Source organism: Gracilinanus agilis, chromosome 2, assembly GCF_016433145.1.
Source record: "Gracilinanus agilis isolate LMUSP501 chromosome 2, AgileGrace, whole genome shotgun sequence".
NCBI classification, from domain to species: domain Eukaryota; kingdom Metazoa; phylum Chordata; class Mammalia; order Didelphimorphia; family Didelphidae; genus Gracilinanus; species Gracilinanus agilis.
The window spans coordinates 405,037,661-405,109,749 of record NC_058131.1 but is presented as its reverse complement, the minus strand read 5'-3'; the positions used below and the strand labels follow the sequence as shown (position 1 = coordinate 405,109,749).

General features: G+C 38.2%; 1 protein-coding gene and 2 non-coding genes across 3 annotated transcripts; all 3 read right to left on the bottom strand.

Annotated features, from left to right (window-relative positions):
• Window positions 1-20,688: 20,688 nt before the first annotated feature.
• HSPA9 (heat shock protein family A (Hsp70) member 9) lies at window positions 20,689-38,619 on the bottom strand. Its single transcript, XM_044661850.1, has 17 exons — window positions 38,467-38,619; window positions 36,462-36,520; window positions 36,282-36,369; window positions 32,471-32,652; window positions 31,220-31,344; window positions 29,819-29,892; window positions 29,625-29,731; window positions 29,105-29,267; window positions 28,374-28,466; window positions 26,805-27,014; window positions 25,667-25,894; window positions 24,685-24,789; window positions 24,178-24,295; window positions 22,873-22,967; window positions 22,035-22,127; window positions 21,773-21,913; window positions 20,689-21,453 (listed from the first exon to the last, which is right to left on the bottom strand). The coding sequence occupies exons 1-17, from the start codon at window positions 38,542-38,544 to the stop codon at window positions 21,376-21,378; spliced, it is 2,037 nt and encodes a 678-aa protein (XP_044517785.1). The 5' UTR covers window positions 38,545-38,619; the 3' UTR covers window positions 20,689-21,375.
• On the bottom strand, window positions 25,176-25,247 carry LOC123238470. Its single transcript, XR_006505633.1, has one exon. It is a non-coding gene; the product is annotated as a small nucleolar RNA SNORD63 (small nucleolar RNA).
• LOC123238469 lies at window positions 27,469-27,539 on the bottom strand. The gene has a single exon (XR_006505632.1). It is a non-coding gene; the product is annotated as a small nucleolar RNA SNORD63 (small nucleolar RNA).
• Window positions 38,620-72,089: the final 33,470 nt, after the last annotated feature.

The window sequence follows — 72,089 nt, the reverse complement described above, 5'->3', positions numbered from 1 at the left end:
TTCTAAGCATTTTGTACCTACTTTCAGAGTGACTCAAGTATTAGTGTTGTAGAGCTCTAGAAGTGAAAATCGGGGAAACTTATATAGTTTTAATGTAACTTTGGACAAGTTTCTTAACCCCTCGGGGCCTTAATTTCCTCTTCTCTGGTTGGTTATATTTATAGTACCTATCTCAGCCTCCTAATATTTTCGTGAAATATATATGTGAGAGTATGTATATGTGTATATGGAAAGTCTTACTCTTGAGAAAGTGTCATCTGCATAAGTTTTCAATTGTTACTGTAACTTGTATAACCTTGGACAAGCTATGATAGAATGTAATATATAACATTGATAGAATGTAAACTCAGAGGTCTGGAATCTGAAATTTTTGTCTTTGTATCACTAGTACCTGTCACATAATAGGCGGTTGTATAGTCTTCACAGCTAGATTTTTTTTTTTAAACCCTTATCTTCCCTCTTGGAGTCAATACTGTGTATTGGCTCCAAGGCAGAAGAGTGGTAAGGGTAGGCAATGGGGGTCCAGTGACTTGCCCAGGGTCACACAGCTGGAAAATGTGAGGCCGGATTTGAACCTAGGACCTCCTGTCTCTAGGCCTGGCTCTCAATCCACTGAGCTACCCAGCTGCCCCCTCAGCTAGATTATAAATGCCCCCTATGGATTTTTTTAAGGGGGGGGACAAAAAGTGTCTTGTTTGCTTAGATAAATACACAAATATACATATATGTGCATATATGTATATACATAATACTAACACATATATATGAGTATGTTTATATATTTATATGCACAGTAGATGTTCAGTAAAAATGACTTAAGAATCTGCTTGCTAGCAGGGCTGTAGGTTCATACTGCTCAAGCTCTTTCTTTTTTTTTTTTCCCTTTTTTTTAACCCTTACCTTCTGTCTTAGAATCAATACTGTGTATTGGTTCTAAGGCAGAAGAGCTAGGCAATGGGGGTTAAGTAACTTGCCCAGGGTTACACAGCTAGGAAGTGTATGAGACCAGGTTTGAACCCACGACCTCCCATCTCTGGGTCTAGCTCTCAATCCACTGAGCCACCCAGCTGCCCCTCAAGCTCACCCCCCAAAGGACTACTTCCATCTATTTTTGTTGAGTTTGAGATTTTTAAAAAGTAGTCCTTAAAACCCAACTTGCTGGATAGTTATAAATTTAGAGACACTTATATTTCTGATTCCACAGACAAGAACAATCCTTTCAGATAGTGATATTTTCTAGTAGTATAAAATCTCCTTAATTTCAATATCTTTTTGCCAGGAAATACTAAGAATATGAGGGGGGAAGGAGAGGAGAGGGACCCAAAGATTTACAGGAAAAACCTCTTAATTTATAGGGAAATCTTGATATGATCAAGCCTCCCTGAAGGGAGTATAAAGACACTGATTGTTTCTGTCCCTCTAAGAGACCTTTGTATTGGGGGGAGTAATCTTTTCCTGGGTTGGGGTAATCTTGTCTTGAAGGGAGAAGCATGGGGGGGAAACCAGCTTTATTAATTTTCACTGGGGTAATTTACTATATATTTTTTATATATTTTGAGAATAATATATTCTATATCACACACACTGATTCACATAAAATTAGAATTAGGGACCGAGTTTGATGAAATGATAAAGTCAACTGGCAGATGCACACAAAAGAAGAAAAAAATGTCAGAGGATAAAGTAGAATCTTAGATGCTTGCTCTGCTGAACAAGGCTATTATTAGGACATGAAAGAAAACAGGCCTATTTTGTCTGGTGATAGTAAAAGTGACACATGAACCGTAGTGGTCTAGCTTAGTGATGGGCAAACTTTTTAAAGAGGAGGCCAAAGGAAAAGAAATGCTCATCTGTCAGTCTGTTTCTAAGGCAACTCTTTCGAAGTTTCATTGTATTGTATCCTACTCATTGTATAATGTTTGAGGCCGAAAAGAACATTTCAGGGGGCTGCATCTGGCCTGAAGTTTGCCCATCACTAGTCTAGCTAATATGTTTGCAAAAATTGTGTATGCCTGCATGTGTGTATGGGGTGGAGGTAGGTAGGTGTGTGGGTGTATGTGTAATTGAGTTGTCAGAGAAAAATAAAACAACTATAGCTATAAACCTCCCAAAAACAATTTTAATAATTTAACATCATAAGTTCAAATATTTCTCTCGAAATGTCCAAACTGATAGTCTTCCTACCACCCCCTTGGCATGCCCTCTGACAATTTGAGGATAGTACTTTTAAGAAACAAATACCTCAATATGTTATAATAGGATTCTAAGTTAATAGTAGAACGGCACTTTTCCCCTAAATCAGTTACTTACTTTGTCTCCACTTAAGGATCCACTCAACTTTCTGGTAATCCTCCCTAATAGGAAGAGGAGGGTATCAAACTGTTAGGAATAAAATTGATATAGATGAATAAATTCAAAAGTATTAATAGTTTATTTAAATAAACTATTAATAAAGCCATATTGGTAATTAAGAAGGTCACATGCCTTTTTTTTTTTTTTCATCTTGGGACTCCATTCTAGGAGCATAGGGCCACAACCAGTAGGCAATGGGTCACAAAGTCACTCAGGGTCACCCAGCTGGGAAGTGTCTGAGCCCGGAATTGAACCTAGGACCTTTCATCTCTAGGCCTGGCTCTCAAGCCACTGAGCTAGCCCAGCTGCCCCTACTTTAGGTTGCAGTTTCTTTAGCAGATGTAGTTTTTACAGGGTGGGGTTGCTAGCCCCACGCCCAACCCTCCTCCTTTTTCAACATGCCTACTAAGATCTAATTCAAAAATGGTCCACCATGACCTCTGCCCACCTGGCTTTGTTCCATGGGAAAGAGAGCGTCTCCCAATCACATCAGGAGTCTTATACCTCTGTCTGCGTGATTACACTTCCTATGTAAGAGGAATCATGGGAAATGAAGTTATCAGGTCCTCTAAACATCCACAGGAAGTTTATATCATGGACCTGAATATTAAGGCTCAATGAACCCCAAATTTCCAATAACTAAGTACCTACTAAGGTACTTAGTTAAGACTCTCTTAACTCATGCCCTTTGTGAGTTAGAGGAAGCCAGTGATATTTATTAAACAAGACATATTTTTGTTTTAAATTTAGTGTCTATTCTTAATTCATTTTCTAGGCCTTAGCATTTGTTCTTGACTTTTTCTACACTATCCTAAAGATCTGGAAAAACTAGTGTCAGGCAATCAGTCATTAATGCTAGCTTCATGCCAAGTACTGTACTAAAGGGAAGCAAAGGGGAGATGCGATGAAAGGCCTAAAAATAGAATTGCTCCTCAGGGACTTCAGACTAGAAAAATAGTATTTTTAGTTAAACTAAAAAGGGGATTTTAAAAAATATACTTTTCTAGGATGAAATTTGTAGCCAGCTAAGAAAGGAAAGGAATGTGAAAATATTTTTCAAAATATTCCTATTTGAACTAAATTCAATAAAAAGGGATGGAATCCAGTGGACAAAGGAAAGATTAGTTGGGAAATAATGTGGCAGACTAGAAAGCCATGGGGCTAATTATGTGAGAGGCATTTCTGAAATACTAGAGCTGTTCTTATTGGTTCCTTTATTTTCTTTTTTATCAATCTCCTCCCACAAATACCACCCCCCCCCCCCCCACCATATCCAGTCTGAAGTACAAAAAAGTCAGAGGCCAAGAATAATATGAACAAAAAGTCTTTAAGAGTGGTTTCTGCCTTCTGACCTTGCCCTGTGTCGCATCCCTGGTGCTAAATCCTTTTTTAAAATGTCTACCTCAGGTCAGTTGTCTCTGCAATCAATAACCACTTTCATTCTGCTAAACACTTACGGAAGAAAGTTATACTTACAGGATTGGATCAATTACAAAGTATTTAATATTACAAGTACTGCATAACAATTCTCTTAATCTTTTCTGATTGACCATTTTATGGTACTTTCTATAGCACCTGTTCTAAACTGTCTCATCTTTAAAGTCACCTATATCACCATTCTTGTCCCAAATATTATATCTCAGATTTTTCAACCTCATGCCCCATTTTTGCCTTTATCCAACTCCAGACCCCATGGTTGTACCCCAATCCCTTTCATTCCCATCTTTGTCTCCTTTGCCTCCTTAGTCATTCATTTCCTAAACCTCTACTGTAGCCTCTTGTTTCTTGGCTCCTTTTAAATATTACCACATCCTTAGAAAAACTTTCACTTGGCCTATCCTTCTCAGATCCTATTAATGACCCTCACTTTCACCACCAAATTCTTGGAAAAAACTACCCATACTTAAAAGCCTCCTCTTCTACTTTTTCTAGCCCAAGCAATCTGGCTATTATACTCCATTGGAACTGCTCTTTCTAAAAATATCAATAGTCTCTGACTGCTAAAAGGAAAAACTTCTTTTCTTGACCTGTGAATTTATTTGACACTTCACTTATAGGGTTTTCATTGACTTCATTCTGGCCTGGTTCTACTATTTATCTTGTCAGCTTCTTAGTCTCTTGCTTGATTATCATGTGTTCCACTTCCATATGCACAAAGGTGTAGCCCAGAGCTCTATCTGGAACAGTTTTTCTATTTCTACTCTTAGTGACCTGTTTCAGTGGGTTCAATCATTGTACTATAGATGATTCCCAAATCTTTATAGCCACTTGTCTCTTCTATTACAAATTGCCTTTTGGCTATTTAAAACTAAATGTCAGATGTCTCCTGCATATCTCACAGCATGTCTAAAACAATTGATCCAACAACCCTCTGAGATAAATTTTAGTTATTTTAAATATATTTTTAATTCATCTTTTTTAGATTTAATTTGTTTTCCAATTTAAGTATATTCTTTCATCCCATATCTCCTCCCTCAACTGGAAAAAGAAAAAGAAAACCCTTGTGCCAAGCAAAAAAAAATTCTGCCTTGGCCAGTACCAGAAAATATATGCCTCAACCAGCATTCTGATACTTAACTAACTCTCTGTCAAGAGAATTGTAGCATGCCTGCTGGAATGGTACCAGGATGAGATCCTCTGGAATTATGATTTGATATTAATTGATCCTTAGGTCTTTCAAAATTGTTTATTTTTCTAAGTTAATGTGAGAGTATAAATTATCTGGTTCTTCTCACTTTATGCTTCATCAGTTCATTTGTCTTCCCAGGTTTCTTCGAAACCATCCCTTTATTTCTTAGCTTGATATTACATTAATATCCAGTCATTTGTTCGGCTAGTCCCTGATTGATGGAAATCTTATTTGTTTCTGGTTCTTTGCCACCATAAAAAGAGCTAAAATATTTTTTGAATATTTGGGTTCTTTTTCTATTTCTTTGGTCTCCTTATAGTCTAGGCCTAGAAGTAGTAGACAATGTCAGCTACAGCCTCTAGAAAGAGTATCGAGGATCATGTGCTGAGATGTTATTTAAATAGCACTAGTTTGCAAACCCAACTAAAGTTAAGCATATTCTATTCAATTGGCTACACCCTCACATTTTTTTAAATATGAGGATGGGATCCATTTTTCAAATTTCAGATTGGAGATAAATTCACAAAGCCAGACTGGACTTGTATCCCATTGGATGGAACCAGGAGACCTAGTTCAGAAGAAGAGTGTGCTATGTCATTGGTGTGTAGCAGGAAATGAAACACTTAAAACATTTGCTCTGCCATTGTTGTTCCTAAATGGAATAGTTGTAATATCTAGTGGCATTATGTTATTTGAAATAGACTATAGTTAAAGTCATCAACATATCAGGAAAAAAAACCCCACATGTTTTTCTTTTCTTAAATTCTTCAATTTCACAGTTCCAGAATTGGGAGAGCTCCAAGACTAGGGTTCTGAGATTTAATAATTTGGTAATCTTTTAGTAATTTAGTAGTCTTCGATAAGTACTCTACCACCTATCCAAGAGAATAACCATATCCTTTGAAAATAGATATTCCATCTTCCATTCAGTCAGATCTGGCAAATTGAGAAGTTTCAACTACTTTGCCAGCATTTGATCCAGAAGGGCTACAGTCTGTACTGCAATGTGCTGATATATGAACCTAGGATATATTATCCAAATAAAGAGGAATATATTATCCAAATTAAAGATTTAGTATATGTTATTCTGAAGAAGTTGGTGGTACTGGGACCTCTTATCAAATGGAGGAAGGACATGTATAGAGAGCATATAATTGGAGTTAGGTAGTATACAGAATGAACTGGAGAAGAATATAATGAGAAATAACTCTATAACCTTATTAATCTTATACAATGTTCCTTAATGTTTCCTCGTGATCTATTATGATTAACATGTACATATGTAACATTGATTTCTGGGTTTTAGATTGCATCCTTATTATCAGGTACTTGATTATCTATAAAATGTATCAAATGCCTTATGTTATTTAATCAAAACACTTGTAAGCCTGTTCACTTAAACATTAGTTGAATAAAGTAACAATATCAGTATCAACAGTCAATTTAGTAGTAATTTTTTTGACATAGTTTCCATAGTTTTTCCATAGTTTTCTCTAGTGAATTTTCTCCTAATTGTTTTTCAGAATGACCAGCTTACTACTCACAGTTTCCATCAAAAGTGCATCAGTTAGTTTGATCAAGTGGTTTGTTGGGGATATGATTGGGGATGTAGACTAAACGATCACTCTAGTACAAATATTAATAATATGCAAATAGGTCTTGATAATGACACATGTTAAAACCCAGTGGAATTGTATGTTGGCTACAGGAGGGGGTGGGAGGAGGGGAGGGAAAAGAATATGAATCATGTAACCATGGAAAAATATTCTAAATTAATTAAATAAACTTGAATTTAAAAAAAAGCACATCCGTTAAAAAAAGTGCATTAGTATTCTTATTTTCCTGTAGCCTTTTCAGCATTTGTCATTTTCCTTTTTATATACTTTGTCAGTCAGATATGGGGTAGAACCTCAGGGTTGCTTTTAATTTGTATTTCTCTATTAATAGTAATTTGGAGCATTATTTCATATATATGTTGATAGCTTAGATTTCTTCCTTAAGAAACTGCTTATTCATATCCTTTGACTATTTATCAATTATGAGATGATGCATTCCTTTTTCTACTTTGCCACTGTTTGGAGGAAGCCACTTAGATTTGCATCTTCTTTCTCTCCATATACTCAGTGGGTTACCAAGTATTAAAGTAACCTCAACATGTCTTATATTCTTCCCCTTCTCTCTATTCATAATACAGTCAGCCTATATATTACATCAAATCCCTTATGCCTCTCTCCAGGGCTATCTAATAGGGCTCCCAGAATCTAGTTCTCTCTAATCCATTCTCTGCATGGTTGCCAAGTTAATATTCCTAAGGTACAGATCTGACCATGTACTCTGTTTACAAAAAGCAAGTAGTTCAGTTGCCCTTAGGATAAAATACATTTTTTTCACATAACTATATATGGCTTTGATTTCTTTATCCCAAACTGTGTGTATCTTTTGACCATTTATCAGTTGGGAGATGGCTCTTATTTTTATAAATTTTACAAAGTTCTCTATATTTTAACAGACATCTCTCCAAGGTATTATAAGATTTTTCCCCCATTTTTTAAAAACCTTTACCCTCCATCTTAGAATCAATACCGTGTATTGGTTCCAAGGCAGAAGAGTAAGGGCTAGGAAATGGGGGTTAAGTGACTTGTCCAGGGTCATATAGCTAAGAAGTAGCTGAGGCCACATTTGAACCTAGGACCTCTTGTCTCTAGGCCTGGCTCTTAATCCACTGAGCCACTCAGCTACCCCCTTCTCCCAATTTTCTGCCTCTAATCTTGGCTACATTAGCTTTATTTGTAAAACAAAACAACTTTTAAATTTAATGTAATCAAAATTATACATTTTACATCTTAAAATGCTCTCCATCACTTGTTTACTCATAAATTCCTCTCTTATCCATACATTTGATAGGTAATATGTTCCCTGTTCTACTAATTTACTTGTATTTCCTTTTATGCCTACTTCATGAATCCATTTTGATCTTATTTTAGTGAATAGTGTAAGATAATCGGTCTATTCCTAGTTTCTGCCAAATGACTTCAATTGTCTCAGCAATTTTTACCAAATAGTGAGTTCTCATCCCAAAAACCTGGACCAATACTTTTGTCAAATACAAAGTTACTGTAGTCTTCTACTTCTGTTTATTGTGTGTCTGTTCTGTTCCACTGATCAACCTTTCTATTTCTTAGTCAGTACCAAATATTTTTTTATATTTGCTGCTTTATGATAGTTTAAAATCTGGTACTGTTAGGCTTCATTGCATTTTATTCCTGATCTTTTGTTCTTTCAAATGAATTTTGTTATTCTTTCTACCTCAATAAAATAATTTTTTGGTAATTTAATTGGGATGACATTTAATAAATAGTTTAGGTAGGATTGTCATTTTAATTATTGGTCCTGCTCACCTAAGAAAAATTACCATTTCTCCAGTTATTTAAATCTGACTGTGTAAAAAGTGTTTTTAAATTGGCAGGCATAATGCCAGGTATTTTATTCTGTGGTTATTTTACTTTGTTGCATTTATGTATATATTTATTCAAAACCCTTACCTTCCATGTTAGAATCAATACTGTGCATGGGTTCTAAGACAAAAGAGTAGTAAGTGGGCAGGAAGAATTAAGTGACTTTTCCAGGGTCACACAGTTGGGAAGTATCTGAGGCCAGATTTGAACCTATTTCTCTCTTCTCCAGCCCTAGCTCTCTATACATTGTGCCACCTAGCTGCCCCTAATGTTTTTGTTTTTTTTTAAACCCATACCTTATTGGTTCTAAGGCAGAAGAGCGGTAAGGGTTAGGCAATGGAGGTTAAGTGACTTGCCCAGGGTCACACAGCTAGGAAGTGTTTGAGGCCAGATTTGAACCTAGGACCTTCCGTCTCTAGACCTGGCTCTCAATCCACTGAGCCACCCAGCTGCCTCCTCCAATGTTTTTTAATATCAAAAAGTGGTGTATTTTTTCAAAAGCTTTTTCTGTATTTATTGATATATGATTTTATAATCTCTAATCTTAAGAGTGAATCAGTTGCTTGAAAAAATGTATTAACTGATATTTGATATTTTTTATTACATTCTAACATTTTTTCCACAAAAGTTCCACTGTCCAGTTTCCTCATTATGAATGAAGGCAACTGAATTGCTGGTCAGGAGTTGAGTTATGAGTCAAATAATGGATTGTATGTGTCTCTTGTCTAAGGATCAGCCAAGCTAAAAGAGTACAGGTTCATTTAGTTGGTTGGTAGGGTTTTTTGTTGTTGTTTTTTGCTACAACTCTCTAAGACCATCTCCTTTGTTGCAGAGACATTATGATCTGCCTTAGTGTTGAGTAAATGCTCCAACCAGCAAAATCACTAACAGTAACAGTAAGTTTGTCTCTCTTGAATTGGTATCGCTTATATTTTTAGGTTATAGCATGATCTAACTAGTACCCACATATTTCTCTCTTTCCCTCCCTCCTTCTTATCTTCTTTCTTAGTATCAATTCTAAGAGAGAAGAGCAACAAGGGCTCGGCAATTGAGGTTAAGTGACTTGCCCAGGGTCACCCAGCTAGGAATTGTAAGATGTCAGATTTGAACCCAGGTCCTCCTGACTCCAGGCCTGGTGTTCTACACACTCTGCTACTTGGTTACCCCAACCCCCACATCTATTTTTCATCTACAAAAGGGTAACAAGTTATATAAACTTTACGTAGAAGTTACATAGGGAGTTGCTTTCCCAACTATATGGTAGCAAAGATTGATGGTGTTGAACACAAGTTTCTGTTTCCTACTAAAATAAGAGCTGCTTCATGTTGTTATACAGAACTGTAATGATGCAAGACTCCCAGAAGCTCTTAAAAAAACCAAAAACCATCAATATCTAGGCTCAGTGTTTGAAAATGGGCAAGAGATTCTGATATTTTAAAAATACCTTCTGCCATTATTGAACTGGAGATCAGGCAGGGAGGAGTCTAGAAGAGACTTTTCAAAATATGAAGTTTGGTGAGTTTGAAGACGTTTGAAGGACAAATAAAATAACCACTAGTATATAAAGTTATAGTAGTGCTTGGTGGTTACTGACTCATGTAGGTATTGGTTATACCACCACATACATTTCCCTTCCCATCCTACAAGATAGGTGCTGTAACAAATAAAAATAAAAGGTTGTTGAAATTTGACTACTAAGTGTTCATCTTTTCTGATATAAGGAAGTTGGGTGGCATAATTTCTGGAGGTCAGACTCTACCTTCCCCCATTCCCAACCCCAGGTTAGAGGATGGCTGTTCAGGGCAACTGTGGGGCAGATAGCAAGATGCCCACATGGGTCATGGTTTTCTGATGACGAATGACCTTTTGCTTTGAGGCTCTCTGTTGTGTTTGAGGAAGTTTGGGGATGAGGGTTACAGATTTTTTGCTATTTGAATCTCAAACTCCTGACAACAGCAATAGCTACTTTTGTCTCTTGCCAGCTGCTGCTTACTTTTGTTTTTGGCCTTGTTACTGTTGTCCTTGGCTTTTCTCAGACTTTCTACCACAGCACTTCCCAGCCTGGGGCAGCCACCTTTTTCATTTGGTCCTAAAGAGAGCATATCCTGGATGGGAGTAGCAAGAAGGTCTGAAACCTGTGCATCTTAAACTATGGGATTTAGTTGTATTGGGATCGAGGGAGGGAGTGCAGTGACCCCTCTAAGAGTGGCAAGGAATGATTACCTACCCTCAGTACCTGCCTGGGGTATAGAGGGTAGCTGACTGTCCATGGAAGCCTGCATTGAGTTTCAGGCAGGCAAAGAAAATGAGGGCATCAGAGAGCAGGCAGCAACTAAAATTGCCCGATAATTCTGTTACTTTTCTCAATTGTAATATTTTCTTCCTATACCCCAGTGGATCGGTTTCCATATACACCGTGGTGCAGGGTACCCTCTCTTTTTTGACTTTGGTTACTATCCTAAACTATAGTGATTCTCTCATGGGTCCTTTTTTCCAAGTAATGAGGCTTATCACTAAGTAAAATGCAGCTATGGGAGGAAAAAAATGGAGCATAGAAGATTCACACCTACTGGGTCAAATCCAAAAAACTTGTTAAAAAAAACTATTTTAGAAAAATGGCAGATTGAGAAAAATCTGATATAACAAAAACTTGACAGCTAAAATGTATAAAGAACTAAATCCTTGGTGGGAACTCCCAGTCCACAATAGATAGTCAAAAAATATGAATGAACAATTTTCAAAATAGGAAACATTATTCATAACCATTTGAAAAAATGGTCAACTTACTAATCAAGAGCTAAAAATCAGTAATTTTGAAGTGATACCTTATGTTTATTAAATTGGCAAAAATAGTTAAAAGCAACCAAATTCAGAGTTGTTATGTTTATGGAGAAACAAGTACTCATTTTTGATAGGGTAGCATTAAAACAATTAAGGCAGACACATTTGAAGACTATAAAAATTCTTTTGAAGTAACACAAAGTGAAAAAGAAAAACCAGGAAAATAGATTTATACCCTCAACTATAATTATGGGCAAAAATGAATGAAATAGACAAAAATTGTGAGGAGGACTTAGGGGAAGAGCCTGAAAATGTTAAATATTATGCATGGAAATAAAATATAAAACATTATTAAGTTTAGCTGTTTGTTTTGGTGTTTAATGTTATTCTAATACTCTAGTTCTCAGTTCTCTGGTTTCACTCATTTGGATGAATGATATAGATCTATATCTAATGATATAGAATGATATAGATAGATATAGACATCTGTCCATCTAGTCTGTTCAGCTAGCTCTTGTCCATTTTCTCCCTTAAGTTAATTTACAAAGGGAGTCTACCCACCTTTCTTGAGCCTTCTTTGTGGTTTTTTTTTTTAAACTTATTTTTTAAACCCTTACCTTCTCTTTTAGAGGCAGAAAAGCAGTAAGGGCTAGGCAATCAGGTTTTAAGTGACTTTCCCAGGGTCACACAGCTAGGAAGTATCTGAGGTCAAATCTGAACCCAGGTTCTCCCAACTCCAGGACTAGTGCTCTAGCTTTGTTACCTAGCTGCCTTCTCATGTTTTCTTGATATTGTGAAGATTCTATTAAGCTGTTCACCTTTCAGTGTCCTTTGATTTTGCCATGTGATTAACCCTTCTTTTCCTATGATACATTTCTTCGATGCCCTCCTTTTTCCTCTTCGAAGTTCTTTATTGGTTATATGTTACAGCTTTTTCACGCTCATAGTATACCTCTTCATTGTCCTTTATGAGGTAATTTCAATTCTTTGGAGACTTTTCTGTTCCCTTTCATGCAGCAACACAACGGCCTTAGATGATTAGTATTAAAAGGATGGACTTTTGTTTTCAAGGGAAAACTGGTATCCTTAAAGAGGGTTTACAGTTAGCCCAGGTTTCTCTTCCTCTTCAACTCTGGGCCCAACTTCTCTATCCATACTGGTTGTTTCAAACATAAATGCTGATGTACAAACTCCATAGATTGTCTATACACTGGATCTTGCTAGCAGGAGGCTATAGCAAGGAGTGTGAGCAAGCCAAGAACAAGTCACACACCCTCCACCCCACATCTGCTATGCCAGGTTCTGAACCTGAGCCCAAGGCAACATCCAGACCCTGAGACCCTGCCTGGGCAGACAGAGGTCCAAGCTAACATCAGATCTTGAGGTTCCAAGCAAACCTGTAGTGGGTTCCAGAATTCCAGCCCAAGGCAGTCTGTCCTGAAGTAGCCTGATCTCTGTGGGCTCAGAGCAAGGCCAAGAGTCCCAGTCAGGGCCCCATACTTCTCTGTATGCAACCATGTGTCATCGAAAATGGCTACGTATGTCAGTGCTGACACACGTGTTGTAGGTTTGCCATCACCGGCCTAGATTCATGTACTGATGAGTCTCAAAGATTTTATGTAGATGGAGAAATAGACATGGTATTAGTGGTTAATGCTCTTGTTGCTTTTTTTTATGAATTGATTCTTCAATGCTTTCACAACTTTGACCAAATTAGATAATATTTATAAAGTGCTTAGAACAGTGCTTTTGTAAAGGTTAATATTAAAGGGTTGGGCTAAATATGTGAGTGTGGTTGCTGAAATTGATTACTCAAGTCAGAATGACTTTTATGGTAGTTTATTTACAAATTAGAAAGAGTAAAAAAAAAAAAAAAAAAAAAAGAGTAAGGAAAATGAGAGAGAGAGAGATAATTACTCTGGCCTGTCTGAACCAGGCAGGGATTCAGAGGCCTCAGCAAAGGCGGGCCTAGAGGTAAACTAAACAAAGGTTCTATCCATGAGACCTCCTCCAAGACGAGGGGCCTCTCCAGAGGCTGGCCTTCCAGAAAAGCCAGGAAAGGGATTCAGCCTTTTCACTCACCCACATAACAGTCCAAAGAGAAGCATTCTGAGGTCCCAAGCCAGAGCATCTCCAAGGCCAAGTTCAAAGGTGAAAAAAAAAACAACTGGTCGTAGAAAGTTACCATTTTTTTTTTTTTTTAATTTTAAACCCTTGACTTCTGTGTATTGACTTATAGGTGGAAGATTGGTAAGGGTAGGCAATGGGGGTCAAGCGACTTGCCCAGGGTCACACAGCTGGGAAGTGTCTGAGGCCAGATTTGAACCTAGGACCTCCTGTCTCTAGGCCTGGCTCTCAATCCACTGAGCTACCCAGCTGCCCCAGTTACCACCATTTTTAAAGACAGTTCTTTGCATCACTTCCTGTGCCTTTCTTCCACTTTTATGTGGACCAATGGCAGCTTTAACTTTGCTTCGGTCCACCCATGGCAGTCAGTCGTTTTTTTGTTACTTGCTAGCACAAGTGGGTCATAGACCTCCCCCCACACTTAAGGATTAAGTGGGGGTGTATACATTCCTGGTGGCTAAAATCTAAAGAATAAATAGGGGAAAGTTAATCCCATCCTTACAGTGCCTTATACATAGTAGGCACTATATAAATGCTTATGATTATTCCCTATGAATTCATTTCAGAAATATGAAAAGTTTCCTTGAGAGTTCACTCAATTGCTAATTTTGCCATTCTTTTAATGAGATCTTGTTCTGCATTCTCACTTTAAGTCCTGTGACAATTTAGTTTGGAGATTTAGACCCGACGAAGCCTAATGTACAGCAATTGTTTTTCCTCCTTTGCTTCCCCAACATAATTTTTACTTATAATTACTAACCCACTCTCTGGTTACTGATTGACATGAAGATCAGCTAATAATGCCAGCTAATAAGACCTGCTCATAGCAAGACCTGCTAAGTATAAATCTCGTTATAAGTTCTATAACTTATACTGAGTATCCTATGTACCTTTTACTGCCATGAGTATAAATCTAGATGTATAAGTTGGATGTTTTAACAGTAATTTGTTTCTGGATTCATGTCTTGAGTGTTCCTGTGACAACAGTATTTCTTTGTTATTGGATCCATCCTTCCAGCCAATTTATTGACTTCAGACTCTATGTTAAAGATGGACTCTATGTAATTTTGAGCAGTATGTCTGGACTAGGTTTTTACCTTGTCAGGTCCTTTTTGCTGCTTTCAGGGAAGTGTGATCACTACCTTCCAGGTCTGAGCTCTGCACGTTCCTGACCTGGGTTTGGATCTGTGTGAGAGCTCATGTTGAAGTTAGACTGATGCTGGAGTTTCATTTTTACCTTTGTCTCTCCAGCATCTATCATGGTGCCTTTCATAATGGGTATCCAGTAAAGTCTAGGCTCCCAGTTCTGTAAGGTTCAGTGACAGAAATATAGGTTCACCTTTAGTCTGGGATTCCTGCCCTGGTTATTATTCCAGTACAGGTTTCGAACTAGGCTGGAGACTGAATGTTCAGCTCCTGGGGTCAGAATCACACAGCACCATTTGTTTCTGACTTTATCTTGGTACATAGCTTCAGGCCCATCACTGCCCCTCACCCTGGAATGGTGATCCAAGGTATAGGCTTCCTTTCTTAGTCCTTCTAAGTTGGTGATCTGGAATGGGTAGTAAATGACAAAAATACCAGTTGACACCAATTCTCTTATCATGCATGGGGTATCTCCTAGAACAGTGAGTCCTTGACATCCCTTTTCTTGCTCTAATACACAGCTGGGGTCCTCTTTTCAGTTCCTGCACACTAGAATAATGTGCCTACAGTGCTCCCATCCAGCCTTGTGCCAGCATCCAAAGACCTTTCTCTGTATGTCAACACCTTAGTTGGAAATGACTTAATTTTTTCCTTGTACTTCACATTCAGGACTTGGTCTGATATATTTTTGTTCTTTGCAGGGGTGTGCTGTGTAGCTTTCTTCAATTCCATCACCAAAACTCCACCTTCTTCAAGTATTTTTATTTCAGTGAAACCTTACTCTGGTTGTTCTGTCCCTCTAGTTTGCTATCTACAAATCAGAAGCTATATCAGCCTAGGGGCTACACAGCATTAGCAGTGTATTTATATATTTATATATTATATTTATCTTTGAGAATAAATCAAGGCCTGGCATCAAGTGCAGTAAGAAGTTTAAGCAACTTAAATCTTTTTTCTCTTGTTTATATTGTTTTTCAATACTGCAGGCTTCAGCTATCAAGATTTAGGAAAGTTGCAGGACTTGGGGGAAAATACTGTTGTTAGGATAATGCTTATTCCAGGAGACAATCCTTTTGGTTCCAAGACTTGGAATAAATGCAGATTTCACAGTCTTCTATGCAAGATTTCTATTCATTACTGTGCCCCTTGCCCTTTGGACAATTTATACCTGGTGTGAAGTTGAAACTCAGCCTGGAAGTGAGGACTGTGTAAGGGAAATCATTGGGTAAATTGAGTCAGGAGGGTAGAACAGCAGCCAGAAAAACGGAGCAACGGAGTCAAGAATACTGAGATTCAGGAGGCAGGATGATCTTCCCTATAGTGCCCCCTGGGCCATGTAGGGAAAATAGAAAGCCATAGTTGGATCCTGAGATGTCACATGTGTTAATGGGCAGAGAATAGTTTGATAAACTGAGACAAGAGCAGATTTGGACTTGCCTGTGAGAGTGTCTAGGGGGCCCTTAATGGCAGCTGTAGGATAGCAGGATAGCAAGCTAAATGGAGTAATAAGGAAAGTACCTTTTATAGCTGTCCTATTTTTCCATCTTTTTCCCCTACTATTTTTGATTTAATACAATTATTAATTTGAGGCCAGTCTCATAATTTTCGCTCTTACATTACCAAGGAAATAAATCAATGTAGAGTGATCTACAGTAGACAGCCATCTGAATGGGAGTGAATCCCATCCAATTGCCCTTAGTTGTGATCTTGGGCAGGCTACTTTCCCTTTTAAGCTCTCCTTTTCTTATCTGTAATAAAAGGAAACTGGATGATCCTCCTTGAGTGTCAATATCTGAGGTATAGGTTCCAAACCATTTGAGAGGAATCTTATTAATCCATTAGAAAAAACAAAACCATTTTATCATGTACCTACTATGAGCAGTGCAGTCTGCTGTGACTATACCCCATATAGTCCTCATTTAACTTGTCTACAAAGCTAAGACATTCTAATACCCAGTAGTACATAAGCACATTAAAATTTGAAAGTCTTCTGTGAAGTCTAAGGAGGGGGAAAGTATGCCATTGATCAGGGAGTTCAGGGAACACATTGCAGAAAAGGTATTAGAGTTGGGCTATAAAAGATGAAATGAAATTCAGCAGAAGAGTTGGAGAAAGCATTGGGGATAATGTAAGAGCTCAGTGTTTGGAGGATAGGAAGGGCAGCCTAGGTGAGCTAAAACAAATTGCATACAAGGGAATACTGGAAAGCCGACATTAGATTATGGAAAGCTTCCATACATGTCAAAGAAGCTGAATCATGAGTAAAATAATAAAGATGAGAAAGATTCGTGCGACACAGAGGAAAGAGCTCACTCGGAGTCAAAGGACCATGGTTTGAATTCTGGTTCTGCTACTTGCTGTGAGATCTTAATTTGATAGCCTCCTTGTAAAAGAAAGGAGCTAAAGGACCTTTAAATGTCATTTTCAGTACTTTAATCTGTGAACCAATCTCAATTGGCCCCTTAAGTGCTACATACCAATGCATTTATACTCATTCCTTATTATCACATTCTCTACAACTGTTCCAAAATTTGGTTCTCTAAAACCATTTATAGCAGAGGTGTCAAATATCCAGGCCACTGGCTGAATGTAGCTTGCAGTACTCTCAAGGGTAGAGGAAATGAAAAAATGTAATTGGGAAATATAACATACATATATATGATAAAACAGTTGTTACTTTTTGGTCAATAGGGATTTTTATGCATACCCATACTAGTGGCCCCAATTTCTATTTGAGTTTGACTCTCAAATAGAGGGCCTTTGCTTAATACAAATATTTCACTGGTGGGGCAACTATGTGGCTCAGTGTATAGAGCCAGGACCAGAGATGGGAGGTTCTGGGTTCAAATGTAATCTCAGATGTTAGCTGTGTGACATTAGGCAAGTAAAAGGTGGTGGTGGGGGTTATCCTTGCCTAGCTTATACTGATCTTCTGTCTTAGAACCAATACATAGTATTGGTTCTAAGACAAAAGGGTTAAAAGCAAAAAATTCAGGTCTTTCATCTTGAGCTCCTCACTTCCTTCAAGCAATCTTCATAACATGGAATCCAGCTTTCAACATCCTATTTGTTCTTTGAATGCTTGCTGGTTCTGTGTTCTACCTAAACTTTGGCACTCCAGCTGTGATCTGACCACAAGAGACACTTTCCTGAAAACTGAGCCTAACTTTCAGGGGAGCCCATGATCAACTGCTAACCATAGTACCCCAATCATGCTTGAGAACCTATTTGAACTCTATAATTCATCTGAATCCCATTATAAGACCTGGCATTTATCCTTTTTGAATTTCAACTTACTAAATTCAGGCTGTCAAGATTTTTGGAGCCTGTTATCTAGTATTGGCTATCTCAGCTTTGTATCACCTGCATATTTAGTAAACGTGCTCAGCACAGACACTGACTGTGGCACCGGCCTGGAGATTTGCTGCAACCCTCACAACAAACCACGAAATTGCCCTTTGAAACAGCTCTTCAACCAATTTGGCATTATGTCATTGTTATTTTTTAAGCTGTGTCTTTACCATTGGCTTGATCCATTTAGTAAATGTTGATAAAGGAAATAGTCGGACAATAACCCACCTGGATGAAGCTCATGATCACTGCTTCCTTTTCTAAATATTTCTATAGCACATCATCATTAGGGGCTTAGCTATCAGATCTCCCTGTTGTCAGGTGACTTCAATCATAAAGGACAACTAGATATGCTTTTATTTACACCGTTTATCAACTCAGCCATTTTTAGCATAGAAAACAAAATAATTAAGCAGCCTCTCTATTACCAGTTACCAATCTTAGCTATGCACCCATCTCATCTTTGAAACTTCCAATAAAAAAAACCCTTTTTTATTCTTGACCTCTCACCCCACCTCAGCTTATTCGGAGCTCAAGTACCCCAAAGCTATTTGTATTGAACTGTGCTATGCATACATATTCACCCTCTTACCTATCTTTACTTCCATTTCCTGTTTATTAGATCAAAGTTGTTGAGCTCCTTGCATATAGAGCATAACTGAGTTCCCAGTCTCTTCAGACAATTCCCTCAATTTTACATTAAAAAATTTTCCTATTCTACCTGGGTGAACATGCTACTCTAGAGAATTTAATTTAATTGGAATTTATTACTTCCTCAAGTCTTTTGAAATCTACTCTTCTTAAACCTGGAGTAGATGTCATGAAAAAAACAGTAACTGAATGAGGAAGGGCAAAGGCAGATCACAACTGACAACTGACAGAGTAGGAGCTTAATACACAAAGGGACATAAACCCCACTGGGGAAAAGGTAACGACACTTGTGGGGAATGGGAGAAATAACAATAACTGAAACCTTCACAACAGCCAGGGATAATTAACTCTCTGTGGATACTTGATGGTGGGAGAAAGGATGACAAGTTAAACAAAGTTTATTGGTTTGGCAAAATGGGAATTGGGAGGGAGAAGGGGGGGGTCTGACCTCTAAGGGAACCAACTGCCAGAGAATGATGGCAGTTGGGTTGGCTTGTTGTCCTAAGGTACCTGACAGCCAGGGAGCAACTGACTCTGCTGAGTGGGACAGGGCTTTGGTAATCTCACACAAAGGTCCCTGATGACTTTTAGGTGATGTTTAGACTCAGGAACACTTCTGGTCTCAGCAAGATAATCCACAAGGGCTAGGGAACATAGGGCTTCCTGGAGCTGTTTGATAACTACAGGAGAGATCCTAACTCTCCCTAGATCTTCCTCTTTATCTTGATTGCAGATTACCTCCTCTATAAAGATCCCAAATAATCCAAAGGCTAGTTGTATAGCAGCTCCCAGCTTCTCACCTCTCCTCCAAAGCAGAAAAAATTTAACAACTCAAGTCTCTCTGAACCAAACCCCTTTTACATTCTGGGCTTAGAATGTTCTCAGTCAGCCAAGCTGGTCTGTTTTTTCCTACTCACTACATATGCCTATCAAGTAATACCTATAACAGTCAACAGCTTTATCTGGTGAGCCTCTCATCTACAAACACTAGGGAGTGGTCATTTCTCCAGAAAAATCTCACCATTTCCATGGAGCAAGCATTGCTCCATGAGATGATATATCTAAGTGCAAATGATTATTACATTCTTCTCTCCACTCACATGGCCGTCGCCCTAATTCAGGCCTTCATTAGCACTTGCTTTTCTCCCCTCCAAAACAGATCTGATCACATCACTACCCTGGTTCAAAAATTTACCATGTCGCCACACTGCCAAATTTATTAAATGATATCAGTTAAATGGCTAACATGCTATTGATAATCTAGTACCTTTTAAAGTTAATTTTGTTAAGGTCCACATTGCTGTTACACTGGCCTGCCCATTATCTTCTACCTCTATGGCTGTGTACCTAGCTAAAACAGATTGGTGGGGCACTCCTGGCTTTTCTTACCTCTTCTTAGCTCCAAGGTTTCCAATTTTCACTCTGTAGGAAATCTTTTTGTACCTCATTACTTGTGCTCTCTTCATTTTCAAATTATCCTCTCCCTAAACTGTGTTGAATTTTAGTTCCCTGAGGTCTTTGTATCCCCACATAGCATCAAGTTTTATACATAGAACTGGATGCATCATTCTTATCTACTAGGAACAAGGATAAAACTTTAACATTAAGGAACCTAAGATTTTGGTTAGATGTTTCTCTATTATGTTATACTCAAGAGGTAGGTAAGATGACTAAAATTTGTTAAAACTGGTTAAACTGACCATTAATCTGCTAGAAGACAACGAAGTGTCTGACTCACAAAGGTATCACTCCTGTGAATTTTAGCTCTGTTGGCTAATAAACAATGACTTCATTCCTTCTTCTCATGGAAACAAAAGCCTAATCCTAAGGAAATAAGGAACTTCCCAAATGTGAGTGGGCAATGAGGTTCAAACTATCTCATCTCTGGCAGATTGGTGAATAGGGTACCTGGACCAGACTACCTGCTAGAATCTCCTAGGATTTTCACTTCTAAAATTCCATAAGAATCTTAGCAGACAAGTCTCCAAAAATATACGATGCGCCACAGTGGGGGGAAAAGGATTAGACAAACTTTTCAGTTGGTCCTGAGGCTGAAAATTATCACTAAGAAAAACTATTTTTGTGGTCATTTAAAATTATTCCACACTGACCATAATCAGTCTTCTATGTTCTTGAGAAGAGCTACTTAGATACTAGGTAGCTTGTTAGGGCCTCTTTATAAACAACAAAACAACATTCTTTTTGTATTTATTTTTCTTAAAAAATCCAGAATGGATCAAAAGAACAATTATCAAGGAAGTAGGTACCCAAAGCAAAGGCAAGGTGGAGAAAACAGTATGCTTTAGGTAAGTTGAAGAGTCTCATTAATCACCTTGTTTCAAAAGGAATAGTTCTAGATAAAACAAAGTAGACCCATCTCTTTCAATCTAGTTTCTCCTTCTCTAGCAATGCAGCTGGTCCTGCATGGGCCATGGATAAGGAAGTCCACCAGTCACAGATCAGTACACTTGGCTAACTAGACAGACCTATCCTTACTGAATCTTTTAAGGACTATGGTCCCCTACCCTTAATTTTGTGACATGGTTTTGTTTCACTCCTTGGAATTACAGTCACTGCAGCAGACAACTGTGTCAAGCCTTTAAAATGATCGGTGAATCCCCCTCTATACATGCAGCTGGAAAATAAAGATAGGCTGGGGATGAACATTTAGAACTTTGTATTATCTGAATTACCTGTCAAACGATAATTAGCTAATACACTCACTAGAATTTATACATTAAGGAAATTATATATAGAATACTGCAAAAACACAGTAAGACTGAAGTTTGCCCATTTCTGCTCAGGAAGGTCCTTGTGCCCTCTATTCCTAAGCTTCACAAATGTTTTCCTGATTTCTGCTCCAGTCAAGGTCAACTGGTGACATTATTGCTTCCCTTCTTTCTGATCTTCCTTCTGTTCCCCAGAAGTAGAACTTCCAGAGCCTTCTCGCTCAGAGGCCATCTACAAAGAAAACATTTGTAAAATTAAGATTTAAAACTTAAGCCATAGTCTTATCTTATTATGCTGTTTTAGCTAATTTAAGTTTCAATTTCACAAGTCTTTCTTATTATTCTCCCAAACCTTAAAATACCCTGTAGTTTATATCTTAAGTACAAAAATGTTAAGTAATTACAAAAGCCAGTAGGTCTTCTATTAGCTAAATCCCCAAAATCATATGAGGAAACCTCTGACATTATTGGCTACTTTGCCTCTGGGAGTTCCCCACCTATCACCATCCTAAATAGAGCTAAAAAAAAAACCCCAAAAAAAAACTCCATACCTTTTTATATGCCATTTCGAAGAGCTTTAATGATGCTTGTTGCAGAGTAGATGCTGCCTGCCTGATGTTTTCTCCTGTTTCACTATCTTTGCGAGCCAAGAGATCTCTCATTTTAGAGATTTCTTCTTTAAGTTTGTTGCACTGAAGGAAAAAAATAATTGTGAATACATTTTTAATGATCAGTCTATATATAGTCTCACTTTCTCCTTGCCATTACTGACACAGTACTAGTTAAATCGACTGGTTTAAAAAAACATCTCACCTCATCTGCTGGAAGTTGGTCTTTGAATTCTTCCATCTTTGTTTCAGTATCATGAATAATTCCTTCTGCCATATTGACAGCTTCTACACGTTCCTGAGCGAGATATTAAACCCCCCCAGTATTAAAGCAGAATGGTAATACATAGTCCCGCATTTAGCAGAGCAAACAGAAATAGTAGAAAACAGGTTCTGAGAAGACAGCAGACAATATGAAAGACAAATAACAGTTCCATATGAATAAGGACTAGGCCTATAATTTCATCAGTACAATTTGTAGAGCCCAACTTCTATGCAAATTACTCTCTTTAGAATTGCCCCAAACACTGAGGCTCCCAGGTAAGCTATCACCACAAAGTATCCTTTTAGTTCTATATTAATAAGTACTATAAGGCAGAATATAACCATTAAAAAAAAAAGGTAGTGATAATAAACTATAAGAGATGAAGTAAAAGCATCACTATAAACTATAGCAATTTGACAAGTCTTCAAGATGGAGGATTTTCATTTTATTTTTTTAAAAACCCTTACCTTACACCTTGGAATCAATACTGTGTATAGGGTTCCAAGGCAGAAAGATAAGGAAAATAGTAAGGGCTAAGCAATGAGGGCTAAGTGACTTTGTCTAGTGTCACACAGCTAGAAGTGTCTGAGTTCAGACTTGAACCTAGGACCTTTTCTTCTGTCTCTAGGCTTGGTTCTCAGTCCACTGAGCCACTTAGTCCTCCCCCCCCCCCCTTGGATGGAGGGTTGAAAGGATGGGTAATATTAAGAATTGGCAGAGGCAGCAGAAATGATGAGATAAAATCAGCAGGAAAATAAATAAGGCTGAAAACAATTACTTTCTTTCTCCTGTCTTCCTCGGCATACTTCTCTGCATTCTTAACCATATTTTCAATGTCATCTTTGCTTAACCCACCAGAAGACTGGATCACAACTATAAATGAAAAAAGGGTAAAAGCATAATTTTAAAAATTAAGTTAAAAGCACATTTACACATTAAGTGATTAACTTTCCTCTTCTTTACACTCAGTATACTTATTAAGAGTAGATGACATAGTTCATGGACTTCATTAAGGTAATCCCTTTTGAAATCAACACCAAGTGGTCTATCATTGGTCAGAAGAATGTAATATGTGGAGAAGGAAATGGCAAACCACTCTGATATCTTTGCCAAGAAAATCACAAATGGAGTTATGATGAAGAGTCAGACACAAATAAAACGTCTGAACAAGCAAGCAATATATTGCCATCTAAACAAGTTTTGCTTCTAAGCAAACTAGCCCTATTTTACACCATTAAGGAAATTCCAGTGGCTCTAAAGTTCAATGTCTGATACTCAGTTCTGCTAGAATTAAGACTATAGATTCAACTACCTCAAGGCCAAGCCTCCAACTGACATGCTTGGAGGATATCCTTACTTCTGTGAAGATAGGATTAACTCTCCCCTGCCTATTTTTAGATTTAATCATCAGAAGTGTATACACCCCATTTTATCCATAAGTGGGAGAGGTTGTGACCCATGTGTGCAAAAGTGGGTGAAGAACCATAAACGACTGACTGTCCCCTGGGAAGTCCTAAGCAAAGCTAAAGGTACAATTGGTCCACGTAAAATGGAAGCAATGCACAGGAAGTGACGCAAAGAAGTGTCTTTAAAAGAAGTGGCAACTAACTGCCTGTGAAGGATCTGCTTTATGGACCTGAGACACTGAAATTTGGTGAGACTGTTCTTGAATCTCTCCCCTGGCCTCTAGAGAGGCCTGTTTTGGAGAAGGCCTTGTGGCTGGAACACTTTTTTCCCCTTGCTGGTGGGCCTCTGAAGTATAGGCTGGAGTCATTGTCATTCATATTTTCTCTCTCTCCCTCTCCACCCTTACTTTCACTTTCTCCTTTTGTAAATAAATTGCCATTAAAAGTCATTCTGACTTGAGTAAAATATTTTTAGCGACCACATTTTTATATATTTAGTCCAACCTTTTAATTTTAACTGGTACACTTCTTTTTTGTATCAACGAGGTTAAAAGCAGAGAACAAAGCCTGTTCACTGGCCTAACTAAATGTTAGAAGCAAATTGCAGCCTAACAGGTTTAAAGCCAAATTTTCTCTGTTCTCCCTCTTTTTATAAACAACATGATAAAGACACTCACTTTGCTGTTCCCGTCCTGTGCCTTTATCCTTTGCAGAAACATGTACAATTCCATTAGCATCAATGTCAAATGTGACTTCAATCTGAGGAACTCCACGTGGGGCTGGTGGAATTCCAATCTGAAATATAATCAAATTCTTATGGTAAGTGCACAATAGAGAGGGGGCTCATGTCCTTCATTCTCAATTCTATGCAGTGTTCTTATAAATAACTTATTTAACAACAAAAAAACCAAGAAAGCTAACAAAGGATAATAAGGGGTTGTCCATTCCACTGCCAATTCCCAAACCCCTTCTAAGCAATTCTAACTGGAGGAACCAAAAATTTTTTTGTTAGTAAATCACAAATACCCCATTTTATCTAATTTATAATCTTTTGATTCTATTATGTACAAATTCCCAGTTGAAGCCTCATACCACTTAGATTTTATAAGTGGTAGTCCAAGTTTACTGGAGAGAGAATTTGCTCTTTGTGAACTAGATGGCTTTTTAGTTTCAGGATCACGTACCAAAGTAAACTGGCCAAGAAGTTTATTGTCTGCTGCCATCTCTCTCTCTCCTTGGCACACTTTAATTTCTACCTGTGTCTGACCATCAGCAGCCGTAGAAAACACCTGTGGGGAAAAGTGACAAGTCAAAGGCCAGGAGTTTAACAGGATCTGTTACTCCTCTTCATATATAAAAAGTAAAACGCAGATAATGAAATCACTACCCCAGTCCCATCCCACCTCTATTTTTCATGAAAAGGGAAACTTCCAAGGTACCCTATGTATATACCAGTTTCTTCCTGGTTGGGAATGGAAATGTGTAGAAAAGCAGTAAGATGAGAATAGCCAAAGATGCCATGTGATTATGAAGGCAACTAGAGGGTAAAATTCAAGACTTGAGCTATGCTTAAGAAAAGCTATTTGGGGAAAACACAAATGTTAACAATTTTTAGTCAAGGACCTGGAAGGATAAATCCTTTAAAAAGATTTATAAAAAATATAAACTTGTATTTCATGCTCAGTTTTAGTAGTTACCACATTCTTTTTTTCTTCAGAATGAAGGGTTGATAAAAACATCACAGCACAAACACTAAAAGTAATTTTAGATTCTTAGAAACTCTTGAGTATACAGCACTAAAAGTGGGGGTTGTAGGAGGAGCCTGGCTTTCAATCCCGAGCCATCTAGATGCTGCCACCTCACTCCCTTCCAATTAGCCTAAATTCTTACTGTTTTTTGAAATCAAGTAAAATCTGGGTAGAGCAAGCCATTTATATTCCTCCCTATCCCCCAGGCAGCATCCATCACTGTTAGTTAGCAAGAAGGGGAAGAATTTCCAAACAAGGTCAGGCTACCTCAAGAAATTCCAGGAATAGGAAAAACAAACTTGGACAAGATCTAACTGCTTAGGGCTATTAACCAAAAGGGATGCTTTCTGGAAAAAGACCAGAACAAACCTTTCCCCACAAAGTACAGAACTTTGAGATAGGCTGGAAATGTCCTTACCTGGCTCTTCTTGGTTGGAATAGTTGTGTTCCTATTGATTAGTTTGGTGAAGACGCCTCCTAATGTCTCAATGCCCAGAGAAAGGGGAGTAACATCTAGAAGTAGCACATCGGTGACATCACCAGCTAATACACCTCCTTGAATGGCAGCTCCAATAGCCACAGCCTCATCAGGATTGACAGCTTTACTAGGGGCCCGGCCAAAGAGTTCCTGTACTGTCTGCTGAACCTAGGGTCCAAGGAAAAAGTCTGATTACTATGGAATAATTTATTTTCCATCAGAACCAATCTACTTTTGGAGAATTAGGGAAATGATAGGGAAAGAAGTAGTTATACCAGTATTTCAATTTCCTTCAAAAACTTCCCCTAAGTAGGAGGGACTTATGTCTCTAGATAGAAACTTTCAGGTTGCAATTGAGTTCTTATTGCTCATTCTAATGTTAAAAATCAAAACAGAAGAAAAGTGGTCCTTTATAAAGCTCTTACAATGATAATGTAAAATTCCAAATAGCTTTCATTTTTTATAATGGAGGGTAGAGTATAGTTAACTCGGCTTCATGTTTAAAACTAAATTTGACTTTTAGTTTTACTCTGTAATTTTTCTGGTTCCTCACATTCCAAAGAAAAATTAACCTGCACTCCTTCCCAAACTGCTGCTAGACCAGCAGTGAACACTATAGCTCTAGAGAAAGAACTTAGTATTCTCTACAATTGTCTCTTCAGAATGAGGTGATGGGAAAAAAAATCTCTCTCTCTCTCTCTCTCTCTATATATATATATATATACACATATATATATCCATCTATGTAGAGACAGATACTCCTGCTGAAGAGAATAAGCTTTTCTTCCTCCCCTATGTGATGGCAGCAGGCTAGAGTTCAAAGTCTTAAAAAGCACCCCTATCGTCATTCCAGTTTGAAGGGGTCACTTTTATTTTAGCACTGGGAAAAAACCTTTGGAAACCCCATAATTTAACTCAATTTTTTCAATCATACTTAAAAGACCTATTCTTTTTTGAACATGTGTAGGTGGAAGATAATGCCCCCATTCTGTCTCTGGAAAAGGTTCCAAAGTTTATTAGGATTGTCAAAATATTCCCTATTCAAAGGGCCATTAGCCCTCCCGCTACTCTATGATACCTTGGGCATTCTGCTCATGCCACCAACTAGAATGACTTCTCCAATGTCACTCTTGCTGACTTCAGCATCTTGCATGGCCTTCTGGCATGGGGAAATAGTCCTCCTGATGAGATCAGTGACGATCCCCTCAAACTGAGCTCGAGTTAGCTTCATGTTCAAGTGCTTGGGCCCAGAAGCATCCATAGTCAGATACGGTAAGTTGATGTCAGTCTGCAAGATTAACATTCAATGTGAGCAGAGTCAATGGAAAAGTGTTTACAATAAAGGTAAGACAGGATGTCACACAAATATGACACAAAGTTGGAATCCAATTTCCATAAAATTATATGTGGCATTTATATCACTGAGTCCAGAGATGTAATTTAGATGTAAAATGCTAAACAAATGATTAATTATTGTATTCTCAGTCACTGAAGTGCTTTTCCTATTCTCTGACATCATCAAACCAAACTAGGAAATAGCTACTTTAAATAAACCCTGAAAAAAAATTAGAGCAAAATTAAGACTAGTATTATTACCAAATGCTACTCCAGCCTTAGAATCCTGACACTTCTCTACATGTAGGGATCTTTATTTTATAATCTGATTTCTTATAGTACTATCTATTTTTAGCAAAACATTAGAGAAGTCCTTTAAAGAAAATTATGTTTAAATGGGCTTATTTTGTGCTCAGTTTCAGTAATTAACCACATTTTTTTTTTCAGAATGAGGGGTTAAACAAGTACATCACAGCACAAATATACTCCCAAATAATTTAAATCTTTTAGAAATTTTGCCCAGTCCTGGTGTGTGATGCCCCCAACCCACTTTTTTTTCTCTTGCTGGTTAGCATAAATGCTACTGAGGTATTGAAGATGAGTTAGAATCCTGTGAGCTAGTTAGCTCCTATGACAACAGAGCCTCTAACTCATCATTTCATATACATACAGCACGCCAATTAGCCACAGGAGAAGGCAATATATGAGAAAAGTCATCCTAAAATACAGAGCAGCAGTACCTCTATATGTAAAGAATTGAAACATATCACTAACCTACCTTTGCTCACTTTGTTCTAAGGATGATCCATGATAGAGAACTATTTTGTGAAGTTATTGACTTTTCTTACTCTGTAAATAACTTTTTTTTTCTTGGGGGCTTTCACAGAATAGGTAATAGTAAAAGCCAAAAGGCCAGGGAACATATCCAGCCATCTACTACATTTTACATAGTCTGTGGACAATTAGTATCCAACCACAGTATAGTTCTTTCTATAGGAAAAGAAAAATCCAATTTAAGTATACCCATTTAGGTGGGAATAACATTTTACTCCAGGTATGATATGATTAGACAAAAAGGTTATTGCTGATGACCTTATTTTCAAACACATTTGGATTCTCACTTCACAAAGACCCATACTCTTAAAAACAATTACCCCAACCAAATTAATCAGCATTTTTCTGAACTTCATTCACTGCTATTTTGAGCATGCTTCAACTGTTAAATCATTCTAATAAACAAAACTCTTGATTGGGTATTTTAAAAAAATGTCAAATCAGTTCATCAAAGTGTGCTATGAGTCATCTCTCTCACCTGCACAGAAGAAGAAAGCTCACACTTGGCCTTCTCAGAAGCCTCCCGTACTCGCTGAAGAGCCATATTGTCTTTGGTCAGGTCAAGTCCTGTCTAAAAGTTGAACCATACAACATGTTTCAATTTGGTGAAGCACCTATTACTTTAAGGAGTAAATCCTGCCTCAGGCTTTTTACAATGCCTACAATATCCCAAGCACCAACCCTTACAACAAAGATTTTAAGAAAAAAGATTGCCTCAGACTTTTAATATGTATCGCTCTGAGCAAGTGTCACTTCATCTTTTTTTAAATCCTTACCCTTTTAGTATCAATTGTAAGATGGAAGAGAGGCAAGGGCTAGACAAATGTGGTTAAGTGACTTGTCCAGGGTCCCACAGCTAGAAAGTATCTGAGGCCAGATCTGAAACCAAGATCCTGAGTTCAGGCCTGGTAATCTATCCACTGTGCTACCTAGCTTCCCCTCTTCATTTCTGAGCCTCAGTCTTATGAACCATGAAATTGGAAGGGGTGAGGAAGGTTGTACCAAGTAAGCCCTGAAGTCTCCCTAAGCTTAAAGATGAGTGGGAAGAGATACTGTTATCTCCTACGAGATAAGATAACTGCTTAGTGGTTTTGTGGTAGTAAGATTCTTTTAATTACTAGTTGCTGCCAGAACAACACTTTTCTAGCCCTTGTTCACAAACCAATTAATTTTAAAAGTTGTTGAACATTTGTTGAAATGATCACCAACCTCTCTCTTGAACTCCTTTACAATGTGCTGGAGTAAGGCCTGGTCAAAGTCTTCACCACCTAGAAAAGTATCTCCATTGGTAGATTTCACTTCAAATACACCTTTCTGAATTTCCAGGATAGAAATATCAAAAGTTCCACCACCTAAGTCATACACAGCAATGCTTTAAAAAAAAAAAAATAATTTTTTTTTAGTACCCGAAACTGGTCAAGGAAATTGGATTTTCAGTAAATGAATGGATGGATATGAAGCTAATTTACTGGTTATAAAATGTTAAAACATTTTCATTAATAAAAAATCTATACTAAAATATTTCTGTAGTTTTAATAGGTGCTCAAACCCACTTAATAAGAGCAAATAAATGTTGATAATATCCAATCATGCTTTTAGCTATACAACATTCAAAAACTCTCCCCTACTGTGTCTGAGAGATCCAATTTTCAATGCGACTGTGATCGTCAAACACCAACAAGTGTGTATAGAACGGTTTCCCTGAAAAACATCCTGAAAACTTGCTTACACTTTGTCTTCAGATTTGTCTAATCCATAAGCCAAGGCAGCAGCTGTAGGTTCATTAATCACTCGAAGTACATTTAGGCCAGATATTTGCCCAGCATCTTTGGTGGCCTAGAAAGGAAAAATAAATATAAATTTCTGCTTTGTTAATTTAAAAATATCATTGATTTTCATTAAGGGAAGTCTGTGTGACCTTACCTGTCGCTGAGAATCATTGAAATAAGCAGGCACAGTGATAACGGCATTTTTTGCTGAATGTCCTAGATAGTTTTCTGTAAAATAGTTAAAGAATTGAAATCAATTGGAGGGGGGGACGGGAATGCTTTTATTTGAGCTATAAAAATTTCTCATGATAAAATCAGACTAAACAATCACTCCTACATGAACCTTCCAGTCAATTAAAAATAGTTTAAAATTTTGTAAGTCACAAGACTGACCCTTTGATCCAGTGATTCCATTGCTAAGACAACAGCAATCCTTGAAATATAATAAAAAGGATTTAAAGACCCATCTAGTCAAAGGTTGCACAACTGCTATATTTAAAATTGCAATGATGTTCAAATGATCTGAGATTAATAAGTATACGAATATAATAATTTTAATACAAGGGAAATAGGGAAAAGATTTATAGTGAAGTGACCAACAAATGAAATTACATTGATTACAACTAAGTACGAGTGCTCACATGAATGAACACACACACGCAGGCCTACAAAAAGCCAAAAGCTAGAACTTCAAATGGACTGGAAATTCAAAGAACCTTCATTATTTTGTTCAACTTTACTTGGATTGTTAGATATAACTTTAGTTCTTTTAAAATTTCTTTTTTACCTTGTATTTTTTCATTTTTTGCACTCCCCTCTCAGCTGGGCCAAAACATAAAGTTATCCAACCATAAAGATTTAATTTCTTTTAGAGTCAGTACAAATCTCTTTAAAATAGGAAATTCTCTTCCTCAACCTTTGTTCAAAAGAATCAGGAGCAAGGTCTCAAAGATGTTATTCTTAAGACATTTTTTTTTTAAAACACAAGAAGACAACATCTCCACCTACTGGGAGAAAGGAAGGGAAAGCTGACTAGCTCTAACCTGAACTAGCAATATTAAGATCAGCAAACTGGAAATTAATTGTAGAGACTACACCAAGAATAAAATCAACTAGAAACAGAATGAAGATATGTTACTAATAGGACTGACTCTATGCAGTGTAGTTTTGCTTTATATTATATATATGTATATTTTTTTAAACCCTTGTACTTCGGTGTATTGTCTCATAGGTGGAAGATTGGTAAGGGTGGGCAATGGGGGTCAAGTGACTTGCCCAGGGTCACACAGCTGGGAAGTGGCTGAGGCCGGGTTTGAACCTAGGACCTCCTGTCTCTAGGCCTGACTCTCACTCCACTGAGCTACCCAGCTGCCCCTTTATATTATATTTTAATAATTAACTAAAAAACAAGATTGGCAGTAATCTACACAAGGAAGTCTAACAAAGAATTGTTAGCCATATCTGAAAGTCAAGTTAGAAGGGATAAAGGCAATGAGGCTTTCTGAGTGTGTTTAAAAAACAAAAACAAAAACCCATACCAAGACAAATTACCTACCTGCAGTCTCCTTCATCTTCATCAACACAAATGCACCTATCTGACTTGGGGAATATAGCTTCCCATGGGCTTCTACCCAGGCATCACCATTGGAGGAACGGACAATTTTGAAAGGAACATTTTTACTGAAAGACATGAAAAACTGTGTTTAACTGAGAAAACTAGCTAGGACAATTCATTGCCTATCAAAGGTGTGTCTGCAAGCAAGCTAATTCCTTTTAATATTATATTAATATATTAAATATATAATATAGACTAAAAATAGACTTTAAAGGGTCTAATCTACAGCATCTAAAAGTCTCCCAATAAAATTCAAGACCCTTCTCTGTCAAGACCCTCTGGCAAGGGCTAGGCAATTGGGGTTAAGTGACTTGCCAAGTTATGGAACTAGGAAATGTCTGAGGCCAAATATAAACCCAGGATCTGTCTGACAAAATAATTTTTGAACCCACTTTTATAGATAACCATTTGGATTGGTACCTTTTTAGACAACATCTAGATAAACAAGTTAAGGGGAAGAAAATTTGTTAAAGGAGCGAGGATTACTGACTAAATAAAAACTTATCAGAGATGGCACAAACATAAGATCACACACCCGAACTAGAAGGAACCTTAAATGTCATTTAGTCCAACTCCCCAATTTTTAAGAGGATACTGAAGCCCAGAAGGTGACTTGGTCACCTGTAAAGTAATGTGTGGCAAGAAAAAGGATTCAGACCCTGGTCCTATGACTCCAAATGGAGTGCTTTTCCACCCATATTGTGCAGCAGAGTCTTGAAGGAAGTGAATCCCAGGCACTGAAAGGAAAAGCTTTTTAAAAACAACACTAAGAGGGGGCAGCTGGGTGCCTCAATGGTTTGAGAGCCAGGCCTAGAGATGGGAGGTCCTGGGTTCAAATTTGGTCCCAGACACTTCCCAGCTGTGTGACACTGGGTAAGTCACTTGACTCCCATTACCTAGCCCTTACAGCTCTTCTGCCTTGGAACCAATACACAGTATTGATTCTAAGGTGGAAGGTAAGGGCTTTAAAAAACAAAACAAAACAAAACACTAAGAGGACCCAAATTACAGTGGTCACAGTAGAATGAAGATTAGAAACTGGATAGATACAATGGAGATAAAGGAAAACAAAGAGTCAAAGGTAATTTAGATTATGAACATTTGAGTAATAGGAGAGACAATACCCTTAAAATCAGGTAAGTTTTTCTTTTGCAAACATGGGAATTGGGAGAGAAGAGAAATACTACTCACATGTCTTTTTGCACTTCAGGATCATCAAATCGACGACCAATGAGGCGCTTGGTGGCATAGAATGTGTTGTGTGGGTTGGTGACAGCCTGTCGTTTGGCTGGCATGCCAACAAGGCGCTCATTGTCTGCTGTGAAGGCTACAACTGAGGGAGTAGTTCTGGCACCTTCAGCATTCTCCAACACCTAAAACCTCAAGGTGGTACATCCATAAGAACCCATGGAATGAGTTTCCATGGAAAGGAGTCTTCATAAAAATAACCACAGCCAACTTTACATGGAAAAGCCACAAGAAAGAGGGTCTCAATTTACAAAAACATAACCTCAAAACCATTAAAATCAACAATGGTGGTGGTGGTTGGGGGTCAATTATTTGCTAACAGGTTAAAATAAGTAATTAAAATGTTTATGAGGCCCTTGCTTTGCCTAACAATTTCAGATAGTGTTATGGGCTTAAAAAAAAACCTAAAACCCCTAAATCCAAACACTTATCTGAAATGACAGCTTTCTTGTTCTCATTTTGTACAGAATCCTCCATTTAACAAATACATAAAGGCATAAATAAGTCTCTCTCTCTTGAGTCAGATGAATCCTTAAATATACAGGGATGGGGGAGTAGACCTATGATTTCATTGGAATAAGGAACTCCTAATAAGAAAACTTCCTCTACCAAAGAAGATTGGCACTTGCTCTGTAATTTAGTACTACTTTTAAGACTGTTAAGCACTTGTCTCTAGGATCACAGATGCTTTATATGTCAAAGGTGGGACTTCTGAGCGGTGATAAATGTCATCTCTTTATCCACTAGGCCAGGCTGCTTCTTTCTAAATATTTTCAATTCTAACAATACCACATATTGAAGCCAGGAGGAAAAATACCAATAAGAAAATGATGCTCCTATTGAGGAATGGACAAGTCTTAATAGATTTGAAGGAATGTAAATTGAGAGATTTAAAAGTAATGGGTAAATGGATGTAAAGTCTTCAAGGATCTAATGAGCTCTGGAACAAGGGAAGATGTTCAAAAAAATCAATATAGAAAACTTATTTTGAGATGACCAAAATGAAATAAGAACAGCTTTTTATGAAAAGGACAGCTTATGAGGTGGTCTTTGAGAACAACTAGGTATCCTATTTAGAGGAAAAAGGATAGGCAAAAGTTTGGTCTAGTAGCATTACTTTTTTTAACCCATACTTTGTCTTAGTATCAGTATTAATACAGAAAAGGGGGTAGAGGTCCAGGTGGGCACGCACGGTGTCGCCAGTTGGTTGGCTCAGTGGATTGAGAGCCAAGCCTAGAGATAGGAGGTCCTAGGTTCAAATCCAGCCCCAGACACTTCCTAGCTGTGTGACCCTGGGCAAGTCACTTAACACCCATTGCCTAGCCCTTACCTTGGAAGTAATACACAGTATTGATTCTAAAACAGAAGGTAAGGGTTAAAAAAAAAAAAAAAAAAAGGCAGCAAGAGCTAAGCAATAGGGATTAAGGGACTTGCCCAAGGTCACCCAGATAGGAATTATCTGGAGACATATTTGAACCTAAGTTCTGTCTCCAGACCAAGCACTCGATCCACTGTACCACATATCTGCCCCAGTAACACTACAGTTTAAGAAGGGTATATTCATGAAAAAAAGTGGGCAATGTGAAGGAGGGGGAAAAAATGTCTATTTGAATAAACTCAAAAGGGAGAGAAATATGTGATTGTCAGTAAAATATATAACAAACCCCAGGACAGAAAGATGAAATAAGGAGTTTGAGAACAGATCATGATCTTGGCATGATACATAAGAGTGACAGATTTCAATTATTTGGCTATCTGATAAAGCATAGCAGCTAATAACTTTTTCACTTGTCTTAAGAGAGAACTTCATCCTTTCAAAAGGTGGAGGAACCAATAAAGGGAAATTCTATTCTGAAGCTAGAGATAACAGGGCAACTGGAGTGGAAGTGGCAGGAGACCTTGGGTGGGGAATGACTATGTTAGAGTTTGCAAAAGGGAAAAATATGTAGGATTCCATTGACTAAAATATTTCAGGACAAATCTGTCCAGAAGGGATAGGAAATGTTTGACAAATCTATCAATTTCCCCAAAAAGTAAAGCAAATAGACTAAAAACCTATAAGGTGGTAAGCAAACATCTTTTAGAAAGGTGTCAGGTACCCCATTTCTTTTTTAGTTGATATATGGAACTATAAAACAAACATTCTGTGGGTATAGCCTCTCTAGATTTTAGCAAACCTTTTGGTTAATATCTCATACTATTTTTGTGCTGAAGATAGAAGAGATACAATTTAGACAATAATATAATCAGATGGATTCAGTTAATGGTTTGACACCAACATACCAGAAGGTCCCCTCTAGGGATCTATGTTGGCCTTGTGCAGCTGAATATTTTCATCAATGACCTAGATAAAGGCCCAGATTTTTAGACCAGAGGTGTCAAAACACACTGCCTAGGGTACAATTAGGCCACAACACAATTAAAATTTAACTGAAATTTTTAACAAAATAAAATAGAATATAATGTTAAATATGTGGTTTTCGAAAGTCAATATGCTGGGATTACAGTTCAGTAGCCACTATTTCTATTTGAGTTTGACACCACCACTGCAGATAACACAAAGGAGAGATAGCTAACACATTTAATAACAGAATGAGGAAGCAAAAAATTATGCCAAGCTTTAACATTGGGCGGGACCTATTAAGATTAAATTCAAGAGAGAAATGTTGCTGTACCAAAACAATTAAATCAACCTCACAAATACAAGATGGTATGAATAGACAGGAGACTGAAAAAGATCTGGGGCTTTTAGTGGACTGCAAGCTCAATAAGCAAGCTCTGAATTGGCAGCCAAAAAAACCTTAATGCAATCCATGACTTTCTTCAAGGAGTGTCATACTCTATCACTGTTGGATCTCATCTAGAATACTGTGTTTAGTTCTAGCCACCATAGCTTAAGGACCTCATAAGGTGTAGAAGAATGCCCAGAAATAGACAATCAGGATGGTGAAGGATCTTGAGTCCAATTATAAGAGGATTGTTTGAAGGAATTGGGCATATTTAGCCCAGGGAGGAAAAAAAAAACACCCCAATAAAAAACATGACAATAAATTTGAAGGCCTATAATGTAGAAAAGTGATTCAACCTGTCATGTTTATCCCCACAGGCAAAATCAGAAGCATTGGGTAAAACTAAAAGGCCAATCTAAGCTTTATGTCAGAAAACTCTTTTAATGATCAGAGCAGTCCCAAAGTGAAAATGGCTGTCCTAAAAAGTGGTTCTGTTGAGTTGGAAATCTTTAAGCAGAGGCAATATGGCTACAGTTCATTGGGCACATTATAATGAGGACTTAGATTGGACTCTAAAAGAGTTTGAGATTTCTTCAATGATAGGAGGGAAGGAGGGAGAGAAAGAGAAAAAGACTTCTATTAAAGAACTAAATTGGCAAAGTTAGCCCAGGCTGTTAGACTATGAAAAAGAAGGAAGGAAGAAGAGAAAGAAAGAGTGACGGAGATGGAGACCATTCTATTTAGGAGCTGAATTAGCAAACTTAGCCCAGGCTATTAGACCATGACACAAGTAAGGACTAAGTCTCTCTGTGGGTCAGTTAACTTTGTTCTCCTCTAGCATAGTTTGAATACTCCCTAACCAAAGTGACTGCAAATGCTGGCCACCACTGATCACAAGGAAACCCAATCTCATTATGGGTACTCAAAAGCACATAAAACAAGAATAAGTTTTCATTTAGTTGTTGTAGAAAAGAAAATCTAAGTTCATGGATGAATTAAAAACCAGGAGGATAAAGGAAACTCACCTTTGCTTGTTTCCCTTCCATTACTGCTACACAGGAGTTAGTTGTACCCAAGTCAATACCAATAACTGCCCCCTTAATTGCTTCTGATCTGCAAGAAACATATAAAACAATGTCAGTTATGAATATCAATTTGAAATTTAGTATTTAACTTCCTTGCAATGCAAATTCAGTCATACTTACGCATAGTCCCGCCTTGAAATAATTCGAAAAGCCTCATGACTAAGACCATTCCAGCCATCCTGCAAGAAAAGATCATTAATTGGCACAAACATTAACCATCAATGGAAACACTTAACCCAAGCTCTGAATTGTTATGAAGAAAGTTAACTCCAGAGAGGATTTTGCAGAACAAGGACTAGAATTTAGGTCTCCTGACTCAGTCTTTCCACTATAGTGCTAATTTTAACAAAATAATTCTTCCTGCAAATTTACTATTGCCCAATATAATGCTAGGACTGGTACTGTTTTTGTCTCTGTGTCCCCAGGACTTAAGTACTTAAAATATTTATAACACCATGACTGTTCAGGTCCTTCATTTTTATAATATTTATATATATGGTATTTTGTGCTAAAAACAAAGCCAAAAAAAAAGGGTATTTATAATTTTCAATAACTATAAATACGAAGAAAGTTTAGAAATCTTAATTAGCTGAAATTCATATTTCAGGAACAAGGTCATTCTAAATTAAAGAAAAGTGAGTTAATAAAAAATGTTCAATTTAATTTTCACTAGCACCCGAAAATTTGAATATGGTCCTGTATTCTCAAGGTTTATGTGATTCCAAGCCACTTCCTATGACCTTGTGACATAACTGCTTAGTGTAGGATTTATGTGGCAAAGCCAAGGACCTGGAAGGTGGGTGGGTGGAAAAAAATCCCCAGAAAGGCCTTCAAAGTTTGTCTAACTCAAACCCAAGAGGCAACCTTGCTTTTCAGCCTAGAAGTAAATTTTTTTATTTCAGGGGAATAAAAGTAAACAGAAATACTTCTCTGGAAGTACCACTTCCCATAAATACAATTGGAATCCTTTAAATTTTACCACAACCTATGTATATTTTGTCGTTTGCCAATTTACACCCTTACTTTTGTGTGAAATATGGACAGCTATTTTATGGAAACTATGACCTGATAATTAGGAGGAAAGAGAAAAAAAATGCTGAAAAATTCTGGCAAACTATAAGAAAGGCTTCAGGGATCATTGTGCCTAACATCACATCTAGCCAAGGATGAATCTGGGGCTGCAAAAGTGACTTGCCTTCGAAATCTACCAGTTAGTGATATAACCACAACTACAATCCAGATCTCCTATCTCTCCACCCCCAGAGCTGCTGAAGAGAATGAATGGGGCTGAGATCCCAGATGCTTCAAGAGATGAAGCTTTAGGGAGAGGGAGTGCCCTTTGCTCCCTGTTATCAGGACTTTCTTTTCTTAACTTTTCGGCACACTAATGAATGTGGTGTCTTTCCAACCTACACTTAAAGCCTCCTAGATGACTTGTACCTCACCAGGGTCCGCAATCATCTAGTTAGAGAACCCAGAGAACTCGTTGCCAACCAAGACTCATTAATTCTCCAGGTAATAAGGCAAGAAAGCCCGGCACAGAGAACAGAGAGTTAGACCAGGTAATCAGGAAGGATAGGGTTCAAATCCTACCAATGACGTTTCCTGGCTAAATAACTGTGAGCCCTGAAACTAAAGACCTCAGTTCTCGCACCTATAAAAAAACTGTAAACACCCTTGGTAGCGCCCCCTGCCCCTTGGCGTAAGATTAGAAGATAGATATCACTCCACAAAACGGCTCCGCCACACCTCCTTGGCGACAGTTATCGACTTCATCCGGTCCGCAGCCCGGGACCGACCCTTGTGGCTTCCTTCTTAAACGGGGACCCCCATTTGCCCCCCCAACATCGGGGGAAGGAGAAGCGATCGTGACTCAGCAGGGCCCGAGAACGGCCGGGCTTCAAGGTCTCCATTGGGCTCCTCTTTCAGAGAAGAGAAAAGAAGGGTGCCCAGCCCCCAACCGTCTCAGCTCCCTTCTCGGCTCCATCAGGATCTCGTCACGGGCGTTCGGCCTCAGCGACTCCAGTTCTGGCTCGGTTCGCTCCATTGCCCTCTCAAATCCGCAAGAGGCGCCCGCTATCCGCTAAGGGCCCGAGGCAAAGACAGGTCCGAGCAATCCACTTACCTGGCGGAGGCTGGCAGCTGGGCGCCAGGAGGTGGCTCCAGCAAGGCGAGCGACGGCGGTGCGGCTGGCACTGAGCATGGCGGAGGGCAGGCAAGGGTGGGCGGCGAAGCAGACGGAGAGCGCCGGGAGGTGCGCAGCACGGCGGTCGCGGCTTTTCTGGAAACCTCCAACCACGTGGGGGGAGGGGGCGGGCGTTGGGTCACTGCGTCCCACTGGACCGCTTTCTCCCGGAGGAGCCTACTGAGGAGCCTGAACAGAAAGCTTCATGCTGTGGCTCCCTGGACCCAAACTATCCAGATATCCTGGGTGTGGTTTGATTGAGAGAAAGCGCAACATGCTTTTTTTCATATATCAGGACTTTGGTCCCGGGAAGGAGCTAGCGGGGCTAGGTTAATTATGTAGGCAATGCTAAAGACAGCCTGGGTCCTAGTAGGACGGCAAGACTCAAGGTCACACTGAATAAAATGCGAACTTCTTACAGTCTTCTTGCGTCAGGTACGTGGGAGGAGGGTATCATTACGCCTGCGCAGCCGGCAACGGCGCTATCGTCAGTGGCGCATGTGCGCCGGAAGAGGCGAAAGAGAGAGAAAGGGGGTGGCAGTAGCAAAAGATTGATTTTGGCACCTCGTTGGCTGTCCGAGGCGCATGTCTGTTTGGAAAGCGTGGATTCAGAGGAGGAGCCTGGAGCGCGTGCGTGCAGGGGGCACGCAAAGTGCAGTAAACTGGGCGTCATCCTGTCTTGAGTTGTGTGGTTGCCATTTTGCCATGGAATCATAAATGTGCATGTGACTTTGTAACGAGTCAGCTGTCCTTTCCAGTTTTTACAGTCTTTGCCTTAATTATTGCAAGACTTAGAAATGCAAACGATCCCAGCTTTTTTAAAGCAATTTTGTACAATTTCTCCAGGACAGACAATTTATTCAAATTAGCAATTCCTTTTTTCATTCTTGCAAATAATTGTTAAGCACCTGTTACAAACTTGATTTGGTGCTGGGCCCTTAGGAAGGGAAGACAAAAATAAAAGACCTAAGACATATGTAAGATAAAAAAAAAATAGGGCTTGAAAAGGCATTAGAAAGGACATTTTACTAGAGGAGTTGAGCCTTGAAGGAAGTTGGAGGAATTCCAAAAGGCAGAGCAAGGAGAAGGTGCAAGCCAGGCTTGGAGGGGTTGGGTGGGGCAGGAACACGACAGTCCAAAAGCATGGTGGTGGGAAATGGAATAATATGTGTAAGAACAGAAAGTAGACCAAGTCAGGTTGTCTAGAAATTCATAGCTTTGTTCATATGGAGGATGGTTTAATGGAAGTTCAAGTTACCCAAACAAGAGTAAATACCAGGGGACAGGTGGATTGAGAGCCAGGCCCAGAGATGGGAGGGCCTGGATTCAAATTTGACCACAGACACTTCAGCTGTGTGATCCTTACCCCAGATCTGCCTTGAGACACCGTATTGATTCTAGGATGGAAGGTAAGGGTTTAAAAAAAAAAAAGAGTAAATAACCCAAAATTTATGCTCACAACTCTTGTCTGGTTTTACCTGTGTAAGAAAATTGAAGGAATTGAGAGGATTGGGACAACACGTGGTTAATTGTGGGAATTAAGTGAATCCCACTGATTCCATCTGCGAGGAGTGGAAATTATGGGGACCTTGAAAATTTCAAAGTACTCTCTTTAACCACTATTGAAAAAATATGACTGGGAAAAACCATCACTTAAAATGTAATGCTTTATTCAGAGACAGAGACAGACAGAGAGAGACAAGAGACAGAGATAGGATTGGGAGAGAGAGAGAGAGAGAGAGAGAGAGAGAGAGAGAGAGAGAGACAGAGACAGAGAGAGACAGAGAAAGGGAGAGGGAGGAGAGACATAATTGCTAAGGACATATTGTGAGCAAGAGTACTATCAGAGGTACTGAGGGAAATATACAGAATTTAGAAAAGACATTGACTCTTCTCTCATATAGAGCATAATGTTTATATTGCAGATGATATTAAAAGATGCCTATATTTGTAGATGATTTGGTAAAGACAAATTGGTAGAAACTTACATATGGTGAATAGAGTTAGTTTATGTGATTTTTAGGTCTTTTATTTCTTTCTTTCCTTTCTGTTAATTTGCTTATGTCATTCTATGCAGACCTGTTTCTCCTAAGGCAGATTGTTAACAAAAATTATTATTAAATTAAATTAAATTAGACAAAGACCTTGAAGCTATTATTCTGTCCTTTTATTCTTAATTGTTTCCAGTTAGCTGTTGACCACAAGGGGGCTTAGAAAGAGAATATGAATGCCTTGCTATACAGCTGTAAAGACAATTCAAAGTTTTTACCCCTTTTTTGTTGAGTCATTATCATCATGTTACTGCATTGGCATTTGAAGACCCTCCCTCTCCTAAATCTGTCCCCTAGTCTAACTTTATAGGCTTATTTCATATATTATTCTCCTTTAGGATTCCACATTTTAGTCAAATTAGCCTTTTTGCTTGTAGTTCCCTAAACTTATTTTATCTCTTGCCTTCATGCTTTTGTCCAGGCTATCTACCCCAAGTTGGTATAATCATTTAAACATTGTCTATGTTATATCTATCCATCCATCCATCTATCTATCTATCTATCTATCTATCTATCTATGAAGTTCATGTGTATAGGTTTTGATACTGAACTGAGGAGAACCCATTTTGGCACAGTCCTCATCCATTCTCTGTCTTCCTTTTATTCTTGGCTCTTAGGCTCATAAAAAATATTTTTTATATATTTTATATATATACCTACAAACTATATTCCTCTCTTTTTTTTTACCAGCCAATGACTAACATGCCATTTTCATTTAACCAATTAAAATCAATTAGCTTTTACAAAGAAATATTTACTTTGAAGATATAACAAGTGCAGAAGTACAAACATTCAACCTCTCTGTTAACACCTCTGGCCCTAGAGAAAGTATTTTTAAACTTAACAGTTGCTATGTAGCATTGATAGCACCAAGTTTGTAACAAATATGGTGAATATTAAATGAATCCACAACTCAGCTACCACGGGACCCCAAAGGTTATTTATTTGTTGGGGTCTAAATGTTGGACTGTGTTGGCTACATACAAATTCTGGTATGAATTTTACTCCCAGATCTCAGGTAGCTCATTCTCTTGCCCCTTTGAAGCTTACAAGTCATAATCATCTCCAGAATTTACTTAGAAACAGGAATGAATGGTCACAACAGAGGCAGAAGCAACAGCAGAACAATGTACTCTCAGCCTTGGGCCAGATGAAAGAAGGCTAAGGCCTGTCCCTGGCCCAGAGGCCTTGTCCTCTCTCTGCCACTTTCCGCCAAAAGAGTATCCCTGGCTGACTATGCTTTTCTTAGTCTCCAATTCCTCCAGTCAACAATCTGCTTCTTCATTATGTGGTTAGCTTACTGGAACTAGTTTTATAGAATGTGCATGCTCTAAATTCCACATGCTAATGAGGACTGGCACACACATACTAAAAACATGCACAAAGGGATTAGAGTTCAGTTTATAAATCATTCTCTGCTTCTTATTTATTTCTTCTGATTATCACTTTGAGATAGCTTAGAAAGTGGTTACAGGAAGCACCAAGTTTCAGTTCCTGGGAAGAGCTCATTGTTCTGCTTCTCTAAGGGATGCTAGATGAGGTACCAAATTATTCCTGACAGTGGGGCTTCCAATTTCTACCACCCACGTAATATACAAACAAATGTTAGTGGCTGTTATGATTTTATGTGAAAAAGTGGCAAAGGGATGAACAGAAGTTACAGGGTTAAGAAAGGGGAATCTTTGTGGATATACATTGATAATGTACTGCAGCAATCAGAACTTCCTTGCTTAACCCTTTCATCTTACAGGGAAGAACTAAAGCAAAAATTGCTGGAAGTGTTATAACTAAGGGCAGTTTCCTTCTCCCTAGTTCAAAGCCACAAGAAGGGGAATCTGTCATTAGGGCATCAAAGGTCATTGGTCCACCTGGCTCAGAGCTTATTGGTTACAGTCATTCCACAGGCCTCAACTAAATTCTTAATTAGAGTATCTGCCATTGTGCTAGTTAGCACAACTTCTTTTTTTTTTTTCAGTCTGAAGAGAATAGGGAAGCAAAATCTTATACTAAGTGCTTGACTGTAAAGTCTGCATGGTCTCAGAGTAGAGGTGACCTGACTACCCACCCTGGAACTTTGATTTCCTTCTTCCTTAGCCTGCTTTCTTCTGGAACTCTCCACAGACAATCCCAGAAGCCTTTACATAGTACATGACTTCACTGGCCAATCAAATCCTGGGAAGGTTTTCAGAATCTCTATGGTTACCTTGGCTCAGGGCCAGATTCCAATGCAGAGTTATATCTGGAAATCATTCCCCTTTCTCCTCTCTGCCTGGTAGATTCCTTAGCATTTTTTAAGGCTTGACTCAGCACAGGTGCAATATTCTACAAAAAGCTTGATCTTATCCACCAGTTCCCTAGACCTGAAGTAGTTAGTGCTCTTATTTTCCTGAGAATACTTTGTATTTACTTATCTATATATAAGGTGTATTCCTTTTAGTAGAATGTACAGTCTTCTTGGAGGAGTCTTTCATTTTTGTTTTTGTTTCTCTTTTGCACAGCACAGTGTTTTGCACATAGTAGGCTTATAAATGTTTAAATTAAATTTAATTGACTGCTGTACAAATTAATTTGGGCTGAATATTTGAAAGTGAGGCAAAGAAATATACTAATAGAGATCAGAATACAAATAAATGACTTCTAAAAACCACTGGACAATAAGCCCAATAACAAAGGAACTGTAATTCTTCACACTAGTACACTTCACTACCATAGTGAGCTACCTGAAGCAGAGTGGAGATCAGTTCTTTGTTTATCAGTAAACAAGCCTCTTGGCTGGTGAAACAATAAATGAGCTAGGCAAAGCCGTGTGCCAAAAAGGACATTTGCACTATTCAGTTATTCTAAACACAATGACTCCTAGTCTCTGGAAAACCTGTCTCCTGTCCAGATGGAGGTCAGAATCCTTTCATCAAAGAGGCTGGGGAAAGGGAAGAGCATAAATTGGTGGAAGGGACAGGAGCTCAGATTCTTCCCTTGGAATCTCAAACTGAGGGGCCTTATAATCTGGCTAAGGGCTCAGGGAGATGGTAGCTAAGATTTTAATCATTGCACTACCAACATCATTACCATTACAATGGAAAGTTTTAGAATTGGTACAAAGTTTTGAGGGTTACTATATAGAGAACATCCCAGAAAATCTTGAAAAAAAATCATCTGATTAAATAAGGCAGATAAATATCTACTAATAGGCTAAATGGTTGTCCAGTTGCAGTAAAAGACATTTTGTTGTTCAGTCATTTTTCAGTTGTGCCCGATTCTTTGTGACTCCTTTTGGGGTTTTCTTGGCAAAGATATTAGAGTGGTTTGCCATTTCCTTCTCCAGCTCATTTTACAGATGAGAAAACTGAGGCAAATAAGGTTAGTTGATTTGTTCTGGGTCACGTGGCTAGTAAGTGAGGCCAGATTTGGACTTAGGAAGATGATCTTCATGGCTCCAGGCCTGGCACTTGTAAGAACAGGTTTGCAAAAGTAGAGTTTGGAATGTTTGGGAAAAAGGATGATTGACAGAGAGCAGCAGTTGTACCAGGAGCAAAGGATCGTAGGAAGAAAAGAACCTTGGTGATAGTCTTCAATCTCAGATCTTGGAGAGAGGGAGGACTCTTGCCTACCTAGGATCAAGCGAAGGCCAGCTGAAGGTTTTCCTGGGACATTCAGATACCCCAAAGACCTGTATTGTTCCTGAAATCCTCTGATACCATCGAGAAAGAGTGCTAGAAGATATCAGTGGCCAAAGGGGTCGACGGGCCAGGCCGGCCACTGAGCCAACTGCGAAGACTCTTAGTCTGTCCTGCCTTACCACAGAGATCCCTGACTATATTATCAATCTATATATTAGTTTAGGATTAAGAGATAAGGGAGGGAAGGTGAATTCCTGGTCTGGCTGTTTGGTTGACCAGTTGAAGAAGGACCTTGTCATTTGGGACACTTTCCTTCTCCCAACTTACTACTACTACTACTAAACAACCTTTGTAAATAGTTAGATAGAGATATTCTTGGAATAAAAGGTAAATCAGAAGGAAGAAGAGGTTGAGGGGGAAGGCTATCTGTTCAAGCCTGCCCTCAATAGTTCAAGGTCCCCTGGTGTGCAGCTTTAACCCGGCAGGGGTTGTGATCTGAAAGGGGTTCCTTGAATAAAGCATTTTACCAAGCCCCAGGGACCTATCAACATTATCCCCAAAAGGAAACCCATTTCCAGATTGACAACACCTGCCCATTCTCTTGCAATACACTCCTCTACAGAGAACACTCCTTTATTCCCTCCAGTATGGGTGAAAGAGTTTGCCCAGACAGGCTTCAACAAGCCTGTCTAAAGCAAGTAACATCTTGAACTCTCAGGACTATATCATCCTTACACACTCTAAAATACTGTAGAGTCCATCTCATACATAAAATTCTTGCATGGGTTTCAATCACCTGTGGAGGGAAGTTGGACACTGAAAAGTAATGGATTAAGCTTATAGGCTAGAGAGAATAAAACAGAAAAGATCAGAGAAATAAGAAACACAGAGATAAGACATAAGTATGGTGTCATCAGATCAGCCTGTCAGCTTCTCCTCAAATGGTCAGAGAGTGTGGCTGAGCTGAACTGTCTTTATTAAGGAAAGTAGCAATGGGGGTTGTGGGATGTCAATCAAACGGGTAGCATGGCAGAAATATTAGAATCATATTGGCAATCAACAACAAGATAAAAGAATGGATACCAAGACAATGGCATAGCCAGTGCCCAGATCAGAAGCTCATTTGAAAGTCCTTCTTCCTTCAGAGCACTGGCACCATCTCATTCAGATGACATTACAAAGAAGCTATTGAAATTGTTTGCCAGCCTTCCAGACTGCAGATCACAGTAAAGGCTTGATTTCTAAGTTCCACAAAATTTAATACTCAACCAATTTAAGGATTCAGAAATCAATCATGTGAAATATTGGAAATAAATCAATAAGTCTGGTCCATGAGTACTTTGCTCATGTCAGTTTTTAAATACATCTTTATTATTTTCGTGATTCATTATAACTGATATCCTACAAATGCTGTACTATTTTAAAATAGAGGATTTATTTGGGTTATTATCTTTGTAACATTTTTTATACACAATCCTAACTGTACTTTAAGTAAATAAATACTTTTAAAAATTATTATTTATTATATTATAACATATTATATATTATTATTTATTAAATAAATACTTTAAGTATTTATATTACAGATGCTGATAGAAATTATTTGGATTAGGATTAGTATAATGTATGGCTAGGAATCCCTTTTCTTTAGAGTTATATCTAGTTATATCTCTCTCTTTCTGCTTTGGCTTGCTTACTCCAGATTGCACACAGGCTAGTTAGGATTTCCTCAGGGAGGGGGATGGTTTTCCTCCCTTGGGGTTTCCCAGAAGGAGGTAGCCAGACTGTTAGAACTCACACTCACTGTGTGAGGTATAATGGAAGTATAGGAGAGCGAATTCTGTATCTGCTATTCACAACTGTAGCTTCAGAGGTCCCACCAGTATTGTTCCCATTTAAACAAATCAATCAAGATGACACCATTAACTTAATGATGAAACATTTACTACATAGAATGTAAAACTAGAGGAGTCTACCCATCAACCAGGACTATATTCTTCCACCTAAACACAAGGTGTCCATGGGAAAAAGTTGGCATAAAGTTACAAAAACCTAGGGAAAAAACACATAAGTAGAGAAGGCCATGTGCCCAGGGCAATTCACAATTGGATTTGTGGCCTTGTTTTCCTTAAGGAACAGTATGCACCAAAAGCCACCTGCTGGGCAGGTCCTCTTCTTTGCTTGTTGCTCCTCTTCAGATCACCTTGGTTAAACTCTGAGACAATATTATGTTCTTTTAGCCAAAAGTAGTTTTCTTAAATATTGGATCTGCAGAGCTATTCATAGAAGCTCTTTTTGCTATCCTTTGAGTGGTTTTTCCCTTCCTTATACCTGGGTGACAGTAAAGGACCAGGCCAAAAACTTCTCCCTTTCTCCAGTCAACTCTGTTCAGTGAGAGAGGATTCATTTCTCCCTCTAATCCATTCTCAGCAGCAACACTTTTCTTCCAGTCAGCTCCCAACAGGAAAGCTTTTACTCCAATCAGCTTAGCTCCCAGCAGCAAATGCAAAGCCTCTTTTTCTCCAATCGGCTCAGCTGAGGAAGAGTGCCGACTCTAGGCACTACTCTTAGTTCTCAGTTTGATTACTTTTCTATGTGCCATCTGCTCAGTGGGACTTGACTAGGCTCAGCTCTCTTTAAGCAAGAGGGTATTTGCTGTAATGAACCCTTTCTTCAGGTGGACTCTGCAGATTTCTTCAAGCATTAGAGAATATTCTTTGACCCTTATCCTCTGCTTTGCTTCTTCAGATTCCTATCTTGTCTTCTGTCTTCTCTGCTTCCACTCTCAAACCATTTCTTTGTTTTTGTTTTTGTGAAATGACTCACCTCTGTCTTCGAGTGAGAAACTAACAACCATATTTCTGTTGGACACACCACAAATAGGAAATATAGAATTTTCCAAACTCTTTCAAAAAGTTCAAGTTTTTGGAGTTTCCTAGTAATTGGTCTTAGAGTTTTCATTATAAGAATTATAGGAATATGTAAGTTAGCTATTGGAAAATAAGACATCTCATTCATTTTTGCCTTCCCATTGTGCTTTTTCTTTCCTTTCTCTGAGGTTCTTTCTGAATCATTCATGTTTCTGCTCCTTTGCACAAATAAAATTGTCCAAATCCAAAAGGAAAAGAAGCTTATGTTTGAATCTGTTATAATGAAGTCTGGACTTGCCTCAGCCCATTTCACATGCCTTGAAAAGGAGAACATTTTATTCGATGTCACAGTCTCCCTTTGTCACTCATTACCTATGTGGTCATGGGCAAGCCACAAACTCTCTAGACCTCATGCTCCTCATTTGTAAAATTATATTGTTGGAATCTGGTGACCCTAGGCAAGTCATTTAACCCCAATTGCCTAGCCCAGTGATGGGCAAACTTTTGAGCTTGGTGTGTCAAAATTTGCCAAAAAAAAACAAGCACAACTTGGGTGGTGTGTCACTTCAAGAAAAAAAACCATAATTTCATGATATTTATAGTTTAAATAACAAAAATGTATAATTGTAATATATAACTATTTAATAAACCAAAATAAGTAAATTAATATAGGTAGAATTGTCATCTATAGTGCACAGAGTGTCTGCACTATACTACAGCAAATGTTTTATCCTCGGCATGTGGCCCCATATTTCTCTGTATGTGGCCACATACAGCTGCGTGTCATAGAAAATGGCTACACGTGTCAGTGCTGACACACGTGTCATAGATTTGCCATCACCGGCCTAGCCCTTGCTTCTCTTCTGCTTTACTGTTGATACTAAGGCAGAAGGTAAGGGTTTTAAAAAATAGTATGGTTAGACTAGATGACCTCTAAGGTACCTTCCAGCTCCTTTGATTTGTAATAATGTAATCATTATTACTGTGATTAGTATCAGCATGTACCCCCCCCCCAATAGTATAACTATAGTATAAAATCTCTCTGGCTCCAAAAGAGCTTTCAACTCCCCTACAAGCCATTAGATAGACAAACAAGATAATTAAATAGAAAAGATAGTACAACCAAGAAAAGAAAGGATGCTTTTTTTTCTGAATTCATGCATGAACAGTCAACAAAAACTCATCTTTTCCCACATGTACACATAGAGGCCTTTCAACTTATATTGTACTATGTTTTATTATTTGAAATTGCTAGAAAGTCATCTGTCTTTCCTGGCCATACACAATCCACATGATTCTGAGTACTAATGAGGGAGAAAGCCCAAGTTTTTGCCTCTATATGGAGTCTTTCCCTTTTGTCTTGTACTTGGTTTTCATACTAGCAGGGTTCCCTGCTAGATTAATCTTTTAAGGAGTTTACTACTGATTCAGTAATTCCTACCTGGCCTAGATTATTTGTCTCCCAGAGAAGAACTGGGTGGGAGTAATTGTCTTTAGCACAGACCTTCCTTTAGACCAGTGATTCCCAAAGTGGGCGCCACCACCCCCCAGTGGGTGCTGCATCGATCCAGGAGGGGCGGTGATGGCCACAGGTGCATTTGGGGGTGGTGAATAACTGTAAGGGGGCCGTGATAGTATGTGACAGGGGGCGCTAAGTAATATTTTTTCTGGAAGGGGGGCAGTAGGCCAAAAAGTTTGGGAACCACTGCTTTAGATCTTTGTAAAGTTGAGGATCCCAATTTGCCCTGCTAATGCATCTTGGTTTATAAGATATCACTCCTTGTTTATGACTGCCATTTGTGGTCTATACAGTCAGAGAGCTGTCCTGTTGCACTTGTGCCTTTAGAGTTCCACACACAAAGGGGAAAGGACTTAGACCTAACTTCTTGTTTATATGCTTGATACATTAATTGTACTATAATATATATTTAGGTAGTTAATGATAAAAATCAGAAAATACTTTTCATAGCTTTTTATGCAATGCAAGATCCAGCAAAACAATGAAGGTGGTAGAGCCCGTAAAATAAATTATAGTTACAGAATAAAAACGGAATCTTTAAAATGATTAACAGTGAGCACTTTCTACAAAAAAATCCAGTCTTCCCAAAGATGAATTTCCTACAAACTATCTGCCATTGTTATGGTAATTTCCATCAACAAAAAGTATCTTAAATGTGGCAAATTGCTTGAATGTATCCTTTTCATTTTTCATGGAAATTTTATGCAGATCCAAGGAGTCCCGGCTTTCCCTTTTTTGTTTTTAATATATTTAAACAATTGCTCTCTTCAAGCACTGGAGGGCAGTGCTCTGTGTTGTACTACTAAAGTCTGGTCCAACAGAGAGCGCCCCAGTGAAGCATGTAAAACATGACATCAGGTTGATATCTCTGTCCCTGAGGGCCTGTGACAATTAGCAGGTTTCATTTTACTGAGTTTAGTGAGCAGATGCCTGGTAATACACCAGACATTCCCCTGTAAGAGAAAAAGAGAAATGAAGAATTAAGCAGAAAGGGAACAAACCAAAGGAAGATGTAACTGATTAGTTTAGATGTTTAAAGCTTGACTATAATATGGTTCTAGTGCACAAAGAAAGAAGCTAGGTTATAGATTTCCATTCATATTTAAGATATGGTGAGCCATAGAGCAAGCCAAGGACCTTGAATCTGGGTAGATTCATTTCTTAATGAATGGTCAATATGAGAGGGTAGTCAAAAAATGGGAATTTTTCTCCATGGTGACTTGTTAAATTGCAATTGATAAAAGGTAAAAAAGTTGACATTTTTGTTAGGGAGTCTAGAATTTATGATCTAGTATCATATAGTAGAAAAGCATGAATATGAACTAGTATATAGTACAGTGGTTCCCAAACTTTTTTGGCCTACTGCCCCCTTTCCAGAAAAAATATTACTTAGCACCCCCCGGAAATTATGAAACTATTTATTGAATTCAGAATAGAATGTAATACAAAAAAATGTGTGGCCATCACCGCTCCCCTGGATTGCTGCAGTATCCACCAGGGGTCGGTGGCACCCACTTTGGGAATCAATATAGTAGTAATATAGTAGATATAGTAGAAAAAGCACGAATACCAACATGGAGATCTGGGTTCTAGAAACATAGAAACCAAGAATTTTATATTTTAAATGATCTAGTCTAGTGTTTCTCAAATTTCTGAAAAATGAAGACCCTTTAATATAAAACAATTTTATACAATAACCCTTCACACTCACCACACACGCAGGTGGCTATTGATTAAGAAAATGCATGCTGACAAATACCTACAATGAGATTTTTAAGTGGATTTCTATTTTATTAGTATTGATAACATCAACTACATTTGAAAAACCCATTATTTGTGCTATATATTTTGTTGGAGCTAATGATCAAATTTATAAAGCTTGTTAGACATATGGACTCCTTACAATATCTTCAGCGTCTAATACTTTCATTTTGTAAACGAAGAAACTGTACCCTGAAGACATATTTGCCCAAGAGTCCCACAGTCAGTTATTGGCACAGTCAGAACTAGAGCTAACAACCTTTGATCCAGCCATACCATTGCTGGGATTGTACCCCAAAGAGATCATGAATAAACAGACTTGCACAAAAATATTTATAGCTGTGCTCTTTGTGGTGGCAAAAAACTGGAAAGCAAGGGTATGCCCTTCAACTGGGGAATGGCTGAACAAATTGTGGTATATGTTGGTGATGGAATACTATTGTGCTCAAAGGAATAATAAACTGGAGGAATTCTATGTGAACTGGAAAGACCTCCAGGAATTGATGCAGAGTGAAAGGAACAGAGCCAGAAGAACATTGTACACAGAGACTGATATACTGTGGTAAAATCAAATGTAATGGATGTCTGTACTAGCAGCAATGCAATGACTCAAAACAATTCTGAGGGATTTATGAAAAAGAATGCTACCCACATTCAGAGGAAGAACCACAGGAGTGGAAACACAGAAGAAAAACAACTGCTTGAACACTTGGGTTGATGAGGACATGATTGGGGATGTAGACCTGAAAGGACTACACCCATGTAACTATCAATAATATGTAAATAAGTCTTGACTGACCACACATGTTAAAACCAGTGGAAATTTGAGTTAGCTATGGGGTGGGGGGAAGGGTTGGGGGGGGTGAAGGGTAAAGTAAAAACATGAATTATGTAACCATGGAAAATTTTTCTAAATAAATTAAAAAAAAAAAAGAACTAGAGCTAACAAGTTGTGTCGCTTTGGGCAAGTTGCTTTGTCCTTGCTTTCTTTAACTGGTTAAGGGAAAGTTAAATAAGTTTTAAGTTCCCTTCCTGAATTATGATTCTATGATCTGTGATAGGATATTATTTCTTTATCTAAAGTAGTCACATATTTGATTCTTCCATCCTTTTCCCTCTGCTTTTTCTTAAGAAGTAGCTCTATTATAGTTTTCTATTGGTTTTGAGATTGAGAAACTCATCTAAGAGGGTGACTGAAGGTAGAAGGTGGTTGATAAGGAAAAGAAAAATGGCTTCGACTTCTTAGGAGTTCAGTATGCTGGGGGGACCTGCCTAGAAAGGGAATCCTTACTGAAGGGATAGCTACTCTGTGATTCACTAAGAAGAACATCAAGGATATGTGCCTTTAGGCACCTTTTAAGTATAGTTATCCACACTTATCACACTTACAGTTATCTACACTTAATGGAGTATAGGGGCAGGGTGCCCCTGTGATCTGGAAAGTCCATATAAGATTTTTTGGCTTCTGTTTCTTACCAGATGAGAAATTTGAATTTTTTCTTTTATAAGATATTTATGGTGCCTTTGTATGAATTTTGGGTTAAGTATGAATTTCTAAGTTTCTAAACATTTCTTTGTGGTGTGTCATCTGTGGCTTCCCCAAAACTCTCAAAAAATTCCCATCTAGTTTTTCATGGTGACCCATGTTGTAGATAAATTAATAAGGTGTTTAAGATTAGGTATTATTAGGAGCCTTATCAAGCAAGGCTAGAGAATTCTAAATGGATTGGGGAAGCAGGAAGTGGCTCTCTCTTCTGAGATGGACTCCATGCTGACCAACTGACTCAGTGGGAGACTTCAGAGAAAGCGGAGTTTGTATCCTAGTAACCTGAAGGAAGAAAATCATCTGTTTGTGGGAAAGTTAGGTTCAGTCTATCAAATCTGACCTGGGCTGCTGGTCATCTCAGGCTGGTTTAACTCCCTAACCTTACCCATCTCAAGGATTACTGGCTGAGGACCTGGGAGAGCTGTATCATCATTGGAATTGGACAGGACTCAGCAGTGAGGATCCCACTCCTATCCCTGATAGTCCATCTGTGTCTTGATATAGCCTAAAGCTTAGTGTAGATAAGTTTCTTTCCTGACTCAGAGACTTGCCTATAGGTTGTTAGAAATAGAAACCCCTTTTCCCTTCCTTCAAACTAAAGTTTATTCAATTAAACCTGTGTTTATAAATCCTTTTGCCCCAGTATTACTCAGTTATTTGTTAGTTTCATAGACTCCCTGGCTAGGTGGATCTATGGTGGCAGTTGGTATCAACTGCCAATCCCTGATTTCCCAATCCTTGTATTTTGTTTTACATATATATATATTATATATNAATAGAAACCCCTTTTCCCTTCCTTCAAACTAAAGTTTATTCAATTAAACCTGTGTTTATAAATCCTTTTGCCCCAGTATTACTTAGTTATTTGTTAGTTTCATAGACTCCCTGGCTAGGTGGATCTATGGTGGCAGTTGGTATCAACTGCCAATCCCTGATTTCCCAATCCTTGTATTTTGTTTTACATATATATATTATATATAATATAATATAATATATCTATATTACATATATATATATTGTGTCTCCCCAGCTTGTTAGGTCCCAGTCTGTCCTGTCAGTCCTCCTTCTCCCCTTCCTCTGAACCCAGATAATAGAGCTTCCCCATAAAACCCAAGATATATCGAAACTGTGATGGGGAAAGTCTTGATGTGGAAAGCATAACTATATATACCAAAAAAAAAAAAAAAACCTCTCAAAACCCATGATTAGCTCAAACACATTTTTCTCCCTCAAACTCACTTTCTACCATTTGGATATGCTAGTAGGTAATCATTATATCATCTGTTTAGACCAGGGGTCGGCAACATATGGCTCTCGAGCCATATCTGGCTCTTTTTGCAGCAGCTATAAAGTCAATTTTTTTTCAGGCGCTGTTACAGGAGTGCGCACTGTGAGCACTGTACGGCTCTCACGAAATTACATTTTAAAAAATGTGGCGTTTATGGCTCTCATGGCCAAAAAGGTTGCTGACCCCTGATTTAGACCCAGAAGAGACTTTAGATGTCATCTAGTTTAGTTTCTTTACTTTACAATAAAGAAACAGAGAGATTGTGATTTACACAGGTAATTAGAAGGAGAAATGGGCTTCAAACCTATGTCTTCTGCCACCAAATTTAGGGCTATTTTCGCTAATATCAATTTGCCTTTCAATTCATCAGGTGTAAATGCCTTCAAGACCTAGTTGTAGAGCTGGTTTCTAAGGCACAACCCAAAGGAAGAGAATCTATAAAAAGACTATAGATGATGCCATTTTGCTGATTTCCGTTAGCAAGAGAGGGAATTGTAGAAGAAAGGTTATTTTGACCCTTTGGAGGTATATCTGCTGTTGACCAGCTCTGTCCTGTGTCATTGTATAGTTACTGAATGCCCTTGCATTATTACTGTCCTTGCACATACCTGAAGTAGAATCTCTCAGGACTATAAGTACAGTTGATAGACATAATTTCCTGGAACCCTTTTGTCTTCTCTAAAATATAGTGGACATAAATGAACAAAATTCTCCAGATGTTATATGTCCAGGGAAGAATATGGCTTAACTATTACCATCCCCCATTATAGATGCTAATACCTCTATGCACAGTATCAGATAGCTTTAGGGACTTTTTAGCTTCCATGTCATATCTCTGACTAATATCGAATTTGTAGCCCACTAAAATCCCTAGATCTTTTTTTCCATAAGAACTAATCCCAGGGGCAACTGTGTGACTCAGTGAATTGAGAGTCAGGCCGGGAGAGGGGGGGGGGGGGGGGGGGTGGGCTAAGTTCAAAAATGGCCTCAGACACTTCCTAGCTGTGTGACCCTGAGCAAGCCATTTAACCCCTATTGCCTGGCCCTTATCACTCTTCTGCCTTGGAACCAGTACACAGTATTGATTCTAAGATGAAAGGCTAAGGGTTAAAAAAGAAAAGAAATAATGCCAATTTGGGAAGTTTGATTTTTGAAAGGAAGTGCAGAATTTTATATGATCTTTATTAAGTATCATTTGACTTGGTCTAGCATTCTAGCCTGTTTAGAGCCAGTGTTCAGAACCGCTAAAATCTCGTTAAGCCTCCCCCTGTCTATTTCCAAAATGGTTTTTACTTCAAGATGGAGAATAGTGTTCTAGTCCTCCCTTCAGCCACCCAATGACACCTCCCCCCTCAAGGACACTATTCCAAACTAATCAATATAGCTAACAATTACTGAACAGGGATTTATTTGAAGATGAAAGTAAATTGGGGTTCAAGGAGTAAGGGCATATGGGGAATCAGGATAGAGGGTAAAAGGATAGGCTTTACTATCAACTATGAACTTCTCCCTGGGATGAGCAGTACTGGAATTTCTTCTGAAGTTTTGATTTCAGTAAGTATCCCTCACCCCCTATAAACTCCTAATCACTAATCAAATAATTAAAATAGTGGGGAACAACTGGGTTAAATGGATCAAGTTGGTTCAGGAAAGATCCCCAAGAGCCCGCTCCCCCTGGAGTCTGGGCTCTATGGCCAAAATGAAGAACTGCTGTATCAATTTCTTCTTAGTTGGCAAATGAAGTTTGTAGACTGATTGTAGCAGTAGCGATCTCCAGAAAATCTCTAAATTTGGGGTTTAGCAGTGCAAGTTTCTTACAAGATCCACCAAAACCACCCACCACCCTCCAAGGTTCAGAGAGATGTCCTGAGAGTGGCAGTTGGAAACTTTCACAGAATTCCCCTCCTCTTCTGGTCCCTCCCCAATTGTTCTTCTTCAAGATTCTTTCCTGGGCTTCTTCTAAAATCCACTTCAGGGACATAGGTTTGTTTGCTTCCTTAGCTTAAATCTACCCATTTGTTACAGCCTTTTGTAACTGGTACACCTAGAGCATGGGGCAGATAGGATAGACTGTTTTATATTTGACAGAGCTGACAGGTGTTCTGGCTCTAATTTAAGCGGTTTAGGGACTGAATCTCTTGTTAGTACTATAAGGGGCTTACTAACTTCCCCATAGCAAGGGACCTATTTTCTACAAAACTCTGTTGCTCTTAAGATTGTTCTTAACTGTTTCTTAGTGGTAGGAGTGCTCAACTTTTGAATATTTTCAATGCACTTAGAAGAAATAGAATGGGCACCAGCAGTTAAAATGAACCCTAAATATTCTACTTTGGGAAGATACTACTGAACCTTTTCCTTTGAGATCTTGTGGCCTCTTTTATGTAATTCTAAAAGAAGATGTTTACTATCTTCTTGACATGCTGTGGCATTTTGTGAGACCAAGAGCAAATCATCCACATATTTAATTAACTTAAGTGTTTTTTAATTTTATATTATCTGTGTCTTGGCTCAAAATCTGTGCAAACAGGCTAGGGATTTCCATGTACCTTTGTGGCAAATGGCACCAGGTCACCTAGAAACCTTTCCAGATAAAGGCAAATATATTTCTGGAATCCTCATGAATAGGAATTGAAAAAAAAAAAAGCTGAGCACAAGTCCACTCTAGTAAAGTAAGTGGCTGTACTGGGAATAGAGGAAATTGTTGTGTTGGGTTTTAAACCACAGGCTGTCTTTTTATGACATGATTATTTATAGCCCTTAAATCTTGGATGAATTGATATTAGACTTTTCCATCTGGGCCTATTTTTATAGTGACTGGATCATTTAAAAAGAAGATATAGCTTCTACAACTATGTTTTCTTTATTCCTTTTGAAAGGTGTGACAAGTAACTTCCCGTGAAGAATGAGAGAAAAATATCCTTTATTCCATTCTGGCAGCATATTGGCTACAAGCATATGACATATATAATAGGAATTTAGGTAGATGAGCTGAAGGTGGGCCTTGGGCTCCTGGCTGCCTTTTCTGCCTGATGTTTCTTTGCTGAGCATTGGTGAACAAATGGTGATCTTGAGATAGACAATTCCAGCTTTGGAGGCATGGATTCCAGAGTTCAAACCTCCTGCGTTCTCCCTTATTTGGGCCTGACTAGCTTTCTGCTTCAGAAAGCATGACTGCCAGTAGGAGCTAACCCCTGGCCTCTCTTGCTGGAAGAAAGAGACAGAAAGAATACTTTGGATAGTGCAGAACTGAGGAGAAATGTGAAATGCCAATTCAGCAGTCCCCAAAATCATTTTATTATTCTAGTGCTTAAGTCAGCCTCCTGGGAGAGTATAATAATAACTCTAAGTCGCTGCTTTTTGTTTAAGTTTTGTGGGGGGTTTTGGTCAATTTAAATTTGTGAGTCCTTCGTGTTCCTTCTTTTGTGTGTAGAGGAAATAAATAGCTGTCATATACTTGATTTATATTATACATTGAGTCTCTTTCTACTGTCCCCTTTTGGGAAGTTCTTAGACATCATCCAAACCTAAGCTTTAAGTAATTTTCCCTGAGGTTCTGCAATAGGGACATAAAAAGCCTAAAAGTACAAGAGAATGAGCCTAGCCTAAGGGGAATTAGCATTCCTGAGGTTTGGATGATTTCTCACTGCAGATGGAATATCTTTTTGGCCCAGAGTTATCTCCCTGGTGAATTTGGAGATAGACGGGAACAGGATATTTTTAAAAAATTATATCCTTTTAATCTTATTCAGTTTATTTTTACTTAATTTTTGGCCCATTTTTGTTTCATTGTATTCCATTCCTGAGTCTATATTGCTGGATGGGCTAGATGGTACAATGAATCTAATTCAGGACTTGAGTTTGAATTCTGTCTCAGATACTCCCTAGCTCAGTAGTCCTGAATAAGTCTTTGCCTCAGTTTCCTTATTTGTTTTATTCCCCAATAAATGGAGATAAATAATAGTACCTTTGTGAGGATCAAATGAGTATATATGTAAAGCATTTTATAAATCTTTTTTTTAACCTATACCTTCTGTCTTAGAATTAATACTATTAGTTTCAAGGCAGAAAAATGGAAAGGATTAGTCAACTAAGGTTAAGTGACTTACCCAGGGTCACACAACTAGGACATGTCTGAGGTCAGTTTTGAATCCAGGACCTCTCATTTTTAGGCCTTGTTCTCTATCCACTGAGCCACCTAGATGTTCCCATTTTGTAAATATTAAAGTACCATATAACTGCTAGCTGTGAATATCATCACTATCACTAGATTTGACTGAGCTAGCACTGGCCCAGAATGTTGGGTAAATAATATTTACACAGAAAAGTCAAAACAAAATGAATATAAAGCATATAAAAAGTAATTTCAGAGTGTAGAAAGCAGTACAATGGGGGAGATCAGGAAAGGTTTCATACAGTAGATAATATTTAGGATCATACTTGGGGTGTTTTCTTTTTTAAATTTTCTTTTTAATATTTTCCCCTAGTTACATGTTTCATGTTTTTTCTCCTCTCCCCAAAACTCCCCTAACCCCCCTTAGCAGACGCACAATTCCACTGGGTTTTACATGTATCATTGATCAAGACCTAATTCCATATTATTGATAGTTGGGCTAGAGTTATTGTTTAATGTCTACATCCCCAATAATATCCCCATTAGCCCATGTGTTCAAGCAGTTGTTTTTCTTCTGTGTTTCTCCTCCCACAGTTCTTCCTCTGAATGTGGCTAGTTTTCTTTCTCATAAGTCCCTCAGCATTGCTCTGGATCCTTACATTGCTGCTAGTAGAGAAGTCCATTATGTTTGATTGTACCACATTGTATCAGTCTCTGTGTACAATGTTCTCCTGGATCTGCTCCTTTCACTCTGCATCAGTTCCTGGAGGTCATTCCAGTTCACATGGAATTCCTCCAGTTCTTTATTCCTTTGAGCGCAATAGTATTCCATCACCAACAGATACCACAATTTGTTCAGCCATTAGGATCATACTTGGAAGTACCTTAGAGGCCACTGAGTTCAGGTCCTCCATTTTACAGAAATAGAAAACTGAGAGTAAGAGAGGTTAGGTGACTTGTCAAGGGTCACTGAGCTATTAAGTGTCTGAGGTAGTATCTGTACTCAGTTCTTTCTCGTCCCAAGCTTAGCCCTGTATTTACTATGCCACCCACTTGTCTCCTTTCTAAGCCGCATCTTATAGAATTAGAGGATCAGAGATTTAGAGCAGGAGAGTACCTAGTCATGGAATTAAGTCTTTAAAGGGAACGAGGGATTTTTAGATGCAACTATTGGAGGGAGAACGTTTCAAACATGGGAAATTAGGGATGGGAAGGAGAAGGGAATAAAAAATTATATAGCTTCTACTATACGCAAGATACAATTTTAAACACTTTAAAATATTATCTCATTTGATTGTAATAGCAACCCTGGGAGGCAGGTGCTATTATTATCCCGATTTTACGAATGAGGAAATTGAGATAGAGATTAAGTGGCTTGCCCAGGGTCCCAGCCAGTAAGTATCTGAAGCTGAATTTGAACTTAGGTCTTTCTGACTCCAGTCAGGCTTAGCAATCTATCCATTGGGCCACCCAGCTGCCTCAGATTACACTGTACAAAGGTGATTAGACTGAAAAGGTATATGGAGGCAGGAAATGCAACATCTTATATGGGAAACCTAATATGAACAACTTCACTGGAACATAATATGGGACCAGACTTCTGATTTCATTAGTATAGGGAACAATGATGAAAAAGACTCCCTCTATCAATGCGGATCAGCACATTTTTGCAATTTATAGTCTTAGTGAATTGCTTAATGCAATGATGTTGAACTAAAAAAGAAACCAGACAGGGTTACTATTATCTATGACTTAGACCCCCTAACTCTGGCCAGATCTTGTATCTACTTCCACCTGGTTTGCTGGTTGTTCCCCACCCCAGATAAATTTAGGGGTTGCTAAAAAGTTAGCCTACTCATCTTTTTATTTAATTTTATTTCTATTTTTCCATATTGTTTACTTTTATGAGTAATCTCATAAAACCAAAACTCCAAAACATAAACCCAAATGAACAACTGAAAAATCATATACTTTCATCTGCACTCTGACTTTAACAATTCTTTTTTTGGAGATGGATAGCATTCTTTGTCCTAAGTCCCTCAGAATTGTTCTGGATTATTGTATTACTAAGAATAGCTAGGTCTATCACAGTTGATCATTCCACAATATTGCTATTACTGTGTACAATGTTTTCTTTGTTCTTCTTATTTCATTCTGCATCAGTTCATGTAAGTCTTTCCAGATCTTCCTGAAATTATCCTGTTCATCATTTCTAATAGCACAATAGTATCCCATCACCATCATATACCACAATTTGTTCAGCTATTCCCCAATTGATGGGCATTCCTTCAATTTCCCACTCTTTGCTACCACAAAAAGTACAGCTTTAAATATTTTTGTACAAGCAGGTCTTTATCCCTTTTTTGATCTTTTTGGGATACAGACCTAGTACTGGTATTACTGTATCTAAGGGTATGCATTGTTTTATGGCCCTTTGGACATAGTTCCAAATTGCCCTCCAGAATGGTTGGATCAATTCACAGATCCACCAGCAAGCGATGCTTTAGTATCCCAATTTCACCACATCCCCTCCAACATTAATCATTTTCCTTTACTGTTATATTGGCTAATCTGATAGGTATGAAGTGCTTACTCAGAGTTGTTTTGATTTATACTTCTCTAATCAAGAGGTATTTAGAACATTCTTTCATATGATTATTGAGAGCTCCTCATCTTTTTAGTGAATTTCCCTTCACAGTTCTTTTAGGGAACTACACTAATATGGAACAATACTGCTCAGGAATTATATTTTAAGTTATATTTTAGTCCTAAGGATTTAGGCCCCCACTAAAAGGAATTTGGTGCTTGGGTTTGTTAGAGAGGTGATCCTCTTCCTATTGGAGATGAACCACTGAAATAACCCATAGTAATAAAGGAGATCTAGGTTTGTTTTGGGGCTCTGTTCTTCATTGTTCTTCCTGCTAAGATAATTTCTCTTCTCTTCCATAGAAGGTTAGATACAGGATCTCTCGCAGTTTTGGGAGAAAGCTGAGTCCAAGAGTTCTTACCACTGCTTCTGGCTGCTGCTACCTCTGGGTAGAGAAATTCTACCATTGCCTCTCCATGGTTAGATCTAGCACCTCTTGGTTAGGAAACTCTTGCCACCTCAATGTGGTTCCAGGTTGTTGTCATTTCTCAACCAGAGGATCAGCCATAGCTTTTCCATAGAGTATGCTATGATATGGTCCATGTAGGCCTGGTGACCTGAATTCCTTAAGGGCTAGATCTTGCTTGGTTGTCTCCATATTTATCTTTAGGGTCCTTTTCCTCTTTGGACTGGGAAGGATAAGATAAAAATGGGAATGTTAAACTATTGAATTCTTATTTTTCATGGAAGAAAAAAAAAAGAAAAAACTGAACAATTTAATATTCAATTTAATATTCAGACCGTCATCCATTATCATCATCTTCAGTTCCAAGCACCATGATCTGGCTCTTCTTTGAGCCTGTTATTGTCTCCAAGATCTTCAGAAAACAACACATCCCCAGATAAATACAGAGAAACATGAAAAGATCCCTATGAACGGTTTCAGAATAAAGCAAGCAGAGTGAAGAAAACAGTTACTACAACAATGTAAATGGAAAGAACAATGACACATAAAAAAATCAAAAGTAAATGTAACAAAATTATAAAGATCAAGAGGAGTTCTAATGAAGAGATATGAGAAGATAGTACCAACTTACCCCTTTGTGGACTTAGTCCACAGATGTTACAATTGCACTTGTTTTCAGACGTTTTTCAATGTATTGATTAGTTATGCAGACATGTTTTCCCTTTCCAAAAAATACTATTGTCATATGGGATGGTTTGGGGGGTGAGGGGAAGGATACATGATATATATAAGAAACATCATGGGATACTATGGTCATGCAAAATATGTAAGAAAATATCAATTAAAATATTAAAAATAATAATAACCTTCCCTAAACCTTTTTTTGGTTTGTTTTCTTTTACATATTTTTACCCATTTCTTCTTTTTGCCTTTGGTGCTCCTGACAATTCTTATAGAACTGCATTGTTCTATTGTAGTTATCTTCATTTGAAAGAGAGAGAGAAAAAATAGAGACTCTGAGCTTTAATATAGCCTTAAGGTCAAGTCATGGGCAACTTGTCCAAAGGTCCTCTTTGGTTTAATCTTCAAGAAATTCAAGTCACCAGGCCTAGATGGACTATATCCTACCAGACTAAAAAAAACTACCAGATATGATTAAGTTGCTATCAGGTTCAAAAGGTTTTGGAGAATAGGAGAGGTGCTACTGACCTGGAAAGGACACATGCTGAAATTAAAATATGCAGATGGTAGATTCTGTAAGCTATAGATAGACTTGACTTACTGACAAAATTCTCAAACACATTTTTATTATAAGCTCTAAGAGGCAGTATGGTAGATGTAATGTACATCCTAAGGCTTTGCCATTAGATTGGGTTAGCTTTCCTAAGGCCCTACCTCCAAACTATGAAGATAGGATTAACTCTCCCCTTGTCTTTTTTTAGCTAGTCAAATCCAGAACTTAAAGTATCCCTACTTACCATTAAGTATGAGAGTTCAAGAGTCACTTACTAGAGTAAGCTCATACCTCCAAAGGCTCTTGGGCAGTGCTAGGCAAATTGAAAGGCTGCCATTGGTTTTTGTGAAGAAGGGGGAGTAACAGGAAGTGACAGGAAGTGAAATGGAAAAAGAAGCTTAAAAGAAGAGACCAGCATGGTCTAGCATTCATTTGTTCCTTTCCTGGCTTCTGGAGAGATTGATTCTGGAGAGGCATTCCTTTCCTGGCTTTTGGAGTGAGTGGCCAAGATTCCTGCCTTGGCTTTGGAAGAGGCTGAGTTGGTAGAACTCTGGTTGAAAACATCACCAGGACCTCTGACTGAAGATTACCAGGAAATCCACATGGAGATGGAACATGGGAAGGCCCTGCTTGGGCTGAGTCAGGAGCAGCACTTAAGTGGTAGGCTAGACAATCCTCTACCTTCTTACATTTTTTCACTTTCATTCTTTCCACCTCTTTGTAAATAAAGCTGCTAAAAGTCATTTTGACTTAAGCTGTAATATTTTTAAATTGGTAGCCACAGTATTACTTTATAATTCTCATATTTAGTTAAAAACCCCAAATTTAATTCTTACAAAACCTACAAGGATAATATCCATTCACTTATAAAAGAAACTTGGTTATCATGCAACAAAAATTAACTTATCATTATGTGGAGAGAAAACTCATTGTAAATGCAGATAGCAAACAAAATTTAAGACTGTTACCAATTCTCCAGGCACTAAGGAGGCAAAGGCGAGCGAGGAAGTATCAAGGAGGATAAATTCTAGTCAGGTCAACCCTGGTCAATAAGTCAGACTAGGATTCAACTGTTCATGATTATATTTAATTTAGGATGAGTGCCTTTCCTTTGCAATCTAGCTCTGCATGCTCTTGGGTTCCAAAGGTGGCAGGAATGCCATTATCCTTCATTCTTATTTCCAACTGGAAGAAAATTTAAAAACTCTATATTTTTCATCACCTTTCTTGCTTATTAGAGGGCTATATGTCTTTAAAAACTTGAGTTTTTTTGTGAATCCCTGATACCTACACATAGTTGTCTATTTTTTTTAAACCCATAACTTCTGTGCATTAGCTCCTAAGTGGAAGAGTGGTAAGGGTAGGCAATGGGGGTCAAGTGACTTGCTCAGGGTCACACAGCTGGGAAGTGTCTGAAGTCAAATTTGAACCTAGGACCTCCTGTCTCTAGGCCTGACTCTCAATCCACTGAGCTACCCAGATGCCCCCACATAGTTGTCTAAAGACAGCTTCCTTCCCTATACCCTACTCCCATAGGAACAAGTTCTATGTATTCATATGCATAATTGTGTATTCAAGGTTTTATTCTTGTGAATATAGCATCTCTCCTGGACCAACTTTCCCTTCAGATGATTAGGTAATTGGATCCTAACTCTTTTTGATGTCATGGACTCTCCACCAGAGTTCATCATCTTTTGTTTCTGTTTCAGAAACCAGTTCCTCTTTGTTGATTTGAATCAGACCCAGAATAGCAATTCTCCAAGTCATTTCTTCCACCTTTGAAAGTTTTAGTTGCTGGGGCAGGTATGTGGCTCAGTGGATTGAGAATCAGGTCTAGAGTTGGGAGGTCCTGGATTCAAATTTGGCCTCAGGCACTTCGTAGTTGTGTAACAGGCCTGGGCAAGTCACTTAACCCCCCATTACCTTGCCCTTACTGCTCTTCTGCCTTGGAACCAATGCCCAGTATTGATTCTAAGACAGAAAGTAAGGGTTAAAAAAAGAAAGAAAGCTATGGTTGCATCTACAGGAATTGGGGGGGGGGGGTTTGCCACTTATCCTCCAGTAAAATTATTCCCTTTTCCTCTAATTATGATTATGATTGGAGAAGAAATGCTTAATATTTCTTTTCTATAAGAAATCTTTTGGAGAAAATAAAAACATTTAACGGTATTGGTAATTCAGACCTTCATAGGAGCTACATTGAGTTTTACAGCTTTTTAAATTTAATCCAACTTTATGTAGTAACTATTCAAGTCTAAAATGGTGTATTTTTTACTTTTAGATCACGTGAAGCTGCTAGTTATAATTCTCCTTCACTTCTCCTCCCCCTTTTATCTATTCTGTTCCTTTTGAAATTAGAGTCTTCCAGTGTACTAGAATGAGTTTTATCCTACAAAATCTGAGACATCTTTGAGGTCAACACTGCCTCCTTGAAGTAAAATCTTTAGTTTACTCAGTAAAATATGAGCTTTGCAACAGAATATAAGCTTCCTGAAAGCAGACTTAAAAAAAAAAAGTCTTTTTAATCCCAGCATCCAACACAGTGCTTTGTGCTTAGCAGGTGTTTTTAAATGTTAGTTGAGTTGAATTACCCATATTCTGCACATTTGTATGTAGATACTATGGCTGTTATTGCTCACTTGCTACTTGGATGTTGTCTCCTGTGAATTTCGGATCCTGTCTTTTGCTATGTTTCCTGTTTTATAGTCTCTTATGCTTGCAGTGGTATTAAACTTAATGGATCTTGATGAGAAGTTTTCTCTTTCACTCTCCATTTCCAGTTTCAGTTTATTAGAATCCAAAGGCTCTAGGCAAATATTTTTTACTGGCTCTTGCTAAATGCACTCTGTTCAAGATTTTAAGACCAAGCAAGAGTTAGAGAATATTACAAAATGCAAAATGAATAACTTTGATTACATTAAATTAAAAAGGGTTTGTACAAACAAAACCAATGCAACCAAAATTAGAAGGGAAGAAACAAATTGGGAAAAAATCTTTATAATAAAAAACTCTGACAAAGGTCTAATTACTCAAATTTTTAAGGAACTAAATCAATTGTATAAAAAAATCAAGCCATTCCCCAATTGATAAATGGGCAAGGGAAATGAATAGGCAGTTTTCAGATAAAGAAATCAAAACTATCAAAAAGCACATGAAAAAGTGTTCTAAATCTCTTATGATTAGAGAAATGAAAATTAAAACAACTCTGAGGTATCACCTCACACCTAGCAGGTTGGCTAATATGACAGCAAAGGAAAGTAATCAATGTTGGAGGGGATGTGGCAAAATTGGGGCATTAATGTTCTGCTGGTGGAGTTGTGAAATGATCCAACCATTCTGGAAGGCAATTTGGAACTATGTCCAAAGGGCTTTAAAAGACTGCCTTCCTATGATCCAGCTATACCACTGCTAGGTTTATACCCCAAAGAGATCATAAGGAAAAAGACTTGTACAAAAATATTTATAGCTGCGCTTTTTGTGGTGGCAAAAAATTGGAAAATGAAAGGATGCCCTTTGATTGGGGAATGGCTGACAAATTGTGGTATCTGTTGGTGATGGAATACTATTGTGCTCAAAGGAATAATGTGAACTGGAATGACCTCCAGGAAGTGATGCAGAGAGAAAGGAGCAGAACCTGGAGAACATTATACACAGAAATGGATACACTGTGGCACAGTTGAATGTAATGGGCTTCTCTACTAGCAGCAACGCAATGACCCAGGACAATTCTGAGGGACTTATGAGAAAGAACACTATTCACCTCCAGAGAAAGAACTGTGGAAGCAGAAACACAGAAGAAAAGCAATTGCTTGGTCACATGGTTCGATGAGGATATGATTAGGGATGTAGACTCTAAATGATCACTCTATTACAACTGTTAATAATATGGAAATAGGTCTTGATCAATGACACATGTAAAATCCAGTGGAATTGCTTGTTGGCTATGGGAGTAGGGTGAGAAGAGGGGAGGGAAAGAAAATGAATCATGTAACCATGTTAAAATATCCTTAATTAATTAATTAACCCTAGCAAACAAATAAATGCTCTCCGTGCCTTGCCAAGAGCCCATTTTACCATTTTACCAAAATTTAAAGCTGTGGTCTAGTAATTGAAATCCCATTCAAAAACACTATCTCCTTAGCCAGCTCTTTACTTCTCAAATTTTCCTTGCTTTTCCAAATCTCCTATCTTTGGTTAGTAATAGAATGAAAACTCTACCTTTGTCCCTAAAATCTTCACTGTTTGTGCAAGCGTGTGTGTGTGTGTGTGTGTGTGTGTGTGTGTGTGTGTGTGTGTGTGNGTTTGTGCAAGTGTGTGTGTGTGTGTGTGTGTGTGTGTGTGTGTGTGTGTGTGTGTGTGTGTGTGTCTGTGTGCAAGTGTCTTCTCTGGGCTTCAGTTTCTTCATCTGTAAAATAAAGAACTTAATCCTGAAGGAACCCTTCAGCTCTAAATGCTATCATTCTAACTCATCATTTCTTGAGATTATAGAATTATTTGCTTCCCATGAATTTTCTAATTTCTTCTATTTCTGTCATGGATATCATCATCTTTCTAGTCACCCAGTTTCACAGCTTCTGAATCATCCTTGACTTTTCATTCTCCCTCACAGTCTCTACATCATCTCTCCCATCTGTTTCTCTACTCAAACAACCCATGTCCTAGTTCTGGCTCTTACTACCTCTTTCTTGGACTATACCACTTGCCTCTTAATTAGTCTCCCTGCTTTCTGGCTCTTTTCTAAACTATAATCCCCCCAGCTGCCAAAATAACCCTCCTAAGGTTGATGTGAGGATCAAATGAGATAATATTTGTGAAGCACTTTTACAGTTCTTGGCATACAGTAGGCTTTTAATAAATGCTTTTCCTTTTCCCCCATTCCCTCCTGCTAAAGAAACTTGAGTGATTTCTTATTGCCTATAATATATAATACATGCTCCTTTGTTTGGCATTTTAAGTCCTTCATAATCTGTCTCTAGCCTATCTTTCTTGACTTATCCAATGACAATCTCTTCTGGCCAAACTGGCCTATTAAGTGGCCTTGATATGTGTGTGTGTGTGTGTGTGTGTGTGTGTGTGTGTGTGTGTGTGTGTGTGTGTGTGTAATGTTCTCCTCTATCACTTCTATCTTCTTAAGGTTCAGTTGGAGTGCTACTAAGAGACACCTAGTGGTATAGTGGATAGAGCTAGACCTGGAGTCAGGAAGACCTGGCCTGAAATCTTGGCCTCAGATGCTTTGGGGCTATATGACCCTGGGCAAGTCTCTTAACCTCTGTTTACCTCAGTTGCTTCAACTGTAAAATGGGAATAATAATAACATTTCCCTTGTAGGGTTGTTGTGAGGATCCAATGAAATGCTTGTAAAAAGCACTTAGAATACTGCCAGGCCCACAGTAGGCATTATGTAAAGCCATCCCTTCCTTTTCCCACTTCTTTTTACACAAAACCTTTTCTCATTCCTCCAGTAGTTAGTGTATATGTTGTATCCCTTCGGTGTTGGATCCCTTCCTGTATGGTCCTTGAGGGCAAGGAGTATTTTATTTTGTTTTTATATTCCTGGGGTTCGACACAGAGTAACTGTTTAATAAATCCTTGTTGAATTGAGAAACTTGCCATTAGTTTTTAAAACTACACTAGAACTGAGCTACATTCCCAAACTCCACACTCAGAGCACAGAGTTTGTTTTTTGTACATTATGAAAATATATAGAAGGTCAGTTGGACAGAACAGTATATTGAGCTATCTTCTCTGAAGACCATGTCTGGGGGGGTCTAACTGGGCTGCTTGATGAGAAATCACAGCAAGACAACACAGCCACCAAACTGGGAAAAAAATTAAACTGACAGAGTGCTTGATGTTTCCAAAGAGTCACACAGAATTCGTCTATTATAGCAGCTGTCAAAATGTAGACATAGTTCAGTGTTGTGATTAAAGTGACCTTCCCTATTAGCTGCTTTTTTTTTTTGGGTCTGAGATGCAGTAGATGGCTATAGCCCTTTCATCATTTGGGGGTATAATGGGGAACTGAAGCTATTTTTCTCCTAAGGGCTAGTTATTTCTTTAGTTTCCCCCCAAACTTCATCTTTGGCAGGCAGGAGCCACAAATTATGTGACATAGATGACTTCTCATCTTTCTGGGGAGTTATAGACTGCACACATAAGACAATTCACGTACCTCTGCATAATGAGGTGAATTTTATAAATCGTAAATCTTCACTTAACATGCAGGTGGTGTTAGATGCCAGGTTTAGGAAAACCGATGCAGTTGCCAGGTTCATGAATGCCATAAATCATTCATGCTAAGGTAGCCTAGAATTGCTCAGTCCTCGGAGACAGACCAATTTCAAGGTGGTTGTTAAACACAAAAATGTGAGACTCGCTGATTGTTTTTCAAAATCAAATGCACTTTTTATTTGAAGATTAAAACCCAATCACCTTTCTATTTTAGATGAAGTCGGTTCTCCAACATCTTTTTGCCTCCAAAAGAATCCATCTGCTAATAACATCTTTTCTTCCCTGTTCTTTGAATTTTGTCAGAAATACATCACAAAATATATAACCTGTAGATTTGTAATCAGGCTCTTTAATGTGCTGGAAATGGGATTTAGATATCTCAATAAATCTTGTGGTACATTATAAGAGAAAATCCCTCTGGAGTTTTAGGAGTTTTTCTTCTTGTGCTACATTTTATATGAAATTGCCATGAATTTAAGATATACTGACTGTAGTTGAAGGATTGGATGATCTCTCCCTTCTATTCTATCTGATACTTGACAGAAAAGAGAAGCTAAGGAGGCACTGTCCAAAGAGAATTGACCTCTAGAGAAAGAATGCTTAAATCTGGGGCACCTGGTTAGCTCAGTGGATTGAGAACCAGGCCTAGAGACTGGAGGTCCTAGGTTCAAATCTGGCCTCAGACACTTCCCAGCTGTGTGACCCTGGGAAAGTCACTTGACCCCCATTGCCTACCCTTACCACTCTTCTGCCTTAGAGTCAATACACAGTATTGACTCCAAGATGCAAGGTAAGGGTTTAAAAAAAAAAAAAGAATGCTTAAATCTGATTACCATGACTGTACTACAAGTTTCAAGAGCTTAAACAGGTATAAGACCAGTGTTTCCTTTTAAACAGATTTATCTAATAAGTAGCTGTGATTGCAAGATAGTGACTTATTTAGGGGTCAGAGGAGGCCGGTAGTACTTTTTGTTGGAAAGCCTTCAAAATGAGGAATTATCTCAAATGAGAATGTGTGCAAAGTGCTTTGTAAAAGTTAAAATGTTATATAAAGTTTCAATGCTAGCTATTAATTATAATAATGGTAATAAAAATAATAAAAGGACATCTCATGTGATCATAGCACAGAATCATAGATTTTGAACCGGAAAGGGTCTTAAAGGCCATCTAATTCAATGCTCTCGTTTTATAAATGAGAGGAAATATTTTTAAATGAGGAAACTGAATCCCAGAGAAGTCAATGATTCTTCATATAACATGATCTCAAGATCCTTTGCCTTTGTAGTGGCCTCTTTCTGGATATCTTCAACCTAGCAATGTTCATCCTAAAATATAGCCCAAACTAAAAACTGCTCCGAAAGTGATCTTGCCAAAGCAGATTATAATTGGCCTATTAGCTCCCTAGACCTAGACATTATAACTATCATAGTATAAGCTTGCTTTTAGACTGTAAGTTCCTCAAGGGTGGGGACTATGTTATGTCTTTGTTTGACATATAGCATATGAGCCCAGCATAGGGCCACATGCCAATTCACATGTAATATGTTTTTCTCAATTCTGAATATTAACTTTGGGGATCAATGGGCCTACCAAACCCTAGGAGAGGGAGAGGTGAGGAGGGAGTTGTAGGAACAGATCTTTAGAGGCTGCTCAAATGACTAGAGGATGTTAGAATTCCAGGGACTGAGGATGGCACAGCCAGGGCTTTGAATCCAACATGTATACAGCTAGCACTTGTAAGAATAATGGAAGAAGGGGGCAGCTGGGTAGCTCAGTGGAGTGAGAGTCAGGCCTAGAGACAGGAGGTCCTAGGTTCAAATCCGGCCTCAGCCACTTCCCAGCTGTGTGACCCTGGGCAAGTCACTTGACCCCCATTGCCCACCCTTACCAATCTTCCACCTATGAGACAATACACCGAAGTACAAGGGTTTAAAAAAAAAAAGTCAAAAAAAAAAAAAAAGAATAATGGAAGAAAAGGGGCATAAAATGGAATGTATCTACTGGGCACTATAAAAACTCTAAATGATACATTTCCTGGGCAACAGACTAATCAAATACTAATAGTAGAGACAACCTTCAAAGGAACTGAACAAGGAAAGGTCCATAATATGGATAAAATTACTATGTGTATGAATTGTGACTTTGTCATCAAAGGAATTATTTATGGAAACTGGAGGGGAAAATGGATAGAAATAGAGACATTACTCACAGAGAACACTCTAGAGAGCTGGATAGCCTGGATGTTGAGTGAAAGTATGTTACTGGTCATTCAAAGGTTAAAGGCAATGAAGAAGTTCATGGATTTGTTAGAAAAGGAGCTAGAAAATAAGATGATTCAACATGCTTGCATATGTTGAGTATTATGGCTTAAGGAAGTATTTTGTTTAAATCTGCCAGACAATTTCTACACCCTCTTCTCTGCTACCCTTTGGTAATAGCAACATTGATTACATATGGGCCAGGCTAGCTTTCCCCTCAAAAGGCAATAAAATAATCGATAAACCCAACCCTCTCTTGTTTATTGGTCAAGGTGACCATTAACATAGCTTCTTGGTCACCTAAAAGTTACAAGGACCCTGGAACTGTGCAGAACTGACATACTCTTCACACTCGGTATACCATTTAGATAAATGTGGAGGTAAGAGATGATGTTGTTCCCTCCTGAATCAATACTGTATTCTTGCTGAATATCATTTTCATGCTATTGTTGAGTAAACCTCCATTTGTTAAATATTAGATGATCCATTCCAATGTCTAGCCTAAACTACTGAACCACCCTGAGCCAGGCCTGGCCCACAATGCCTCTTTGACTTGGAATTATATTTCATAGCTATCTTTGACCATTTTCTTCTCTCAACCTCTTCACTGTATATTTTTCAAGTTTTTCTTTGTGTCATGTTTTTAATTTCTTTTCAAGAGGTCTTAAATAATTATTTTTCAAGAGAAGAAACACAAACTATCAGTAGACCATCAAATTCATTGCTAATTATAGAAATTCACATTTGAATGAGGCTGATTTATCATCATATATGTAAAATTAATAAAGATGATAAAAATGAAGAAATTAATTATTAGAGGGATTGTGGAAAGACAGACAAATGGGTGTAAAGTGATATTCTTTGATTAGTTTAAGAATTCTGATGAAGGAACCTTGTAAGTTCCATAGGTCTTGAGATTCTGGGTCCCTTCAGAATTAATTGAAAGCAAGGGGAGTTTCAACATTGGAGAAGATGACTACTAATAGGAGGAGGAGCTAAATCCCTGCCAGAAGACATGAATCTGGAGGGAATTGCTTGAATATCTTATGTAATTCTTGATCATGGTTTCCAAAAAGTCATCAATCAATCAACAGACATTTATTAAACATCTACAATGTTTAATGCCAGGCACTGTGATATGCAGGGGATATAAGAATAAAGAATGAAACAATCTTCATATATTTTCATGGGGGAGATATATTAATCTACAAATATATACATCATAAATATAAGGTGAAGAAGCACAAATATATGTGAAAATAGTTTAGAAGAGAGGACAGTAGCAATTTTAGGATCAGGAAAGGCTTTATCCTGCACATGGTGCTTAAGCTGCCTTTTAAAGGAAGAGAAGAACTCTATGAAGTTGAGGTAAGGAAGAAGTGCATTCCTGGCATGGGGACCATATCAGTGGATCCACCCGATGTGTCAGAATACAAGGCTTCCTCTAGATCTTTTTTGCATTTCATGGATGCTAGTGTCTCATCTTAGCTATCTATCATTTCTTCATTTGCTGCTTGCTCACTTTGTTTGCCTTGATGATATCTCAAACCACTTCTTACTTGTCACTGGAAATATACCAAAGTTTAATTGTTTACACTTCACACCTCTCTATTACACTTCAGGTCCTCATTCTTCAGAGATTACAAAGACATCTATAGTTTCCTATCTCTTCAACAAAAAGAGGATGGTGTATTTTCTTAACTCTTCTCAGTAACCAAGATTGGTCATTATAATCATACCATGCTTGCCTTCCTGTTATTGTTCCTCTAATTTACATTATTGTAGTCATTATGTAGATTGTTTTCCTGGTTCCATTTGCTTCACTTTGCATCCATTCATACAAGTCTTCTCTCTTTTTTTTAAAATTATTTGTATTCATAATTTCTTACAATTAAAAAATATTCCATTACATTTACCACAATTTAGCTATGCTACAATCGATGAGCACCTGATTTGCTTCTTAGGAAGATTACTTTGGCAGCTCTGTGGAAGATGGACTAAAAAGAGGTAGAGTGAAAGCAGGC

Coding starts and splice junctions, on each gene's coding strand:
- HSPA9 (XM_044661850.1), bottom strand. CDS start 38,544: ATGCTCAGTGCCAGCCGCACCGCCGTCGCTCGCCTTGCTGGAGCCACC. Junction 36,370..36,461: donor ATTTCAAGGCGGGACTATGC/GTAAGTATGACT, acceptor TGTTTCTTGCAG/ATCAGAAGCAATTAAGGGGG. Junction 32,653..36,281: donor TGGAAGGGAAACAAGCAAAG/GTGAGTTTCCTT, acceptor TTGAGGTTTTAG/GTGTTGGAGAATGCTGAAGG.